At 42.0% G+C, this 72,089-nt stretch overlaps 1 protein-coding gene and 1 pseudogene across 1 annotated transcript; both read right to left on the reverse strand.

The window, feature by feature from the left end:
* Nucleotides 1-30,752: 30,752 nt before the first annotated feature.
* LOC127334631 (GDSL esterase/lipase 7-like) lies at nucleotides 30,753-35,588 on the reverse strand (annotated as a pseudogene).
* Nucleotides 35,589-36,282: 694 nt separating this feature from the next.
* Nucleotides 36,283-40,300, reverse strand: LOC127308648 (probable trehalose-phosphate phosphatase 2). Its single transcript, XM_051339528.2, has 11 exons — nucleotides 40,166-40,300; nucleotides 38,290-38,782; nucleotides 38,064-38,204; nucleotides 37,886-37,957; nucleotides 37,648-37,776; nucleotides 37,506-37,562; nucleotides 37,323-37,424; nucleotides 37,143-37,220; nucleotides 36,915-37,055; nucleotides 36,729-36,821; nucleotides 36,283-36,578 (listed from the first exon to the last, which is right to left on the reverse strand). Exons 2-11 carry the CDS (start codon nucleotides 38,578-38,580, stop codon nucleotides 36,528-36,530), a joined length of 1,155 nt encoding a protein of 384 aa, XP_051195488.1. The 5' UTR covers nucleotides 38,581-38,782; nucleotides 40,166-40,300; the 3' UTR covers nucleotides 36,283-36,527.
* Nucleotides 40,301-72,089: the final 31,789 nt, after the last annotated feature.

The raw sequence follows: 72,089 nt of genomic DNA on the forward strand, positions 1-72,089 counted from the left end.
TGGTATAATTTCCTTCCACAGTTGATCTTCCGAAATATTGCTTTCTGACGGTGCTTTTTCCAGCAGAATCCTGGCTCCGGTGCTTGATCCTCCAATAATGATGAAACATGCAAAATAGATGAAATAACATAAGTATTGTGTCCAAATATGAAATATATCAATGAATAACAGCAAATTATGATACAAAATAGTGATGCAAATTGGACGTATCAACTCCCCCCAAGCTTAGACTTCGCTTGTCCCCAAGCGAAAGCGAACTCGATAAACAGGACCACATGTTTATGGAGTGAAGAGTCGATAAATAAAATACGGACAAGAAGCATCATATTCATTCACACAAGACATTCTAGTAAACAACTTCCTCATATAACTCAACTTGAAACAAGTATAAAGTAATCACAAATAAAGGTGCATAAGAAATCATAGTTGGTGATGGCAAACTTCGTTCTTGGTCAGAGAACAATTAACAGATTATACTTATCTCATTGAGCAGCGCTCTCATGTTAAAGTTTATAAGGCACAACTTGCATACTCAATCATAATGGTCTCCTCATGATCATTGATAACTTGCAAAGCTATATTCATTCAGATAAAACTTGTACTAAACAAGGAAGAATAAAAGACATGATAAAGCAAATCCCAATATAATGGTTTGATCACAACTACTCAAATGCTTGCTTGAGATGGAGGGAAATAGGTTTACTGACTCAACATAAAGTAAAAGACAGGCCCTTCACAGAGGGAAGTAGGGATTAAATCATGTGCTAGAGCTTTTTCAGTTTTGAAATCATATAAAGAGAATAAAAGTAACATTTTGAGAGGTGTTTGTTGTTGTCAACGACTGGTAGCGGGTACTCTAACCCCCTTGCCAGACAACCTTCAAAGAGCGGCTCCCATTTTATTTTTATTTTGTGTGGCACTCCTTCCAACCTTTCTTTCACAAACCACGGCTAACCGAATCCTCGGGTGCCTGCCAACAATCTCATACCATGAAGGAGTGCCTTTTTATTTTAGTTTTATTATGATGACACTCCCCCCAACCTTTGCTTACACAAGCCATGGCTAACCGAATCCTTCGGGTGCCATCCATCAATCACATACCATGGAGGAGTGTCTAATTAGGTTAATTAGTTTGGGACTGGGAATCCCATTGCCAGCTCTTTTTGCAAAATTATTGGATAAGCGGATGAAGCCACTAGTCCATTGGTGAAAGTTGCCCAACAAGATTGAAATATAAAACACCACATACTTCCTCATGAGCTATAAAACATTGACACAAATAAGAGATAGTAAATTTTGAATTTGTTTAAAGGTAGCACATGAAGTATTTACTTGGAATGGCAGAAAATACCATGTAGTAGGTAGGTATGGTGGACACAAATGACATAGGTTTGGGCTAAGGTTTGGACGCACGAGAAGTAATCCCTCTCAATACAAGTCTTTGGCTAGCAAGGCTAATTAGCAAGCATAAGAGTTGAAGGAAACAAACAAATATACATGTGATAGAAACAATCATGCATCTTCCTTGTAAGCACAAACAATTTTAACTTCAGAATAATAAGCTATGAGCTAACAAGAAAGAAAGACAATGAAATAACTACATGTATTTCTCTTTTCTACTTAAACCTCAAAGTGTTGTTGCTATTGACCAATGCTAAGTTTGCCAAAACCAAATAGATTTATTCAATGCTCCCAAAGTGATACCAATACTAACAACAAGGTAAATCATATAATAGAGATTGCAAACTAAAATAAGATGTGCAATATGTAAATGATAAGACTTCTCATTAATATTCCATAACGATAACTCACACCAAGGGATACATAGATAACCAACTAAAGGAGAGATACTTCCAAACTGCAACCCATCTTATATGATAACTTCCCTACTCATGATATGACACTACTTGACAGTAAAAAGTAAAAGGTAGTGATGATGTGATACCGCGGCACTCCCCCAAGCTTGGAACAAACCAAGGGGATGCCAATACCGATGATGAATTACTCCTGCGGCGATGGTGGTGATGAATTCCTGACAAGCTTCTCAATAAGCTCCTGAAGCTCATCAATCTTGTATGTGAGATTGCGAATCATCTCCGAATTTGCTCGACGCGGTTAAGAAGTCTGTCCGACGGCGAGTCCCAACTCTTGGAGTTATTTCCCCACTCTTCACCCTCAGGCTTCCTCCTTCCTGCAGTGTTAGAGCGATCTATATCCCAATTGCTAGGCAATGCTGCCTTGGGAGTCCCTTCAATTTGATTATTGAAAATTAGATTGTGGAAGGGATGGTGAATGCCTGATAAAGATGTTTTCGGAGCTAGGTAATTACGTGGAACCGCTCCTCCAGTGCGAATTCTTGCGCTCTTGTTTGCACTAAAAGGGTTGTCCACCACCTTGATGCTTGCGATGGTAGCACGCGGGTGTGCGCGCGAATCTTCCTCCACCTCTTCTTCATCCTCTTCCTTGACGTCCTTGTCCTCCTCTTTCCACCCAAGATCTCGATTATCTTCATCCGGAAACTCCTTGCCCTTGTTCTTGGAGACCATGGTGCTTCTAAGCGAAAACGGATCACAGCGAAACAGCTCGAAACAAAACACGTCGAGAAAACGATATACGGACCTCCAGGGGGTCCGGGGGATTATATAGCAAAAAATTTCACGACAAAAGGAAAGTACCGGATCGAACAGAGTCGAGAAAGGGGCGACGAGGCAGCCGGACCATAGGGCGGCGCGGGCCCGAGCCGGGCCGCGCCGGCCTATGGTGGCACGCCCTCGTGCGTCTTTTCCACTCCGTTTCGATCTCGTAATTTTTCATATTTCCCAAAAACAGCAAAAATATTGTTCGGAAAGTAAATTGCGAACTTTTCATTACCAAAGATCGTTACCTATTCAAAGTCGAGTTAAGGCGGATTTGTCAATTTGTCCTTTAATGAAAGCCTCCGGTATTTTCACTCGAATAATATCAACATCAACATTATAAGAATCACACGAGATATAATGCTTGAGTCTTTGTCCATTCACCACTTGCGTAGCATTGCCTTGGAGAGAGCTAATTTTAATTGCTCTGAACGATACACCTCCTCAACAACGTATGGTCCTTCCCATTTCGAGAGTAATTTCCTGCAAAGAATGCGAGACGAGACCGATACAATAGGACTTTATCCCCAATATTAAATTCTCTTTTGATAATCCTCCTATCATGCCATTTTTTAACTTTCTCTTTAAAGAGTTTAGCATTTTCATAAGCTTCACTTCTCCATTCATCTAGAGAACTTAATTGCAACAACCTCTTATCACCGGCAAGTTTAGGATCTTTATTTAATTCTCTAAGCGCCCAATAAGCTTTGTGCTCTAGTTCTAAAGGTAAATGACAAGCTTTCCCATAAACCATTTTATAAGGTGACATTCCCATGGGATTTTTATAAGCAGTTCTATAAGCCCATAGTGCATCCTTCAATTTACTAGCCCAATTCTTTCTAGTTTTATTAACAGTCTTTTGCAAAATAGATTTAATCTCTCTATTTGATAATTCTACTTGACCACTAGTTTGAGGATGATAAGCGGAAGCAATTCTATGATTAATACCATACCTAGCAAGAGTTTTTCTAAAACCTCCATGAATAAAATGAGAACCTCCATCAGTCATAATATATCTAGGCACTCCAAATCTAGGAAAAATAATGTCTAAAAGCATTCTTAAAGAGGTCTCACCATCGGCACTTTTTGTAGGTATGGCTTCCACCCATTTAGTAACATAATCAACGACAACAAGTATATGAGTGTTACCTTACGAAGACGGAAAAGATCCCATGAAGTCAAATCCCCAACAATCAAATGGTTCAATAACAAGAGTATAATTCATAGGCATTTCATTACGTCTGGAGATATTACCAACCCTTTGGCATTCATCACAAGATAAAATAAACTTTCTCGCATCCTTGAACATAGTTGGCCAATAAAAACCTGATTGTAGAACCTTTTGCGCGGTTCTTTCTCCGGCGTGATGTCCTCCATAAGCACTACCATGACATTTACTCAATATCTCTTGTTGTTCATATTCGGGAACACACCTTCGCAGAATACCATCCACTCCTTCTTTATATAAGTGTGGGTCATCCCAAATAATGCCTCAAGTCATAAAAGAATTTCCTCCTTTGCTTTGAGCTGAAAAGGTTGGAGGCAAGTACTTGGAAACAATAAAGTTAGCATAATCAAGATACCAAGGACTGTCTCGCGAGCTCACCTTTATCACAGCCAATTGTTCATTTGGAAAACTATCATTAACAGAACAGGATCATAAGCAATATTTTCCAATCTAGACAAATTATCGACAACAGGATTATCAGCACCTTTCCTATCTACAATATGTAAATCAAATTCTTGCAAAAGAAGTACCCATCTAATAAGCCTCGGCTTAGCATCTTTCTTTGTCATAAGGTATCTAATTGCAGCATGATCAGTATGAATCGTAACTTTTGAATCAACAATATAAGATCTAAATTTATCGCAAGCAAAGACTACAGCTAATAATTCTTTTTCAGTTGTAGCATAATTTCTTTGAGCAGCATCAAGAGTTTTACTAGCATAATGAATAACATTCAGTTTTTTATCTACTCGCTGTCCAAGAACAGCGCCTACAAGAAAAATCACTAGCATCACACATAATTTCAAAAGGCAAATTCCAATCGGGAGGTTCAACTACGGGAGAGCAGTTGTTAAGGCTTTCTTTAGAGTTTCAAAAGCTTCCTTACAATCATCATCAAAAACAAAAGGTACGTCTTTTTGAAGAAGATTAGTAAGAGGATTTGAAATCTTGGAGAAATCTTTAATAAATCTCCTATAAAACCCAACATGACCAAGAACACTACGAATACCTTTAACATCCCTCGGATAGGGCATCTTCTCAATTGCTTCAACTTTAGCTCTATCAACTTCAATACCTCTCTCAGAAATTTTATGTCCCAATACAATTCCTTCATTAACCATAAAGTGGCATTTCTCCCAATTAAGAACAAGGTTAGTTTCTTCACATCTCTGCAAAAATTTATCAAGGTTTCGCAAGCAACTATCAAAAGAATTCCCATAGACGGAAAAATCATCCATGAATACTTCCACAATACTCTCACAAAAGCCATGAAAAATAGCAGACATGCATCTTTGAAAAGTAGCTGGAGCATTACATAAACCAAAAGGCATACGCCTATAAGCATAAGTTCCATAGGGACAAGTAAAAGTGGTTTTCTCTTGATCTTTAGTTTTATGACAATTTGTGAAAACCCAGAATAACCATCAAGAAAGCAAAAATGAGTATTTTTAGACAATCTTTCTAGCATTTGATCAATAAATGGTAAAGGGTAATGATCTTTCTTAGTAACTTTATTAACTTTTCGAAAATCAATGCACATTATATACCCTACAACTACTCTTTGAGGGATGAGCTCATCATTATCATTAGGCACAACAGTCATTCCTCCTTTCTTGGGAACGCAATGCACAGGACTAACCCATCTACTATCAGCAATAGGATATATAATACCAGCTTCCAGAAGTTTTAATACCTCATTCCTTACCACCTCCTTCATCTTCGGAATTAGACGACGCTGATGTTCAACAACAGGCTTTGCATCATCTTCCATATTAATAGCATGTTGGCAAATAGAAGGAGAAATCCCCTTCAAATCATCAAGAGTGTAGCCAATAGCTCCTCGGTGTTTCTTCAATATTTCCAATAACCTTTCTTCCTCAATCTCTGAAAGCTTAGAACTAATAATAACAGGATATATTTTCTTATCATCAATATGAGCATATTTAAGATTATCAGGCAAAGGCTTTAATTCAAAAACAGAATCTTCCTTTGGTGGCGGTGTTGTACCCAAATCTTCCACCGGTAAATCATGATTGAGAATAGGTTGGCGAAGAAAAATTTCCTCAAGCTCATCTCTTTCTTTCCTAAAAACTTCACTCTCGCTATTCTCCAAATGTTGCTGCAAAGGATTTTTAGGAACAAGAACAATAGATGCACACTGCTCCATTTTAAAATCATCACTAGGCAAATCAGCTTTATAAGGAGTTTTGGTAAATTTAGAGAAGTTAAACTCATAAGATTCACCAGCAAATTTAGTCAAAATTTTCTCTTTCTTGCAATCTATAATAGCTCCACAAGTATTTAGAAAAGGTCTACCAAAAATGATAGGACAATAATCACTAGCAGCAGAACCAAGTACCAAAAAGTCAGCAGGATATTTAATCTTACCACATAGAACTTCTACATCTCGAACAATACCAATTGGAGAAATAGTTTCTCTATTAGCCAGCTGAATAACCACATCAATATCTTCAAATTCACAAGAATCAATTTCGTGCATAATTTCCGTGTAAAGCTCATAAGGAATAGCACTAACACTTGCACCAATATCACATAAACCATAATAGCAATGATCACCAATTCTAACAGATAGCATAGGAACACTAACTTGTTTGGGTTTATTAGGATGTGAAACAATATTAGAAGCATCTTCACAGAAAATAATATGACCATCCTCCACATTTTCAGTCACAAGATCTTTAACTATTGCAACAAAGAGTTCAACTTTTATTTGTTCTTCAGGTTCTACAGGTTTCTTTTCACTTTTATGAACCGCACTATTTATAACAGAGTACTCCTTCATTTTAGCAGGGAAAGGAGTTTTTTCAATATAAGCTTCAGGAATAACATGATCAACAGTTTCAACTACAACGCATTTATTAATAGATGAATCAATTTTATCTTTATACGGTTCATGATACTTATCAAAATTCTTCTTAGGCAATTCATAATGAGAGGCAAAAGCTTTATAAAGATTTGCAGCAACTTGAGAATCAAGACCATATGTAGCACTCATATTACGAAATTTATCAGTATCCATAAAAGCTTCAATGCATTTATAATCATAAATTATACCGATTCTCTATCCTTGTCGTTCTCCCAACCTTCAGTATTTTCTTGGATCCGATCAAGAAGGTCCCTTTTAAACTCTTCTTTGTTGCGTGTAAATGATCCAGAACAAGAAGTATCCAGCAAGGTCTTGTCTTGAAAAGAAAGTCTTGCATAGAAATTATCAATAATAACATTACCAGGAAGCTCATGAATGGGGCATTTGAGCATTAAAGACTTCAATCTCCCCCAAGCTTGGGCAATACTCTCTCAATCATGAGGCCAAAAATTATATATGCGATTCCGATCCTTGTGAATTTCACTTGGAGGATAGAACTTAGAATAAAACCGGGGCACAATATCATTCCATTCAAGAGAATCCCCATTATCCAGTAATTTATACCAATGCGCCGCCTTACTGCATAGCGATATAGAGAATAGTTTCTTCCTCACTTCATCCATAGCAATACCTGCACACTTGAATAAACCGCATAATTCATGCAAGAACAATAAATGATCTCCAGGGTGGACAGTTCCATCCCCTTCATAGCGGTTATCCATAACACGTTCAATAATTTTCATAGGTATTTTATATGGTATCACTTCCTCACCTGGCGCCTCATCCACTACCGTTGCAGTAGTAGTAGATTTCCCAAATAGAAATTGAAGAGAAGATCTCTCCATAATGACTTATAGCAGCAGGCAGAAATAAAATCAGCACAAACAGTAAAGGTTTTTCTTACCAATTCCACTTACCAATAGCGCTTCACTCCCCGGCAACGGCGCCAGAAAATAGTCTTGATGACCCACAAGTATAGGGGTGTATCGTAGTATTTTCGATAAGTAAGAATGTCGATCCCAACAAGGAGCAGAAGGTGTTGACAAGCAGTTTCGATGAAGGATTCACTGTAAATGCTCACAGACAAGTATTCAGGGGGTTTTGATGTAACAGATGAATAAAGTACGAGTAAGTAAAGTGCGAGAGTAACAATTGCAGCGAGTGGCCCAATCCTTTTTAGCACAAAGGACAAGCCGGTTTGTTTACTTATAATGACCAAACGTTCTCGAGGACACACGGGATTTTAGTCTAGTGCTTTCGCTACATACGGCTAAATAATCTTCATTGTTATGATAAGTGTTGTGTGGGTGAACCTATGCTAATGTACCGCCCTTCCTAGGACTAATACATACTTGTGATTATACCCCTTGCAAGCATCCGCAACTACAAGAAAGTAATTAAGAATAAATCTAACCACAGCCTTAAACTCTGAGATCCTGCTATCCCTCCTGCATCGATATACCAACGGGGGTTTAGGTTTTTGTCACTCTGGTAACCCCGCAATTGGCAAACGAGTACAAGATGCATTCCCCTAGGCCCATAAAGGTGAAGTGTCATGTAGTCGACGTTCACATGACACCACTAGAAGAATAACACCACAACTTAAATATCATAACATTGAATATTACTCAACCATAGTTCACTACTAACATTTAGACTTCACCCATGTCCTCAAGAACTAAACGAACTACTCACGAGACATCATATGGAACATGATCAGAGGTGATATGATGATGAATAACAATCTGAACATAAACTTTGGTTCAATGGTTTCACTCAATAGCATCAACAACAAGTAGAAATCGATACCGGGAGAGTTTCCCCTATCAAACAATCAAGATCAAACCCAAATTGCTACGGCGGTGACGGTGTCCAGCGGTGGAGACGGTGGTGATGATGGTGGAGATGATGATGATGGTGATGGAGATGATGTCCAGCTCGATGACAGTGACGATGGCGTCGATTTCCCCCTCCGGGAGGGAATTTCCCCGGCGGATTCCTGCCCGCCGGAGAGCTCTTTTCTCTCTGGTGTTCTCCGCCCCGCAGAGGCGGCTGTGGCTCTTCGCGACGTACCCTCTGTGGCTTCGGTTTTCGGGACGAAGGGTTTCGCGAAGAAAAGGAGGCGAAAGGGGCTGTGGGGCCCCCACACCACAAGGTGGCGCGTCCAGGCCATGGGCCGCGTCGGCCTGTGGTCTGGCCCCACCTTGGGCCTTCTCAGCTCCTCCTTCTGGCTTCCTTCGTCATCTTGAAAAATAGGATTTTTGGTATAATTTCCTTCCACAGTTGATCTTCCGAAATATTGCTTTCTGACGGTGCTTTTTCCAGCAGAATCCTGGCTCCGGTGCTTGATCCTCCAATAATGATGAAACATGCAAAATAGATGAAATAACATAAGTATTGTGTCCAAATATGAAATATATCAATGAATAACAGCAAATTATGATACAAAATAGTGATGCAAATTGGACGTATCAGCAACAGAGGAAGCTAATGATAATGATCATGAAACTTCGAACGAGGAAACTACTGAACCTCGCAGATCGACAAGGGAACGTGCCACTCCTGATTGGTATGATCCTTGTCTAAATGTCATGATTGTGGACACCAATGATGAGGACCCTGCGACGTATGAAGAAGCGATGATGAGCCCAGATTCCAACAAATGGCAAGAAGCCATGAAATCCGAAATGGGATCCATGTATGATAACAAAGTATGGACTTTGGTAGACTTACCTGATAGCCGCAAGGCTGTCGAGAATAAATGGATCTTCAAGAGAAAAACAGATGCTGATGGTAATATTACTGTCTATAAAGCTCGACTTGTCGCAAAGGGTTTCCGACAAATTCAAGGAGTTGACTACGATGAGACTTTCTCACCTGTAGCGAAGCTAAAATTTGTGAGGATTTTGTTAGCAATAGCTGCATTTTTCGATTATGAGATTTGGCAGATGGATGTCAAAACGGTGTTCCTTAATGGAGACATTGAGGAAGAGTTGTATATGGTACAACCCAAAGGTTTTGTCGATCCTAAAAATGCTGACAAAGTATGCAAACTTCAGTGTTCAATCTATGGACTGAAGCAAGCATCAAGAAGTTGGAACCGACGCTTTGATAAGGTGATCAAAGACTTCGGGTTTATACAGTGTCATGGAGAGGCCTGTATTTACAAGAAAGTGAGTGGGAGCTCTGTAGCATTCCTAATATTATATGTAGATGACATATTATTGATTGGGAATGATATAGAACTATTAAGCAGTGTAAAAGGTTACTTGAATAATAGTTTTTCAATGAAAGACCTTGGTGAAGCATCGTATATATTAGGCATCAAGATTTATAGAGATAGATCAAGACGCCTAATAGGGCTATCACAGAGTACATACCTGGACAAGATTCTAAAGAAGTTTAGAATGGACGAAAGTAAGAAAGGGTTCTTACCTATGTTACCAGGCAAGGTCTTGAGTAAGACTCAAGGACCGGCTACGGCAGAAGAAATAGAAAGGATGAGTAATATCCCCTATGCCTCGGCAGTAGGATCTATCATGTATGCCATGCTATGTACTAGATCGGATATAGCACATGATGTTAGTTTGACTAGCAGATATCAAAGTGATCCAGGAATGGAACACTGGACAGCGGTCAAGAATATCCTAAAGTACTTGAAAAGAACTAAGGATATATTTCTTTGTTATGGAGGTGACCAAGAGCTCGTTGTAAGTGGTTACACCGATGCAAGTTGGAACACTGATCCTGATGACTCTAAGTCACAGTCTAGGTACGTGTTTATATTGAATGGTGCTGCGATGGTGGGCAAGCTCGAAGCAGTGCACGGTGGCGAAGTGTTCAACAGAATCAGAGTACATAGCGGCTTCAGAGGCTTCATCAGAAGCGGTATGGATGAAGAGGTTCATTGTAGAGCTCGGTGTGGTTCCTAGTGCATTGGACCTATTAATCATCTACTGTGATAACATGGGTGCCATCGCCAATGCACAAGAGCCAAGGTCACACAAGAGGCTGAAGCATATCAAGCTGCGTTACCACTCGATTCGCGAGTACATCGAAGATGGAGAAGTAAAGATTTGCAAAGTACACACTGATCTGAATGTAGCAGATCCGTTGACTAAAGCTCTCCCTAGGGCAAAGCATGACCAACACCAGAATGTCATGGGTGTTAGGTATATTACAATGTAATCTAGATTATTGACTCTAGTGCAAGTGGGAGACTGAAGGAGATATGCCCTAGAGGCAATAATAAAGTGGTTATTATATATCTTTATGTTTATGATAAATGTTTATATACCATGCTATAATTGTATTAACCGAAACATTGATACATGTGTGATATGTAAACAACAAAGAGTCCCTAGTATGCCTCTTAACTAGCTTGTTGATTAATGGATGATTAGTTTCATAATCATGAACATTGGATGTTATTAATAACAAGGTTATATCATTGTATGAATGATGTAATGGACACACCCAATTAAACGTAGCATAAGATCACGTCATTAAGTTATTTGCTATAAGCTTTCGATACATAGTTACCTAGTCCTTATGACCATGAGATCATGTAAATCACTTATACCGGAAAGGTACTTTGATTACATCAAACGCCACTGCGTAAATGGGTGGTTATAAAGGTGGGATTAAGTATCCGGAAAGTATGAGTTGAGGCATATGGATCAATGATACGTCCAATTTGCATCACTATTTTATATCATAATTTGCTGTTATTTATTGATATATTTCATATTTGGACATAATACTTATGTTATTTCATCTATTTTGCATGTTTCATGATTATTGGAGGATCGAGCACCGGAGCCAGGATTCTGCTGGAAAAAGCGCCGTCAGAATGCAATATTTCGGAAGATCAACAGTTGATGGAAATTATATCTAAAATCCTATTTTTCCAGATGACGAAGGGAGCCAGAAGAGGGAGCCGAGGGGACCCGAGGTGGGCCCACCCCATAGGCTGGCGCGGCCCAAGGCCTGGCCGCGCCGCCCTGTGAGGAGGGGGCCCACAGGCCCTCTCGCCTCCTTTTCTTCGCGAACGCCTTCGTCCCGAAAACCTAAGCTCCAGAGGGTACCTCGCGAAGAGTTACAGCCGCCTCTGCGGGGCGGAGAACACCAGAGAGAAAAGAGCTCTCCGGCGGGCTGAGATCCGCCGGGGAAATTCCCTCCCGGAGGGGGAAATCGACGCCATCGTCACCGCCATCAAGTTGGACATCATCTCCATCACCATCATCATCATCTTCATCATCATCACCGCCATCTCCACCGCTGCACATCGTCACCGCTGTAGCAATTTGGGTTTGATCTTGATTGTTTGATAGGGGAAACTCTCCCGGTATTGATTTCTACTTGTTATTGATGCTATTGAGTGAAACCGTTGAACCAAGGTTTATGTTCAGATTGTTATTCATCATCATATCACCTCTGATCATGTTCCATATGATGTCTCGTGAGTAGTTCGTTTAGTTCTTGAGGACATGGCTGAAGTCTAAATGTTAGTAGTGAAGTATGGTTGAGTAATATTCAATGTTATGATATTTAAGTTGTGGTGTTATTCTTCTAGTGGTGTCGTGTGAATGTCGACTACACGACACTTCACCTTTATGGGCCTAGGGGAATGCATCTTGTACTCGTTTTCCGATTGCGGGGTTGCCGGAGTGACAGAAACCTAAGCCCCCGTTGGTATATCGATGCAGGAGGGATAGCAGGATCTCAGAGTTTAAGGCTGTGGTTAGATTTATCTTAATTACTTTCTTGTAGTTGCGGATGCTTGCAAGGGGTATAATCACAAGTATGTATTAGTCCTAGGAAGGGCGGTACATTAGCACAGGTTCACCCACACAACACTTATCAAAACAATGAAGATTAATTAGCCGTATGTAGCGAAAGCACTAGACTAAAATCCCGTGTGTCCTCGAGAACGTTTGGTCATTATAAGTAAACAAACCGGCTTGTCCTTTGTGCTAAAAAGGATTGGGCCACTCGCTGCAATTGTTACTCTCGCACTTTACTTACTAGTACTTTATTCATCTGTTACATCAAAACCCTCTGAATACTTGTCTGTGAGCATTTACAGTGAATCTTTCATCGAAACTGCTTGTCAACACCTTCTGCTCCTCGTTGGGATCGACATTCTTACTTATCGAAGATACTACGATACACCCCCTATACTTGTGGGTCATCAAGACTATTTTCTGGCGCCGTTGCCGGGGAGTGAAGCGCTATTGGTAAGTGGAATTGGTAAGGGAAATTTCTCTTGTTTGTGCTGATTTTATTTCTGCTTTGCCATAATTCATTATGGAGAGATCTTCTCTTGAGTTTTTATTTGGAAAATCTGCTACTACTGCAAAGGTAGTGGATGAGGCGCCAGGTGAGGAAGAGATACCATACAAAATACCTATGAAAATTATTGAACGTGTAGTGGATAACCGTTATACAGGAGATGGAACTGTCCACCCTGGAGATCATTTACTGTTCTTACATGAATTATGCGGTCTATTCAAGTGTGCAGGTATTGCTATGGATGAAGTGAGGAAGAAACTATTCTCTATATCGCTGTCTGGTAAAGCGGCGCATTGGTATAAATTACTGGATAATGGGGATTCTCTTGAATGGAATGATATTGTGCCCCGGTTTTATTCTAAGTTCTATCCTCCAAGTGAAATTCACAAGGATCGGAATCGCATATATATTTTTTGGCCTCATGATGGAGAGAGTATTGCCCAAGCGTGGGGGAGATTGAAGTCTTTAATGCTCAAATGCCCCATTCATGAGCTTCCTGGTAATGTTATTATTGATAATTTCTATGCAAGACTTTCTTTTGAAGACAAGACCTTGCTGGATACTTCTTGTTCTGGATCATTCACGCGCAACAAGGAAGAGTTTAAAAGGGACCTTCTTAATCGGATCCAGGAAAATCGAAGGATGGGAGAACGACAAAGATAGAGAATCAGGTATAAATTATGATTATAAATGCATTGAAGCTTTTATGGATACTGATAAATTTCGTAATATGAGTGCTACTTATGGTCTTGATTCTCAAGTTGCTGCAAATCTTTATAAAGCTTTTGCCTCTCATTATGAATTGCCTAAGAAGAATTTTGATAAGTATCATGAACTGTATAAAGATAAAATTGATCCATCTATTAATAAATGTGTTGTAGTTGAAACTGTTGATCATGTTATTCCTGAAGCTTATATTGAAAAAACTCCTTTCCCTGCTAAAATGAAGGAGTACTCTGTTATAAATAGTGCGGTTCATAAAAGTGAAAAGAAACCTATAGAACCTGAAGAACAAATAAAAGTTGAACCTGCTATTGCAATAGTTAAAGATCTTGTGACTGAAAATGTGGAGGATGGTCATATTATTTTCTGTGAAGATGCTTCTAATATTGTTTCACATCCTAATAAGTCCAAGCAAGCTAGTGTTCCTATGCTATCTGTTAGAATTGGTGATCATTGTTATTATGGTTTATGTGATATTGGTGCAAGTATTAGTGCTATTCCTTATGAGCTTTACACGGAGATTATGCACGAAATTGGTTCTTGTGAACTTGAAGATATTGATGTGGTTATTCGGCTGGCTAATAGAGAAACTATTTCTCCAATTGGTATTGTTCGAGATGTGGAAGTTCTATGCGGTAAGATTAAATATCCTGCTGACTTTTTGGTACTTGGTTCTGCTGCTAGTAAATATTGTCCTATCATTTTTGGTAGACCTTTTCTAAATACTTGTGGAGCTATTATAGATTGCAAGAAAGAGAAAATTTTGACTAAATTTGCTGGTGAATCTTATGAGTTTAACTTCTCTAAATTTACCAAAACTCCTTATAAAGCTTATTTGCCTAATAATGATTTTAAAGTTGAATAGTGTGCATCTATTGTTCTTGCTCCTAATAATCCTTTGCAGCAACATTTGGAGAATAGTGAGAGTGAAGTTTTTAGGGAAGAAAGAGATGAGCTTGATGAAATTTTCCTTCGTCAACCTATTCTTAAGCATGATTTATCGGTAGAAGATCTGGGTACAACACCGCCACCAAAGGAAGATCATGTCTTTGATTTAAAACCTTTGCCTGATAATCTTAAATATGCTCATATTGATGATAAGAAAATATATCATGTTATTATTAGTTCTAAGCTTACAGAGTTTGAAGAAGAAAGGTTATTGGGAATATTGAAGAAACACCGAGGAGCTATTGGCTACACTCTTGATGACTTGAAGGGGATTTCTCCCTCTATTTGCCAACACGCCATTAATATGGAAGATGATGCGAAGCCTGTTGTTGAACCTCAGCGTCGTCTAATTCCTAAGATGAAGGATGTGGTAAGAAATGAGGTATTAAGACTTCTTGAAGCTGGTATTATATATCCTATTGCTGATAGTAGATGGGTTAGTCCTGTGCATTGTGTTCCTAAGATAGGAGGAATGACTGTTGTGCCTAATGATAATGATGAGCTCATACCTCAAAGAGTAGTTGTAGGGTATAGAATGTGCATTGATTATCGTAAAGTTAATAAAGTTACTAAGAAAGATCATTACCCTTTGCCTTTTATTGATCAAATGTTAGAAAGGTTATCTAAAAATACTCATTTTTGCTTTCTTGATGGTTATTCTGGGTTTTCACAAATTGCTGTTAAAACTAAGGATCAAGAGAAAACCACTTTCACTTGTCCCTATGGAACTTATGCTTATAGACGTATGCCTTTTGGTTTATGTAATGCTCCTGCTACTTTTCAAAGATGCATGTCTGCTATTTTTCATGGTTTTTGCGAGAGTATTGTAGAGGTATTCATGGATGATTTTTCTACCTATGGGAATTCTTTTGATAATTGCTTGCGGAACCTTGATAAAGTTTTGCAGAGATGTGAAGAAACTAACCTTGTTCTTAATTGGGAGAAATGCCACTTTATGGTTAATGAAGGAATTGTATTGGGACATAAAATTTTCCGAGAGAGGTATTGAAGTTGATAGAGCTAAAGTTGAAGCAATTGAGAAGATGCCCTATCCTAGGGATGTTAAAGGTATTCGTAGTGTTCTTAGTCATGCTGGGTTTTATAGGAGGTTTATTAAAGACTTCTCCAAGATTTCAAAGCCTCTTACTAATCTTCTTCAAAAAGATGTACCTTTTGTTTTTGATGATGATTGTAAGGAAGCTTTTGAAACTCTAAAGAAAGCCTTAACAACTGCTCCTATAGTTGAACCTCCTGATTGGAACTTACCTTTTGAAATTATGTGTGATGCTAGTGATTTTGCTGTAGGCGCTGTTCTTGGACAGCGAGTAGATAAAAAATTGAATGTTATTCATTATGCTAGTAAAACCCTTGATGCTGCTCAAAGAAATTATGCTACTACTGAAAAAGAATTGTTAGCTGTAGTCTTTGCTTGTGATAAGTTTAGATCTTATATTGTTGATTCAAAAGTTACTATTCATACTGATCATCTTTGCAATCGAGATACCTTATGCAAAAGAAAGATGCTAAGCCAAGGCTTATTAGATGGGTACTTCTGTTGCAAGAATTTGATTTACATATTGTAGATAGGAAAGGTGCTGATAATCCTGTTGCTGATAATTTGTCTAGATTGGAAAATATTGCTTATGATCCTGTTCCTGTTAATGATAGTTTTCCAAATGAACAATTAGCTGTAATAAAGGTGAGCTCGCGAGACAGTCCTTGGTATGCTGATTATGCTAACTTTATTATTTCCAAGTACTTGCCTCCAACCTTTTCAGCTCAGCAAAGGAGGAAATTCTTTTATGACTTGAGGCATTATTTCTGGGATGACCCACACTTATATAAAGAAGGAGTGGATGGTATTCTGCGAAGATGTGTTCCCGAATATGAACAGCAAGAGATATTGAGTAAATGTCATGGTAGTGCTTATGGAGGACATCACGCCGGAGATAGAACCGCGCAAAAGGTTCTACAGTCAAGTTTTTATTGGCCAACTCTCTTCAAAGATGCAAGGAAGTTTATTTTATCTTGTGATGAATGTCAAAGGGTTGGTAATATCTCCAGACGCAATGAAATGCCTATGAATTATACTCTTGTTATTGAACCATTTGATTGTTGGGGATTTGACTTCATGGGACCTTTTCCCTCTTCAGAAGGTAACACTCATATACTTGTTGCTATTGATTATGTTACGAAATGGGTGGAAGCCATACCTACAAAAAGTGCTGATGGTGAGACCTCTTTAAGAATGCTTTTAGATATTATTTTTCCTAGATTTGGAGTTCCTAGATATATTATGACTGATGGAGGTTCTCATTTTATTCATGGTGGTTTTAGAAAAACTCTTGCTAAATATGGTATTAATCATAGAATTGCTTCCACTTATCATCCTCAAACTAGTGGGCAAGTAGAACTATCAAATAGAGAGATTAAATCTATCTTGGAAAAGACTGTTAATAAAACTAGAAAGAATTGGGCTAGTAAATTGAAGGATGCACTATGGGCTTATAGAACTGCTTATAAAAATCCCATGGGAATGTCACCTTATAAAATGGTTTATGGAAAAGCTTGTCATTTACCTTTAGAACTAGAGCACAAAGCTTATTGGGCAGTTAGAGAATTAAATAAAGATCCTAAACTTGCCGGTAATAAGAGGTTGTTGCAATTGAGTTCTCTAGATGAATGGAGAAGTGAAGCTTATGAAAATGCTAAACTCTTTAAAGAGAAAGTTAAGAAATGGCATGATAGAAGGATTATCAAAAGAGAATTTAATATTGGGGATAAAGTCCTATTGTATTGGTCTCGTCTCAGATTCTTTGCAGGGAAATTACTTTCGAAATGGGAAGGACCATATGTTGTTGAGGAGGTGTATCGTTCAGGAGCAATTAAAATTATCTCTCTCCAAGGCAATGCCACACAAGTGGTGAATGGACAAAGACTCAAGCATTATATCTCAGGTGATTCTTACAATGTACATGTTGATGTTATTCGAGTGGAAACACCGGAGGCTTTCATCAAAGGACAAATTGACAGTCCGCCAGAACTCGACTTTGAATAGGTAACAGTACTGGTAATGAAAAGTTCGCAATTTACTTTCCGAATAATATTTTTGCTGTTTTTGGAAAATATGAAAAATTACGATATCGAAACGGAGTGGAGGAGCCGCACGAGGGCGTGCCCTCATAGGCCGGCGCGGGCCCCAGTCAGGCCGCGCCGCCCTATGAGTTGGCCGCCTCGTTGCCTCTTTCCGACTCTGGTTCGACCTGGTACTTTCCTTTTGTCGTGAAATTTTTTGCTATATAATCCCCCGGACCCCTGGTGGTTCGTATATCGTTTTCTCGACGTGTTTTGTTTCGAGCTGTTTCTGCCAGGATCTGTTTTCAGTCTAGAAGCACCATGGTCTCCAAGAACAAGGGCAAGGAGCTTTCGGATGAAGATATTCAAGATCCCGAGTGGAAAGAGGTGGACAAGAGCGTCAAGGAAGAGGATGAAGAAGAGGTGGAGGAAGACTCGCGCGCACACCCGCGTGCTACCATCGCAAGCATCGAGGTGGTGGATAACCCTTTTAGTGCAAACAAGAGCGCAAGAATTCGCACCGGAGGAAGGGTTCCACGTCATTACCTAGCTTCGAAGACATCTTCTTCAGGCACTCACCATCCCTTCCGCAATCTAATTTTCAATAGTCAAATTGAAAGGACTCCTAGGGCAGCATTGCCTAGCAATTGGGATATAGATCGTTCTAACACTGCAGGAAGGATGAAGCCTGAGGGTGAAGAGTGGGGAAATAACTCCAAGAGTTGGGACTCGCCGTCGGACATACTTCTTAACCGCGTCGAGCACAATTCGGAGATGATTCGCAACCTCACGTACAAGATTGATGAGCTTCAGGAGCTTGTTGAGAAGCTTGTCAGGAATTCATCACCACCATCGCCAAAGGAGTAATTCATCATCGGTATTGGCATCCCCTTGGTTTGTTCCAAGCTTGGGGGAGTGCCGCGGTATCACATCATCACTACCTTTTTACTTTTTACTGTCAAGTAGTGTCATATCATGAGTAGGGAAGTTAACATATAAGATGGGTTGCATTGTGGAAGTATCTCTCCTTTAGTTAGTTGTCTATGTATCCCTTGGTGTGAGTTATCGCTATGGAATATTAATGAGAATTCTTGATACGCTCCGACGTATCGATAATTTCTTATGTTCCATGCCACATTATTGATGATATCTACATGTTTTATGCACACTTTATGTCATATTCGTGCATTTTCTGGAACTAACCTATTAACAAGATGCCGAAGTGCCGATTCTTGTTTTTGCTGTTTTTGGTTTCAGAAATCCTAGTAACGAAATATTCTCGGAATCGGACGAAATCAACGCCCAGGTTCCTATTTTGCCGGAAGCATCCGGAACACCCGAGAGCCGCCGAGAGGAAACCACAGGGCCCCACACTACACCCTGGCGCGGCCAGAGGGGGGGCCGCGCCGCCCTATGGTGTGGTGGCCCCAGGCCCCCTCCGAGGCTGCCCTTCCGCCTATTTAAAGCCTCCGTCGCGAAAACCCTGATACGTTCGACGAAACCCACAGAAACCTTCCAGAGCCGCTGCCATCGCGAAGCCAAGATCTGGGGGACAGGAGTCTCTGTTCCGGCACGCCGCCGGGACGGGGAAGTGCCCCCGGAAGGCTTCTCCATCGACACCGCTGCCATCTCCACCGCCATCTTCATCACCGCTACTGCTCCCATGAGGAGGGAGTAGTTCTCCATCGAGGCTCGGGGCTGTACCGGTAGCTATGTGGTTAATCTCTCTCCTATGTACTTCAATACAATGATCTCATGAGCTGCTTTACATGATTGAGATTCATATGAGCTTTGTATCGCTACTAGCTGTGTGCTACTCATGTGATGTTATTAAAGTAATCTATTCCTCCTGCATGGTGTAAAGGTGACTAGTGTGTGCACCATGTGGTTCTTGTCGTAGGCTATGATCATGATCTCTTGTAGATTGTGGAGTTAATTATCATTATGATAGTATTGATGTGATCTATTCCTCCTTCATAGTGTAATGTGGGCAGTGTGTGCACTATGTTAGTTCTTGGTTTATTTTGCAATGATCTATTATGCTCTAAGGTTATTTAAATATGAACATTGAATTGTGGAGCTTGTTAACTCCGGCATTGAGGGTTCGTGTAATCCTACGCAATGTGTTCATCATCCAACAAAAGAGTGTATGTAGCACATATGAGAAAGAGTTATTTATTATGCGATCAATGTTGAGAGTGTCCACTAGTGAAAATATGATCCCTAGGCCTTGTTCCTAAATACTGCTATCGCTGCTTGTTTACTGTTTTACTGTGTTACTACTGCTGCAATACTACCACCATCAACTACACGCCAGCAAGCTATTTTCTGGCACCGTTGCTACTGCTCATATATATTCATACCACCTGTATTTCACTATCTCTTCGCCGAACTAGTGCACCTATTAGGTGTGTTGGGGACACAAGAGACTTCTTGCTTTGTGGTTGCAGGGTTGCATGAGAGGGATATCTTTGACCTCTTCCTCCCTGAGTTCGATAAACCTTGGGTGATCCACTTAAGGGAAAACTTGCTGCTGTTCTACAAACCTCTGCTCTTGGAGGCCCAACACTGTCTACAGGAAAAGGAGGGGGGCGTAGACATCAAGCTATTTTCTGGCGCCGTTGCCGGGGAGGAAAGGTAAAAGGTACTCACACTCCGGATCTCGGCTGCTAAGCTATTTTCCGCCGTTGTAAGTACTCGAAGCTATTTCCTTTAGATCCTGCAATTGCAACTTTTTGTTTCTTGTTTACACTAGTTAGGCATAATGGAAAACAACAAAAATATGAGAGATCTTTATGAACTTTATCTTGAATTAGGACATGATGTGTTTGAAGAGAGAATTAAAAAACCCATGGAACTTTATATGCATGCTAATGGGAATGTTATTAATATGAATGCTTTGAACACTATTGTTGCTAATGCTATGGAAAATTCTAAGCTTGGGGAAGCTGGTTTTGATGAGCATGATCTTTTTAGTCCCCCAAGCATTGAGGAGAAAATTTTCTTTGATGATACTTTGCCTCCTATTTATGATGATTATAATGATAGTAGTCTTTTGGTACCACCTGTTATGGAGGATGAATTTGATTATGATTACAATATGCCTCCTATATTTGATGATAGCTACTTTGTTGAATTTGCTCCCACTATTACTAATAAAATTGATTATGCCTATGTGGAGAGTAATAATTTTATGCATGAGACTCATGATAAGAATGCTTTATGTGATAGTTATATTGTTGAGTTTGCTCATGTTGCTACTGAAAGTTATTATGAGAGAGGAAAATATGGTTGTAGAAATTTTCATGTTACTAAAATGCCTCTCTATGTGCTGAAATTTTTGAAGCTACACTTGTTTTATCTTCCTATGCTTGTTACTTTGCTCTTCATGAACTTGTTTATTTACAAGATTCCTTTGCATAGGAAGCATGTTAGACTTAAATGTGTTTTGAATTTGCCTCTTGATGCTCTCTTTTGCTTCAAATACTATTTTTTGCGAGTGCATCATCAAAACTGATGAGCCCATCTTAATGGCTATAAAGAAAAGAACTTCTTGGGAGATAAACCATGTGTTATTTTGCTACCGTACTTTGTTTTATATTTGTGTCTTGGAAGTTGTTTACTACTGTAGCAACCTCTCCTTATCTTAGTTTTGTGTTTTGTTGTGCCAAGTGAAGCCTCTAATCGAAGGTTGATACTAGATTTGGATTTCTGCGCAGAAACAGATTTCTATCTGTCACGAATCTGGGATGTTTTCTCTGTAGAAAAATCATAAAAATATGCCAATTTACGTGCGTGTTCCTCAGATATTTACGCAACTTTCATTAGTTTTGAGTTTTCTGATTTGAGCAACGGAAGTATTTACTAAAAATTCGTCTTTACGGACTGTTCTGTTTTGACAGATTCTGCCTTTTATTTCGCATTGCCTCTTTTGCTATGTGGGATGGATTTCTTTGTTCCATTAAACTCCAGTAGCTTTGGGCAATGTCCAGAAGTGTTAAAAATGATTGTGTCACCTCTGAACATGTGAGTTTTTGATTATGTACTAACCCCTCTAATGAAGTTTATGAGAAGTTTGGTGTGAAGGAAGTTTTCAAGGGTCAAGAGAGGAGGATGATATACTACGATCAAGAAGAGTGAAAAGTCTAAGCTTGGGGATGCCCCGGTGGTTCATCCCTGCATATATCAAGAAGACTCAAGCGTCTAAGCTTGGGGATGCCCAAGGCATCCCCTTCTTCATCGACAAATTATCAGGTTCCTTCTCTTGAAACTATATTTTTATTCGGTCACATCTTATGTGCTTTACTTGGAGCATCTGTATGCTTTTATTTTTGTTTGTGTTTGAATAAAATTGGATTACATCATGCTTGTGTGGGAGAGAGACACGCTCCGCTGTTGCATATGAACACATGTGTTCTCATCTTTTAGTATTCATGGCGAAGTTTCTTCTTCGTTAAATTGTTATATGGTTGGAGTTGGAAAATGATACATGTAGTAATTTGCTAAAATGTCTTGGATAATGTGATACTTGGCAATTGTTGTGCTCTTGTTTAAGCTCTTGCATCATATACCTTGCACCTATTAGTGAAGAAATACATAGAGCTTGCTAAAATTTGGTTTGCATGAGTGGTTTCTCTAGAGTCTAGATATTTTCTAGTGAGGTGTTTGAACAACAAGGAAGACGATGTATAGTCTTATAATGCTTGTAATATGTCTTTTATGTGAGTTTTGCTGTACTAGTTCGTGCTTGTGTTTGCTTCAAACAACCTTGCTAGCCTAAACCTTGTATCGAGAGGGAATACTTCTCATGCATCCAAATCCTTGAGCCAAACAACACTATGCCATTTGTGTCCACCATACCTACCTACTACATGGTATTTTCTGCCATTCCAAAGTAAATTGCTTGAGTGCTACCTTTAAACAATTCAAAATTTATCACCTCTGATTTGTGTCAATGTTTTATAGCTCATGAGGAAGTATGTGGTGTTTATCTTTCAATCTTGTTGGGCAACTTTCACCAATGGACTAGTGACTTCATCCGCTTATCCAATAATTTTGCAAAAAGAGCTAGCAATGGGATTCCCAGTCCCAAATTAATTAACAAAAATAGACACTCCTCCATGGTATGTGATTGTTGGACGGCACCCGAAGGATTCGGTTAGCCATGGCTTGTGTAAGCAAAGGTTGGGAGGAGTGTCATCATAATAAAACTAAAATAAAAAGGCACTCCTTCATGGTATGAGATTGCTGGCAGGCACCCGAGGATTCGGTTAGCCATGGTTTGTGAAAGAAAGGTTGGAAGGAGTGCCACCCAAAAAAATAAAATAAAATGGGAGCCGCTCTTTGAAAGTTTGCCTGGCAAGGGGGTTAGAGTACCCGCTACCATTCGTTGACAACAACATACACCTCTCAAAACTTTATTTTTATGCTCTCTTTATGTTTTCAAAATCAAAGCTCTAGCACAAATACAGCAATCGATGCTTTTCCTCTATGGAGGACCATTCTTTTACTTTCATTGTTGAGTCAGTTCACCTATTTCTCTCCACCTCAAGAAGCAAACACTTGTGTGAACTGTGCATTGATTCCTACATATTTGCATATTGCATTTATTATATTACTCTATGTTGACAATATCCATGAGATAAACATGTTACAAGTTGAAAGCAACCGCTGAAACTTAATCTTCCTTTGTGTTGCTTCAATACCTTTACTTTGAATTATTGCTTTATGAGTTAACTCTTATGCAAGACTTATTGATGCTTGTCTTGAAGTACTATTCATGAAAATCCTTTGCTATATGATTCACTTGTTTACTCATGTCATATACATTGTTTTGATCACTGCATTCACTACATATGCTTTACAAATAGTATGATCAAGGTTATGATGGCATGTCACTCCAGAAATTATCTTTGTTATCGTTTTACCTGCTCGGGACGAGCAGAACTAAGCTTGGGGATGCTGATACGTCTCCGACGTATCGATAATTTCTTATGTTCCATGCCACATTATTGATGATATCTACATGTTTTATGCACACTTTATGTCATATTCGTGCATTTTCTGGAACTAACCTATTAACAAGATGCCGAAGTGCCAGTTGCTGTTTTCTGCTGTTTTTGGTTTCAGAAATCCTAGTAACGAAATATTCTCGGAATCGGACGAAATCAACGCCCAGGTTCCTATTTTGCCCGGAAGCATCCAGAACACCCGAGAGCCACCAGAGGGAAACCCTGGGGGCCCCACACTACACCCTGGCGCGGCCAGAGGGGGGGCCGCGCCGCCCTATGGTGTGGTGGCCCCAGGCCCCCTCCGAGGCCGCCCTTTCGCCTATTTAAAGCCTCCGTCGCGAAAACCCTGATACGTTCGACGAAACCCACAGAAACCTTCCAGAGCCGCCGCCATCGCGAAGCCAAGATCTGGGGGACAGGAGTCTCTGTTCCGGCACGCCGCCGGGACGGGGAAGTGCCCCCGGAAGGCTTCTCCATCGACACCGCTGCCATCTCCACCGCCATCTTCATCACCGCTACTGCTCCCATGAGGAGGGAGTAGTTCTCCATCGAGGCTCGGGGCTGTACCGGTAGCTATGTGGTTAATCTCTCTCCTATGTACTTCAATACAATGATCTCATGAGCTGCTTTACATGATTGAGATTCATATGAGCTTTGTATCGCTACTAGTTGTGTGCTACTCATGTGATGTTATTAAAGTAATCTATTCCTCCTGCATGGTGTAAAGGTGACTAGTGTGTGCACCATGTGGTTCTTGTCGTAGGCTATGATCATGATCTCTTGTAGATTGTGGAGTTAATTATCATTATGATAGTATTGATGTGATCTATTCCTCCTTCATAGTGTAATGTGGGCAGTGTGTGCACTATGTTAGTTCTTGGTTTATTTTGCAATGATCTATTATGCTCTAAGGTTATTTAAATATGAACATTGAATTGTGGAGCTTGTTAACTCCGGCATTGAGGGTTCGTGTAATCCTACGCAATGTGTTCATCATCCAACAAAAGAGTGTATGTAGCACATATGAGAAAGAGTTATTTATTATGCGATCAATGTTGAGAGTGTCCACTAGTGAAAGTATGATCCCTAGGCCTTGTTCCTAAATACTGCTATCGCTGCTTGTTTACTGTTTCTTGTGTTACTACTGCTGCAATACTACCACCATCAACTACACGCCAAAGCTATTTTTACGCACCGTTGCTACTGCTCATATATATTCATACCACCTGTATTTCACTATCTCTTCGCCGAACTAGTGCACCTATTAGGTGTGTTGGGGACACAAGAGACTTCTTGCTTTGTGGTTGCAGGGTTGCATGAGAGGGATATCTTTGACCTCTTCCTCCCTGAGTTCGATAAACCTTGGGTGATCCACTTAAGGGAAAACTTGCTGCTGTTCTATAAACCTCTGCTCTTGGAGGCCCAACACTGTCTACAGGAAAAGGAGGGGGGGCGTAGACATCAAGTCTTATCATTTACATATTGCACATCTTATTTTAGTTTGCAATCTCTACTATATGATTGATCTTGTTATTAGTATTGGTATCACTTTGGGAGCATTGAATAAATCTATTTGGTTTTGGCAAACTTAGCATTGGTCAATAGCAACAACACCTTGAGGTTTAAGTAGAAAAGAGAAATACATATAGTTGTTTCATTGTCTTCCTTTCTTGTTAGCTCATAGCTTATTATTCTGAAGTTAAAATTGTTTGTGATTGCAAGGAAGATGCATGATTGTTTCTATCACATGTATATTTGTTTGTTTCCTTCAACTCTTATGCTTGCTAATTAACCTTGCTAGCCAAAGATCTGTACTGAGAGGGAATACTTCTCGTGCATCCAAACCTTAACCCAAACCTATGCCATTTGTGTCCACCATAACTACCTACTACATGGTATTTCCTGCCATTCCAAGTAAATACCTCGTGTGCTACCTTTAAATAATTCAAAATTTACTATCTCTTATTTGTGTCAATGTTTTATAGCTCATGAGGAAGTATGTGGTGTTTTATCTTTCAATATTGTTGGGCAACTTTCACCAATGGACTAGTGGCTTCATCCGCTTATCCAATAATTTTGCAAAAAGAGCTGGCAATGGGATTCCCAGTCCCAAATTAATTAACCTAAATAGAGACTCCTCCATGGTATGTGATTGATGGACGGCACCCGAAGGATTCGGTTAGCCATGGCTTGTGTAAGCAAAGGTTGGGGGGAGTGTCATCATAATAAAACTAAAATAAAAAGGTACTCCTTCGTGGTATGAGATTGTTGGCAGGCACCCGAGGATTCGGTTAGCCATGGTTTGTGAAAGAAAGGTTGGAAGGAGTGCCACACAAAATAAAAATAAAATGGGAGCCGCTCTTTGAAGGTTTGTCTGGCAAGGGGGTTAGAGTACCCGCTACCAGTCGTTGACAACAACAAACACCTCTCAAAATGTTACTTTTATTCTCTTTATATGATTTCAAAACTGAAAAAGCTCTAGCACATGATTTAATCCCTACTTCCCTCTGCGAAGGGCCTGTCTTTTACTTTATGTTGAGTCAGTAAACCTATTTCCCTCCATCTCAAGCAAGCATTTGAGTAGTTGTGATCAAACCATTATATTGTGATTTGCTTCATCATGTCTTTTACTTTTCCTTGTTTAGTACAAGTTTTATCTAAATGAATATAGCTTTGCAAGTTATCAATGATCATGAGGAGACTATTATGATTGAGTATGCAAGTTGTGCCATATAAACTTTAACATGAGAGCGCTGCTCGATAGATAAGAATAACCTGTTAATTGTTCTCTGACCAAGAACGAAGTTTGCCATCACCAACCATGATTTCTTATGCACCTTTATTTGTGATTACCTTATACTTGTTTCAAGTTGAGTTATATGAGGAAGTTGTTTACTAAAATATCTTGTGTGAATGAATATGATGCTTCTTGTCCGTATTTTATTTATCGACTCTTCACTCCATAAACATGTGGTCCTGTTTACCGAGTTCAGTTTCGCTTGGGGACAAGCGAAGTCTAAGCTTGGGGGGAGTTGATACGTCCAATTTGCATCACTATTTTATATCATAATTTGCTGTTATTCATTGATATATTTCATATTTGGACATAATACTTATGTTATTTCATCTATTTTGCATGTTTCATGATTATTGGAGGATCGAGCACCGGAGCCAGGATTCTGCTGGAAAAAGCGCCGTCAGAATGCAATATTTCGGAAGATCAACAGTTGATGGAAATTATATCAAAAATCCTATTTTTCCAGATGACGAAGGGAGCCAGAAGAGGGAGCCGAGGGGACCCGAGGTGGGCCCACCCCATAGGCTGGCGCGGCCCAAGGCCTGGCCGCGCCGCCCTGTGAGGAGGGGGCCCACAGCCCCCTCTCGCCTCCTTTTCTTCGCGAACGCCTTCGTCCCGAAAACCTAAGCTCCAGAGGGTACCTCGCGAAGAGTTACAGCCGCCTCTGCGGGGCGGAGAACACCAGAGAGAAAAGAGCTCTCCGGCGGGCTGAGATCCGCCGGGGAAATTCCCTCCCGGAGGGGGAAATCGATGCCATCGTCACCGCCATGAAGTTGGACATCATCTCCATCACCATCATCATCATCTTCATCATCATCACCGCCGTCTCCACCGCTGCACATCGTCACCATTGTAGCAATTTGGGTTTGATCTTGATTGTTTGATAGGGGAAACTCTCCCGGTATTGATTTCTACTTGTTATTGATGCTATTGAGTGAAACCGTTGAACCAAGGTTTATGTTCAGATTGTTATTCATCATCATATCACCTCTGATCATGGTCCATATGATGTCTCGTGAGTAGTTCGTTTAGTTCTTGAGGACATGGGTGAAGTCTAAATGTTAGTAGTGAAGTATGGTTGAGTAATATTCAATGTTATGATATTTAAGTTGTGGTGTTATTCTTCTAGTGGTGTCGTGTGAACGTCGACTACACGACACTTCACCTTTATGGGCCTAGGGGAATGCATCTTGTACTCGTTTGCCGATTGCGGGGTTGCCGGAGTGACAGAAACCTAAGCCCCCGTTGGTATATCGATGCAGGAGGGATAGCAGGATCTCAGAGTTTAAGGCTGTGGTTAGATTTATCTTAATTACTTTCTTGTAGTTACGGATGCTTGCAAGGGGTATAATCACAAGTATGTATTAGTCCTAGGAAGGGCGGTACATTAGCACAGGTTCACCCACACAACACTTATCAAAACAATGAAGATTAATTAGCCGTATGTAGCGAAAGCACTAGACTAAAATCCCGTGTGTCCTCGAGAACGTTTGGTCATTATAAGTAAACAAACCGGCTTGTCCTTTGTGCTAAAAAGGATTGGGCCACTCGCTGCAATTATTACTCTCGCACTTTACTTACTAGTACTTTATTCATCTGTTACATCAAAACCCTCTGAATACTTGTCTGTGAGCATTTACAGTGAATCCTTCATCGAAACTGCTTGTCAACACCTTCTGCTCCTCATTGGGATCGACATTCTTACTTATCGAAGATACTACGATACACCCCCTATACTTGTGGGTCATCAATCAACAGTGGGATTTGTCCATCCCGATGACGGATAGATATACTCTGGGCCCTCTCGGTGGAATGTCGTCTAATGTCTTGCAAGCATATGAATAAGTTCATAAGAGACCACATACCACGGTACGAGTAAAGAGTACTTGTCAGGAGACGAGGTTGAACAAGGTATAGAGTGATACCGATGATCAAACCTCGGACAAGTAAAATATCGCGTGACAAAGGGAATTGATATCGTATGTGAATGGTTCATTCGATCACTAAAGTCATCGTTGAATATGTGGGAGCCATTATGGATCTCCAGATCCCGCTATTGGTTATTGGTCGGAGAGAGTACTCAACCATGTCCGCATAGTTCACGAACCGTAGGGTGACACACTTAAGGTTTGATGTTGAAATGGTAGAACTTGAATATGGAATGGAGTTCGAAGATTTGTTCGAAGTCCCGGATGAGATCCCGGACATCACGAGGAGTTCCGGAATGGTCCGGAGAATAAGATTCATATATAGGAAGTCATTTTATAAGATTTAAAATGATCCGGAAGGTTCTACGGAAGGTTCTAGAAGGTTCTAGAAAAGTCCGGAAGAAATCACTAAGGAAGGCGGAGTCCCGGAGGGACTCCACCTCCCATGGCCGGCCAACCCTAGGAGGGGGGAGTCCACCTTGGGCTCCACCAAGGTGGCCGGCCACCCCCTCCCAAGGGAAGGTGGGAATCCCACCTCTAGTGGGAGCCCTAGCTTGGGTAGGTTTCATGTGATATGGAAGGTTTTGGTTTGGGGTCTTATTCGAAGACTTGTAGACCAACTCTTGGGTGTTCCACCTATATAATGAGCGCCAAGGGGAGGGGGCCGGCCACCCCAACACCACAAGGTGGCCGCACCCCTCAAGTGGCCGGCGCCCCCTCTCCCCAAACCCTAGCCGCCCCACTCCTCCTTCTCTCCCGCACGCTTAGCGAAGCTCCGCCGGAGAATTCCACCACCACCGCCACCACGCCGTCGTGCTGCCGGATTCAAGAGGGGCTACTACTTCCGCTGCCCGCTGGAACGGGGAGGTGGACGTCGACTTCATCAACACCGAACGTGTGACCGAGTACGGAGGTGCTGCCCGTTCGTGGCACCGTGATCAAGATCTTCTACGCGCTTTTGCAAGCGGCAAGTGAACGTCTACCGCAGCAACAAGAGCCTCATCTTGTAGGCTTTGGAAATCTTCAAGGGTGAGTCTCGATCATCCCCTCGTTGCTACCGTCTTCTAGATTGCATCTTGGCTTGGATTGCGTGTTCGCGGTAGGAAATTTTTTGTTTTCTATGCAACGAATCCCTACACTATATACATATAATATAATTAAGATTGTGTTGCTCAATTTTTATGGTCACTAGTACAAATGCCCGTGCTTTGCCACGGGATTCAAATTTTATTTCTTAGTGCACATTTATAATTCACAACTCACTATAAAATTTAAAATAAATCAGGGATATCATAATATACAACATCATGATAATACTGAAAGCAATAATGCATTTACGTGGTACCAAGTTCTATGTCTTCTTGTTATTTTCTTTTTCCGCGGTAACTCCCACACCTATGTTCTAGGCCGTCACAACTGTCAATTCAACAACCTCTTGTTTTAGATGTATTATTATCTCACAAAACGTGAATCCTGCAAATACATAATACTTCTTTTCTAATTAGTCCAAACAACACTTTGATATTCATAAATATCCGGATTTTACACATAACACAAAAATGTAAGATTTTCATAAAACTTGACTTGCATAGGTTTAATATCGAGATGTACGTGCTGAAGTTTTTGTTCATAACTTTTTCAACATTTAAAATGTATTTTTGGGTGACATGTACATATGCATGATCAAAAGTGAATCTCCAGTGTTATATAGTCTAGATTCTAGAAGTCAATTTATAAGGTACGCCATGGAATTTTTTTACAATTTGACTATGGTTCTCGATGCTATATCTCCTTGCATAAAAAAGTTACCTAAAGAAACGGATATTCCCTTCTTCCTCACTCGTTCCCCTCACTCCCATCGCTCCCGTCCAGGGATTTACTTCCGTCTTGTTCATCTCCATATTGTTCCCCTCGTTACGCCCCCTTCAACGCGTTCAACTCTCTTGGTCTCCCCTCCCCGTCTTGTCCTCTCCCCACCCCCATTCGCTCCCCCTGCCTCCACCAGCCAACTCTAATCATCAGCGTCGACTCGACTTCGCCGTCGAGACACAGTCTACCGGAGGCACCGAAGCCCAAGCGCGCGCAGCCTCGCTAAATCCCCTATCTCTCGCGACTTCCTCCTCTGCTGACCAACCACCACCCTCCTCAAAGGATCACGGCGAGGATACCAATGTCACCGTTGAAGCAGCCAAGCTCCGCGACTCCGCCCACGGTGACCAGCATCGCTAGTTTACCTGGTTGCATCCGACAACATACTGCAGGCAACGACCACCTCCAGCTAGAACCCTCGCTCCAGGCCTCATGTCCAGATCGGCATCATCTACAGAGAAGGTCTGTAAAAGGATAACACATTACATGGTCTGACAAAATAGATATCTTGAAGCAAATTAAGTGCTTCATCAGTTCTTCTCTCTTTCACGTGAGCTGACACGTTGCTTGAGGTGAGATTTTCGTGCCTACTGGAAGGAGCAAATCTCAGAATTGACATCCTGTGTTGTGCTGAAACTCTTTATTTACCTAAAGCTTTCTTTAAAATTTGAACTAACAATGAACTACAGTGTCGTGGTATAGAAGCGGCATACAAAATAATTAATCATCACCTGATACATAGTGTGGTTCACTGAAAATGTGCAAACACAGATTTAAATTTCATCCTAACTTGTGAAAAAATAGGATGTTGTCACTTAGATCGATATAATAGTTAATTCTGAAACAAAAGAAATAGAAATAGTTTAGTTACATGTTCAACTTTAGCAATTTAACATACCCACGTAAAAAAAGCATTTACCAACTTCATTCAGAAAGTCATAGGTCTTAAACCATGAAAATTTCTAAAAACAAATCTGAAACTTAGATCTGTTCATTTGCATCAAAGTTAACAGACTCAATTAAGGCAAATATCTTATCCACGTGAATGAAGGAATAGCACGCTCGCATTTTAGTTGTATATGCCCTTTTCCCATGTAACTAAGGGGCATGAAAATGAATACGAAGCAAAATTCTAGGACCTCATTACACAATACATTTGAACTTAAACACACATTAATTGAAGCTCATTACTCCAAAAGCATAGACACTTTAGTAAGTTGAACAGTTACCAAATAGGCAAATACTACCTTCACGGATTAGCATGAAGTGACCGATCCACTATCAGAATGAAGCAAAATCTACTTCTAGATTTATATGACATCCACTTGTGCATCCCTAGCAGGAAGATCGCTAAGAATTTCAAGAACTCATCTTCTATCTCTAAATAGGAGACTCCTACTACCTGATTTTTAAGCCATATCATGCCTCCACGTCACCTTCTAATCCTTAGCACTGTCTACCGTCGCTGGTTGTTCTCTTCCGCTAGCACGCTTCCTCCATACGGGTTGATCGTCGCTTCTTGGTACGTGGCTTGGGCATACTTAGTTGGTCTGTACAAGAGGTTCCGACCTTGCCTAGTCAAGGAGGCATTGTCATGTCCCCTTTAGTGGCTCGCTCTTATCTCCTGTAAAAAAATAGCATCAGACCATCGACGACAACCGCTTCCTGTTCGCTATTGATTTCGCGACGACGCACCCTCTTCCGCTCCTCATGGCCACCGCCACAAGCAGCTACTGAGCTACAGAGGAACTGTAGAAAAGCTTTATTGAGGGACAGGAATACGAGCAGATTCATCCAAAAAGTGTATTTGGCACATGAGCACCAGTGCTCCTGATTTTTAAAAATCATATTTTTTGGAATTCAAAAAATATGAAATTAAATACCCACATACATATAAACATTCTGAAGGTACGGTAGAAATTTTGGAGAAAAATATGTTATATTTTAAGCTATACAAAAAAGACAAATTTCTGACAAATATATACCTCTATACACGTAGCCACAAATTTGTTTTTTTCCTGTAGCTCAAAATACAATGCAATTTCTACCGAAACTTTGCATGAATATTCAGAATATGTGTATGTATTCCTAGAATAATTGTGATGATTTTTTGAAATGCAAAAATACAGTTTTTAAATATTTTAAAAACTAAGAGCACTGGTGCTCATGTGCACCAAATTTGCTTTGCAGATTCATCCTCTTTATATTTCGAGGCTCTGATTTTGAATGCTGCAAGTTGCTTACCACTGCCAGGCCGTTTATATTTGTGTTGCAGCTGGTGTCTCACTGCCACACGGTTGATATTGGCGCCGTTGCTGGTGAATGGTGAGCTAATCCTTCACGTCTTCTCGACAATCCCTACTATTTATCCTCCGTTACTAACTCTGCTATATTCCAGTGTAATCTTTCCCCTTACACCACCAGATGCAACAATTCATTCTTCTGTGCACCGAGATGAACACCGCAAAGGGTAGCAGCCAAGACGACAAGAGGAGGAACACATGGAAAAATGAATCTGGACCATGGTTCGTGATTGCCGATCTGTAATGGACGATGCAGGTCGTCCCTCATCCGCGTGCATCTGGTCCTAATAAGTACAGGTTTACTACCATCCTGTTCCTAGTAAATTGACATCGAGTGGTTAGAATATACTAATCTGATAGTGTATCCCAGATCACAGGCTGGGGTCTACCATGGACGCAAGGTAATGGCTATATTTTTCACTAATTAATTTGCCTTTTGCCCTGCTTGCCTGTTCAAGGCTAAAGATATTTAATCATATTTTACCAAGGTAGATGAATAATTTAGTTAAAATTTTACCATCAATTTCTATCGTCCTTTTGATCCACCAGGTTTTATCCTACAAGCAGCGGATAACTGCTGACTGCATTTCTCCCACCATTTGCAAATCATGTTTATTTGCTTGCATTTCTCCCTCCAATATGCACTTATGCTTCAACCAAGGTTTTCTGTCTACTTCACATTTATGATTAATCATGCTCAGATCTCCTTATCCTTAAGTTGCATACCGGTACTGTTATTGACCAACCACATTCTCACTTGGGCAGTACATTCTAGGACCATCACGTTTCTAAACATGCTCCATAATTAGAAGTTTATATATTAAATTTATATCCATTGTAACTATTAGTTGATGGATCTTCACTCTATCCCCTATTATTCACTATTACACTTAAGGTGCTCCACAAACCTATACATTATGCAGACTTATTATTTGTGTACACTTGATGTGTCTAAATCATTTGTGTTTCACGCAGTTATGACATCGCGATTCACCCTTGAAAGAGGTGGCAACCATGGCTCTATTCATTCTATTGTCGTAATATCCAGTTCATTTCTGAATTCATTGGTTGCTACTATTCCGCCGCAATGCGTGGGGTTTTATCTAGTTATAAGAAAACAAAGGATCCCTACATAGTTACATGCTACTACAACTCGTTGGAGATAACACACATAAATGTATTATGCTGCCATAGAGATTAGGTTGTTGAGAAGTAAAAGTTCCAGAAAAAGAATAGTCTTGAGTGAAGTACAGAAAAATGAATTACCTTCTTGAGTTTGATTTTGTACAAAATATTTATCCTCGCATTTAACCTGAAATAAGTAAGAAAAATAGCTTTGGTAGAATATTAGATCGTCACTGCAAAACTTGCGTATGCAGTATCTAACAATTTCTTCCCAGTGAATTTAAAGGCGAACATACTTGCATTTAACCTGAGCTACTGAACTTCGTGACTTTCAAGATATACATTCCACTGTTCTGCCTCGCAAAATTTGTTTGTCAATGCGAAAACACAGAAGTTGAGCAAGTATCTGCAAATAAGATTCAGGACGGTTCCACTTCTTCAGTTTCACCATCTCCTGCAAGTCCACTGGATATCACATCTTGGTGTGCTCACCAGACCACACATTTTCTACCAGGCAGTTCACAGTCTCCGTCGGGTGGAATTCATCCCACCACACATGGCTTGACGCATCGCTACACGTCATCTGTGGAAGAACACATATGAATAGGCCGCCATACTTGCCCAGCCCACGGCAAGCATCAGTGGTGGTCAGAGCGTCTGCATGTTGCAATTTCATCAAAACTGAAGCCTTTTGCAAGGATAGCACACAATTTAAATACAGAACTAATGATGCATTTGCTCACCATAGCGGCCACGGTTCTCTAGAATATCCACTAACCCCTCGAATGTACCACAGCAACTGATCATGGAATCTGGGTACTGGCGAATGAACTCACTGGACATGTATCTCAGGCCATAGTTGAACTACAACGTTGTTGATGTAGTCGATGCATTCCCCATTTTGGCTGCCGTAATCCGAAAGGAAGTGAGGTGCACATCCAACAGGAGGAAGGCCCATCAGCACGATCTTGCGAACATTGATATTGTACAGGTTCTGTATAAACAATAATCATGAGAACCGGGAGGAGATCACAAGTAAACAGCTACTTTACATAAGCATATGCAAGACATTATGTAATGCGATCAATGAATTTTTTTGCATTTGAGTGGAAGCATACAACAAACTACATGTATCACATGCTCTTCTTAAGGCAAGTGACCACGAACATTATAGTAAGATTGATATTGGGAGAGGTGAGATGAGAACAGGAACCACTGTTGGAGAGAATACCGGCTGCCGCAGAAGCGTAGTTGACGCCTTGGATCATTCCATCAATGTTGCTTAGGCCAACGCCGCAGACGCCCATTCGCATGCTCTGCTCGAGGTACGGAGACACGAAGGGAAGCCCCAGCTTCTCCGCTGTAGTAAATCCTAGCTCCGCATGTTCCAACCCTGTCCATGGCAAGCACAACACAGCCACTGCCAGCAACCAAACCTACATGTATTCAGAACCGACAATATGAGTGCCAGTTTTAATCTAGTCCTTTGTTATCGAATTGCCTAGAACGCAGTACCTAGAGTACTAATTTCTGAAAGAAATCCATCCATCTACCATCTATCGAATTGCCCAGAACGCAGCAGTACCTAGAGTACTAATTGCCCAGAACGCAGCAGTTACCTTGAAGTGTAGCTCATCAAATTTTGGAGATCTCCGTCAAGATCCGCAAGCCACTTTTCTTGGTAGATTCTCGGTAGATTGGGGAGCAGTTGTCCAGCAGCGCCGCCATTACTACCATGAGGCTGCACCCAGCGCGTAGCTCCATGGTGCCCCCTCCAAGGACCACGACACTGTCCTAGACCGCGGCGCCAGTCACCCCAGACCCCGCCATGAAGGAGCATGGGGATGCGGCAGACACATGTGTCAATGGACATGATTTTCGTGAGGCGGTGAGGGGGCGGTTGATTCGTGGAGTTCCGGGACTGTATCCCCGCCGCCGCCCCCCATGCCTGCTGAGGGCGTTGGTAGCGGGGGCCTGGTGGCGCAAAGCAGTTGTGTGCTCGGGGGCATGGCGGCTAGGGTTGGACGGGAGAGAAGAGACAGGGCTGGGACGCGAGCAAGACTGTGTGTCGCGATGGGCCTGGCCCAGTTTGGCGCGTGCGCGGAACTATCCACGTAGGGACGACGAAAGATTTAGCGATCGATCGACGTAGGTAGGTGGGACGACGTAACGTATTGTAGATGGCAGAATAAGGAACCACTTTAGTCTTTTTAAGTAGTAGAGAAAGTTCGTCTTGGAATACGGAACCACTTTAGTCTTTTTAAGTAGTAGAGAAAGTTCGTCTTGGAATACGTGTGCGCCTTATTCCTTGAAACGGAGGTAGTAATATTTTAACATGTTGTAACAGACAAACTTCCCAAGTCAGCAGCATACATGATACATCCTTCCAAATGCAATAAACTCAAAACTAAATAAACGTACAACACAGTTTCATAAACTGTTGAAACATACACCAGCAGGACAAATTGCAGCTTATATTGATATATATGTACTAAAGGAACTAAAACAATAAAAGAATAAAATGGATCGGGGATCCCATTAACAAAATACAAAAGTGGAGCCAAAAATTGTGGCAACCTCTTTCACAAAATGCCAAATCAAAAAAGCTTTGGCCTAACTCCTTATCAGCCAACGTATGGGTTAACTTGTATTTATAGTTGGGTACTTCTCCAGGTCAGCAAAACCGGTGTTTTTCCCTTCTGCTCAGCTTGATTCCTCCTTCCATGCTGCCAATGTCCTCAGAAATTCCATTACCTATATAGAAAAGCATTTTATTCTAAGGTTATGATGACACTTGACCACATAATTTCCATATCATGGATGCATGGTAAAAAAAAAAAACTGTAGAATCTAGAGCAGTGGCATTATTTCTTCTTTATTCTGATGATACAGAAATATATGTACCTCGGCTGGATCTCTCAGGGAGTAGAATGCATCACTCTCCTTGGGCATAGATGACACTAGAATTCCAAAGCCACGGTTGTTTGCCTTCAAAACCTAATTGCAGCAAGAGGAACCTTAATACACAACGACATTGAAATAACTTGTCTTAAGGGTTTTTGCATGTTAAGGAAGCAGACATGGACTAACCTTGAATGCATCTTCATCCGTCTTGTCATCTCCAACATAGATAGGAAGAACATCTTCACTCTCGCTTAGTCCAAGCGATTCAAGCAAAAATTCTACAGCTTTCCCCTTGTTCCAGTCAATCACAGGGCGGACTTCAAGAACCTGGAATCAACAGCGGAATAAGATAAAACAATATTGTAGTTAACAGATAGTTTGACATAGAGCCTGGTAGCTGTAGAAAGTCTTCACCTTCCTCCCATGGGTAAGCCTAAGAAAAGGGTAATCCTTCAGAACGGCAGTTACACGTTGATGAACTTTTTCGTAGTCCTAAGAAATGGCAAACAACGAGAAAATAAGTGTTGAGCAAATATTCTATTCGACAAAATATTCATAATTAAAAATGAAGGGATCTCTTAGATGTATAATTACATGTGGTGCAACATTTCGGTAATGCACAGACACACAAAACTTGTTATCTTCCATCCTTGCACCGTCGATGTCCTTGATGCTCTCACTGAGATTTTCAAACACCTAGGAAGACATCAAGGTGAGCAAGCTGAACTATATTGCATAACATTGTACCCTAACCTTTAGACTTTGATACATACATACCTCAGCTATCATAGGTAAAAACTCACTTGCGGGTTGGAAGAGATTGACCTCTTTACCCTGGTTGAAAAACAAGTGAAAAGTTAAAAAATTATGAAACAGGGGAACAAATTGTGCTGTAACAAAATCAATGAAGCTGCTTCACCTCTGAATCAGTGGATGTAACACATTCGACATGGTGACCACTGGACTCAGACATCCTAACAGGCCCCATGATGTCCATTCCATGACTTCCAGCGTAGTACAGCTCGGTTAGTTTCACAAAGTCAAAGACCTACAGGCAGAGAAACACATCAGCAGGAGAAAAAAAAGATTCAACAAATGAGGCGAAATGCAGAAACTGGTATGAAGAGTAGCTTCAAGGATGAGCATGAACATCCTACCTTGTCACGAGATCTTCCGCTAATGATAGCAGTGGGAAAAAGTGATGCCACATGCCTCACAGCATCACGCATCTGTGGAAAAAAAATCTTTAGAAAGCAGCATGGAAAAAAACAGTAATACAGTAGTACATATGCATGGCAGTTTAAATTGTACATGGAGCAAGGATTTGAAACAAACCTCATCAGACATTACTGCATTTGCAGGATTGTCCACAATAGGCGAAAGAGTTCCATCATAGTCAAGAAACAATGCCACTCTTTTGCCACTGGCGAGCTCAGTGATTCCCTCAAATGAAGTTAGAGCAGAAGGATACTTCACCTACAAAACGAAGCAATGCAAACCATTTATGGGTTTTGCTGTTTCCTTTTAACTCTTACCAAATGCTATAGATTCAAATACATACCATCCAGTTACGATATCGCAGATCAAGATCGTCAGCTTGAACATCAGTGGGGAAGAGGTCCTTGCTCTGCCTCTTGCGAGGAGGCGATGAGGCCATCATGAGATCGAGCCATCCAGCAGCACGAACTTCTTCGAGTTGTTTGGGCAGAGCATTCTTCTTTGGGGTGTTCAGGTACAGCCCCGAAGAGGGGAAGCTAGCTGGTGTTGTGTAGGACATCACGGCAGATGGCAAGGCTAATGAAGAGAGAGGATCAACGAAAAGAGGAGACTTGTGGCTTGTCTTCAGATCCATCAACAGAACAAGACTTCTTCTCAGTGTTGTGGTTGAACTACGAACAGCACAAGGAGAGTATTGCTGGGATTGAAGAATGAAACAGAGAGACGCTTTGAACAACCCTCTTGTCAAATGAAAAGCCAAGGTTTCAATGTATTCTTTTTTCACTGCAGATGTGCTTGAGTGGCATAAACCTGATCACGCGAGAAGCCCCTGCACTCTATGTCAACAAACAAACAAATTTAGCTTGCGAAAACAGGAGATGTCTGAAAAAACGTAAGAGAATGGCCGTACGCATAGTGGTTCATCCCTAAACCACTCCAAGAGCAAAAAATTGATTACAGTAACCAACCAACACTGCACTAAGAAGGAAGACGATCACCTTTGTTATTTAATGGAACACCAAACCCAAAGCAAGAACAGCTGACAAAACTGGCCTGGTTGCTTTACAGAAGCATAGCTACTATTTCTGTCTTGCGAGTTAAACTAGGAAATAGGGTCGTACAGCTTTCAGTCTAAGACTCCTGGGCGGGCGACAAGGGTAAACGATAAGTGATTCCTTTTATGTACCACCACCACCAGCACCAAAAATTAGTTGGAGAATGACATATCATCCATCCATCCATGATTGTTTACCCCCCAACATCCATGTAGCAACTGAAAATGAAACTCGAAAGAAATGATTCGGTAGGACCGCATAACCCAAGTTTGGCACACAATCCTAACAGAAGGAAGACAGATGCAAAGGGGAACAAATAAGAAAAGTTAGCAGAGACTTAAATCGAGAACGCAGATGGGAAAAGTCGATGACATATTCGCTAATGGCAGCAACGAAAACGTTCTACAGCAAGTCACAACAAGCAACAATGAATTAGCTTAGCTTGCCCCTATGTACAGTTGCATGACCTCCGATGCCTGCTAATCTGAACCAACTTCGCAATCGGGTAGCACAGTGCAGCAATCAACCAAATAATAATCGATGTGCCCTCACATCGTGATAATGGAGCCCGGCGACGCAACATGCCCCCATCAACCCCAACCGCAACCGCAACCAAACCCCAAACAGGACAAGAGCTGCACTCGACGACAAGCCTACTGCGGCAATCATCGAACAAGACGCGCCGATATATTTTTGTAAATTTAATTTAATTTAATTTCCCCCTCTCTGCTGCTAATGCATCCAAAAAGTACCGGGGACGAAAGCGAAAGAGAGAAAAAGGGTACGGCCGTGGGGATGGGACCCGTCTGGAGGAAGAATCCCACACCGCCAGGATCCACGGCCACGCCGCTGATTGCCCTCCCGCCGATTAATGGCCAAAAAGTCGAATCTTCCTTCCGGGGACTCCCCTCCGATAACAGGTTGCTGAGTTCCACGGATGGAACAGGACGGGGACGGGCTTTATTGCTGGCTGGCTGGCTGGCTGGCTCCCCGTCGGGCGGCCGGGGCCGACGGCCGGCCGCCGCGCGGAGGGACGGTGACCGAGTACGCGACAGTACAGCGAGGAGCACGGTGAGATCTACTAGAAGCAACGAGGTCGCAAGCAAAGAAATAGTAGTAAATAAATCGCGCGAAACCATATCGCGGGAGGAGGAGGATGCTTACCGGAGGGAGCGAGGAAGCTGGTCGGGGACTATCCCAATGCCGGAGCAGGGGCGAGCAGCCAACTGCGAGGGGGGGTTGGAGGCGACGGCGGGGGGCAAGGGGGGAATTGGTTCCGGAGGCGGAAAAGAGAGGACGGAAGACGGCGTATTAATAGGCGGCGACTCTCCTCTCCCGATGGGCTGTTGTTGAGACTTGAGGGTAGATAGAGTATTGTCTCTCTCTGGGATCCCGGAAAAAGTACTAGTTACCCACCCACCGTTCCCGTCGAGGCCGTTACGGCTCGCTTTCGCCGTCACGGGGCTGCCAACCGCAACCGGGTCCAGCGTGCGCGGCTCTTTTTGCTGATGTGTCATCTTCCTGGTTTGCCACGTCGGACGATGCAAGGCGTGGAGAAGGGGTTGGCCGGACGGGTTTAATTAAAGGGAAGGAGGTGGGTGGGAACGGGATCTGCTCTGCGTGGATTGGCCCACGGAATCCGGGGCACCGACGCGTGGTGCTGCGCTACGTGGGAGCCTGCCTGCTCTACACGTGGGCGGCCGTAGACCGCAGCTGGCGCCACGTGAGACTGCCAGTACTTTGCGGTTGGTTTCTTTTCGCTGGAAGCAAATGTGCATCCGTAGCTCTTTCGGGCGGGCCGGACCGAACCGGAGCTGGCGACGACGTGGAAGGTCAGAGAACGGGGAGGCATGCTACGGTTCGGCCGGAAAGGTGGCAGCTGGCTGGCAGGATGGTTGGTACAGCCCACGCAAGCATGCCGTGGCAATAGGCTGGCTGGCACCGCCCGGGTTCAACTGCACTGTGTTGCTCTCGTTTCCCTCTAGCTCGAGGAACCAAAATGCAGCCGGGTACACTGTTGCACTCCATTGCGATCGCAGCGCAGCGTCCGGGTCTCGTCTGCGGCACCACCAGCCGGGTACACTGTTGCACTCCATACGTTATATTCTAGGCTATATAAAAATAACAAAACTGAAAATATGAAATACCTGAAAGGTGCAAATTTTGAAGCCTCAAGAATTTGTCCTATCTTGTTATTTTTATGTGGCTCAAAATACAAAGTGTTTTGAATTGAGATTTGGTACCTCTATCGAATACATCCTTATAAACAAACAAAAAGAAAATAAGATTTTTTTTAAAAAAAATGTAATGTTCATTATTTTAAAAAAATACGTAAAGCATATACAGCCAAGCTACATTTGAAGTTCCCGAGCAATACTACTCCTACGGGTACCAAGATCCCGATGGTAGGCTATTGTTTTGGTCTTGGCCTTTTGGTCAAGACTTGACTTGTAAAATTTCGACTAAAAATCTCCTTAATCAAATCAATGAAAAGGGCTAGCGAGCGTGTCGTAGCTGGACCTGAATTAGTCTGCAGCATGACGACTCGCAGGGAGTATGTATGCATGACTGTGTGAACAGAGAGGAGAGTCACAGTATCGACGTGATACCAACAGCTAGGAGACAGAGGGATATATAATCGCAAGTTTTCGCAGAAGTTTCCGCCGTGTTCGGTTTGAACATACTGTATATCAACCGCCACCTACTGGAAAGATCATAAGCGCGTCATCCATACTTATATGCAAAACGGCAACGCCAATTTTCAGAACATGGGAATCGGTAGGTCTCAGGCGACTAAGATCTACCCGGTTCTTTTTATGAATAGAGGTAGTACGTAATTGATAGGTACATACATATGTGTTTTCTAAATGCAAAAAAAAAAAAATCCCAATCTTCTGACATGGGTTCAGCAGTACCGGCCCCCAACGTCAACGTGTATTTTCGTGCAAAACGGCCGGTGATATGCCACGAAATGCTACTCCCTCTATCTCTAAATATTTATAGAAAATGCTTTGGATCCGTCAGAGGCTGCTCGCTCCGCAACCTCTAGGTCCTGGAACGTCCGATTGATCATCAGGAGACGGCGGTGGGAGGGCCCACCACCGCATGACCTTATCCTTTCGCCGCCCTCCTCCTCCACTCATTCTTCCCCATCTTTTTATCTTCCATCTCCCAACACCACCATGCCGCCTAGCCGGCATGCACTCCCTCCACCGCAGCGAGGCGCGCCGTCACTGCCAGGCGCCACCGTGATGCGAGGCGGTGGAGCTCTGATGAGTAGGGCTGCAGAGCTCACAACTATGGAGCGGCGGATATCCGAGTAGCAGGTCGGCGGAGCCTGAGCAGTGAGGCAGGTGGTCAGACCTGTAAGCCGCAGCTGCCGTGCAGCACCTTGCTGGAGCTGAAACGGGCGGAAGTTCGAGCTGCAATGGTTCACCGCTGTAGCTACAAAGCTGTACTGGTGGTGCTGCAAGCGGCGCCGAGAAGCTGCAAGCGATTTCGGCGGTGTTGCAACTGGCCGCCGCCCGAGCTGCAAATGGACGCCGCGAGAGCTGCAAGCGATTCCGACGGTGCTGCAAAGGTACGCCACCCGGGTTGCAATCGGCATCGCTGGGAGCTGCAAACGGCCTCTCCCGGAGCTACAACGGCATCTTGTCCGGCGACGATGGAGGCTCGCGAAGGTCTGTCGATGACGTGCACAAGCTATGAAGCTAGGAGCAAGCGGTGCTGCCTGCCGACGGCGGTGGTACTGGGAGCAAGCGGTGCTGCCCGCCGGCGGCGGTGGTGCTGCGAGCTGGGCGGCCAAGGTTCCGCCGGCGGTGGGGGTGCGGCGAAGTCGATGTGTGCCGGTTCTCCTCTGGAATGATGAGGGGAAAATGAAGACAGAAAGGGAGACACGACGAACAGGGTGAGACCCGCGTGCATGTGGTATTTCTTTGACTAAAGTAAAGGACATGTGTCAAGCTCTCCGTCCGGAGGCTCGGAGGCTCCGATCCTCCGAAGGATTATCAGGGCTTTATATATTTATAGCCGGTTTAGAAAAAATATAGGTTAAATGTATCTAAATTTATTGAATCTGCAACAAGATTTTTAGGACCTGAAGGAGTATAAAATTCGCATGATACTGCAAGTCTACATCAAATGCAGGGGTGCCCTCTCCGAATAATTTATTCATGCGTGCAAGTCAAACGCTCGGGCATGAACGAAATTGCACGAACGTAGTTCCAAACCTAATTTCTTTACTGTCAAGACAAAGTCATATCGCGGAACAACGGCCGAATTGCGTAGAAGGAAACATGCGCCGGCGCACGCGTCGTAAAACCAAACAGGTTATTTTCTTACACGCGAGCCGACCATCGCTGCCTTCGTCGCTGGCAACGTGCGAACGCGGCGATGAGGGCGACGTGCTGTCCGTCGGTGCAATTTACGGCGAAACTGCGGAATGTACGTACGTGGCGGTGACGGTGCATGCATGGGACACGGCCGGGCGGAAGGATCTGAGAGGAACAAGAACGGAAAAGGTCGGTGCCTACGCGCGTCCCAGTCATCTGTCCATCGTTCGTGCGTACGCGGAACGTAAGGCGGTGGCTCCCACGTCCATTTACATAGACAGCAACTTGGCACGACGATGTACAGCTGCATCAACTCGTTGACCGGTAGCTATCTGCCTGTCATGAATATACTCACTCTTCGCAAACAAGTGGTGTATATTAATTCAGATCACAGACGAATTTCATGAAGTTTAATCTAGTAGGATATAGTATCGAACAAATATTGACATCTACAACATAGTACATCTTTGTTTTCTAGTTCAACATTAACCGGTAATTAAGTTAATTCTAGCTCCGCTCCAAAACAATTAGATTTGCTTTGAGGGAGCTGGAGGGATTGACGGATACTAACGAGCTCGAGAAATGCCTATTTTCAGGGTCCTTTTCCAGAACTGTCTTTCCCGCCTAGTGGGCGAAGCACACAATTTATTTATTGTTATATTTATTGTTCAGGTTTCAGCATCTCGTGGCTTTTCGTGAGACTTCCTCTTTTATTGCTGGAATCCCAGTCCCCGTTACTCTCTTTTACAATTGCGTATAAGGAAAGAGAGATTCGCGCACATTAGAATTACGCATGGGTGTGCATGTACACGTAGGTACATAATTGCACATCTTTTTTCAGTATGTATGCATTGTACATGAAATTGGGTGATCGAGAATTGAGTTAGTTATAGGTCCACCAAGAACTACCAGCGGCTATATAATATCTCGTTTACAATTGCGTATAAGGAAAGATAGATTCACGCACATTAGAATTACGCATGGGTGTGCAGTTACACGTAGGTACATAATTGCACATCTTTTTTCAGTACGTATGCATTGTTCATGAAATTGGGTAATCGAGAATTGAGTTAGTTATAGGACCACCAAGAACTACCAGCGGCTATATAATATATATTCAGTATATGCAAGTATATTCTATAATGATTCTAATTGATTTTCTTTTTGCAAGGAGAAATCGACCTTTTGTTGTATATGTTGATGATTTCGGTCAACTTTATAAAATTGGACCTCGAGAAAAACTAACACGCACTACGTCTTAGCATAGCTCGTATTTTCCAATCTTGACCACCCATGGTTTATGAAGAAACAAGTGTGAGACAAGGAGTAGAGACAATTTCTAATAATGATGTAAAAGGGTTTATATACAATCTCAAGGATGCCTCGTAGACACGCGAGGAGCGAGCGGCGTCAGCACAAATCAATATTATTATTACTTCTTTTGTTCGTAAAATATGTTTAAATTTTTATCTAAATTTAGATATATCTATATATACATGAAAAAGTGTATGAAAGCGTCTAAATTTAAATAAACCTGCATCATCCTTTTATAAGGGTAATACTATTCTTCAAATTCTAGTCATTTGACAGATCCCGTGCAGCTAGCTAGCTAGTATACGCATGCATAGATGCATGTCTCGATCTCTCAAAGAAGATTGTGGACCAGATCAAGGCCTAGAACAGCCTGGAAATTCCGTACATAGATACTGAGACCGACCAGCATGACTCACTGACACATCGATAGCGATGAACGGACTGCAAGTCTGCAAGTCTTTGCTGCATATGCATGAGTCGTGTCGATCAGCTACTGCAACTAACAACCGTTGCTTAATTCAAGAGCTGACCATGAGCAGTACTAGCTACCCACGTAGGAGTGCTACGTATAGTCGTCCCGTGCCCACAGTTTTGGACTTGATCACAGAATAAACTACTCCTTCCAGCCCGAAATACCTGTCCAGACTTGATCACAGAATAAACTGGTCCTTCCAGCCCGAAATACCTGTCGCCGGTAGAGGCGCAAAGTTCATTTTGCAAACAAAAATAAAAAATATGTTCAAACTTTTTAAAATTTAGTCTTTAAATTTAAAATTCACACGCAAATCTGCTCCGGTTTCTATCTCCGTCTTGCACCCACCTGACCCCTGCTCGTTGTCGTAGGCCTTCGAGGGTGGGTGGCCCTGTTTCACGCGTAGGGAGCACCCTCCTGCAGCCGCGTTGTCGCTCTGCTGACTGACTAGAGGTTCGAGCAATACTACGTTGACGGAGGGCTAAGAACTGCATGGAGAAGCAAGGTTGTGTCGCTCCCATTCCCGCACCGGCATCCTCGTCACATTCCCATCCCTGGCGAGAGCTCACCCTTTGTCGCCTCTTCATGGTCGACCACGCAGTCGGAGCACCGAAGCTCCTCAGCCGAGCCTAGCGCCACCCCCTCTCCCAAACATCCTCGTTGACGTCGCCTCGCGGCCATCGCTCTCACTCCGCGGGAGGGGAGGGGAGGTGGGCGTGGAGAGACGACAAAGAGCGCGAGGATAAGACTACAAAGTTCATGCTATGTCCCAAGTTTTAAATAACTTGTTTTTGGCAAAATAAAACCCGCAATAGCTATTTCAGACCGGAGGAAGTAGGTGAATTAAGAGAACCAACTTGTGGTTGGGTGGTTAGGAGGGCAGTGGCACCCCAAGCTCACCAGATTCAAACCCTAGGTTTGACACTTTGATGTCTCATTAAAGGCGGAATATTCTTCAGTGGGAGGTGACGTTCCCGTCGACAACGAGGCGTCTATGGTGACTTCGCCAATCTCAAGACCCGTCGGATAAAGATTCTTAGACGCAGTCTCTCGAAGGTGCTCATAGGGATAGGATGTGCGTGCGTGCATTCATAGGGGTGCGTGTATGTGCGTACATTTGAGCGTCTACGTCTGTACCGTGGTTCGCCAAAAAGAAAAATAGGTGAATTAAGTAGACAGAAAACACACGCGTGTTAACCCGGTCGCCAGTTATTACTTGCGACGCAATACTCCGGAGTTGCTGCCAACAACTCTCTATGGAATCACGGCCGCGCGCGCCGATCGGATGGCGACGTTTTCTGTCGGCGGAAGCGACTAGCTAGCTGGTGGCCGGCATGGAAGGCCGTCGTGCATACGTGACTACGTGGTGCTGACTGTGAATTAGGCGGATCCTAGAATCTTCCTGCGAACAAGAAGGAATCCTAGTTCAGGAAAAAGAAAATTGGAACAAGAAGGAAAGGTCGGTGCGTATGTGTACATCCCATGTCCTCGCCTGGCGATCTCGACGTGGCCGCCCACCTATGCCGCCGTTTTAACTGGTCAAGCACAAGCTAGCAGAGGAAATTAAACTTGATCTTCTCTAATTTGGGCCACTATAGTGCTACTCAACATGGGGTTTATTCCGTATGAAAAATCTCGAGTCTAGAAGCTGGCATGCTTTGACTGAGAAGTAAATATACCGTACGTCTACTTATTCAAAGTTCAGGAAGTTCGTCGATCGCATGGCGTCATGACTAAGACTATGATAGGTTTAGACTAGTCACAATAGGGAGTATCATATAGTAGCATCATGCATATGATACTAGTGTACGATATAATCTTCACAATGCATAGCATCATGTAGTAGTATCATATGTTACACGTATTTAATGATTTATAGAATCTCAATGCAAAAGTGTGTACAAGATTTATTTGGCATTAATTTTTCTAGTTTTATATGTAGTATGATACGGTATCTACCCATGATACTACCACTATCATCTCTTTCATCATTAATTGATGTGACATATCAACTTTTTTCCATGCATGTAGTGCATGATACATTTCGAAAAAAAAAATGTAGCTATGATACTCTCATTGTGAGTAGTCTTAAAAGATTTCCATGGAAAGTATAGATACCCTAGACCCTAGTAGTACCCTCTGATCATGTTTAATTGACGCGGAGTATAACGATCGAAGGGAGTAGCTAGGAAGTTGCATGAGCAAGCCTTGGTAGACAAATGTCAAACCTTGTTTTTTATCTCTTAATTTAAAGAGTGAGCTCCTCTATTAATCTAACAGATGAAAGGGGTGCTGCTTGCATGTCTTCTCCTCCAAGAAAGACAACATCATATTAAATTAATTGCTCGAGTTGATTATTCGCTAGCTGGTACTCCCTCAGTCTCACAAATAATGTCTCAAATTTTTCCGATTTATTTAGAATCTGAGACATTTTTTGTGGGACGGAGAAACATATTGAGCTTCGGTAGGTTATTTCGAAACCTATTGGCATGACTCAATTACACATCTGTGGACATGGAAGAGTGGACTGCAAGGCTGTCTGCACATATATGTACTCCTAAATACACCGACCTGATTGAACAAATTAAGCTTGTTTGATTGTTTCCTTAATCTTCCTTCGTTGGTCTGTATCTTGACAAACAATAATGCTAGAGCTACATAGAATTTTACGAGATAAACTTACAGACTAACTTGGGTGGATTTGGTTGGTTCAGATCTAGTTGCCTCCCGTGATTCCAGGAACATATTCTTCTCTAAACACCACATAATTTCTAGTTGCCTTCCATGATTTCAGGAACATAATTTCTTCTCTAAACACCAGCCCAGACTAAAGGTTGCCCACACGTCCTTCTCACATGACAAAGGAAGGTTGGAATGGAGTAGTATTAATTGGGATTCCTTAATTCCACCAGCCCACGCTTAGCACGAGCATTGATTGCTTAAACATGCTGCGTGGTTTTCCCAAACATGTGAAGGAAGACAGCTGCTTAGACTAGTCACAATGGGAAGTATCATAGACTAGTATCATGCATATGATACTAGTTGATGATACAACACCTACAATGCATAGTATCATGAATTAGTATCATAGTTGCATCATATTTAATGTTTTGTAGAATCTCAATGCAAATATGTGTACATGATGTGTTTGCTACTAAAATTTCTAGTTTTACGTGCTATGATACCGTATCTACCTATGATACTACTCTCACCTCTCTCCTCATTAATTGATGTGCCACATCAGATTTTTGCCTACATGGCATGCATGATACTACCTATGATACTCCCATTGTGGCTAGTCTTACCACCCTCTTTGGCATATGCGAAATCATGGTAGGAACATTGCACCTGGACGAGGTTTTTCATGCAGAGGCACAACGAGTAAACGAAACAATCTCGCATTAGACTGCTTATAGTGGGAGTAACATAGCTAGTAACATCACACATCTCAAGGTATTTTGGTGACATGTCATGCTAATAAATGAAGAAAGAGAGTGAGGTGGTAACTAGCTATGTTACCATAACATCACACACTCCAAGGCAAAATGAGTCTACAACATAATAAATGACACAATACATGACACCATATATAAGTTACTACCCACTATGAAGGTAGTAACCTAGACTAGTAACATGGCATATGTTACTAGTCTAAGTTACTCCCCACTATAACCAGCCTTAGCACTAGGATCACAGTCACCGATGCACGAACTGCAATAGTATAGCATAGCAGCAAATGGGGCGATAGTACAATACTCTTAGACTGCTCATGGTGGGAGTAACTTAGGTAGTAACATCACATATTTCAAAGTATTTTGGTGACATGGCATAGCAATAAATGAAGAAAGAGAGTGAGGTGGTAACTAGCTATGTTACCATAACATCACACACCCCAAGATAAAATGAGTCTACAAACTAATAAATGAGACTTTGCATGATACCTTTTTAAGTTACTTTCCACTATGAAGGTAGTAACATGGACTAGTAACATATGAATGACACTACCTTATGTTACTCCCCACTATGAGCAGCCTTATACGTACGGTACCCGCTGCCGCTGGCTGGCTTGCTTGCTCTGACCGACTCATCGTCAAGATCCAAGAGTCGCGGAAAGGCGTATCTTGGCCGCGGGTCCGGGGTTGCAACTTGTTGTTGACCTAATCACGAATCTCTAAACAGTTAGATACCGTGTTAATAAGTAACCGGCAGACCAATTAGGCAACCGCCGCGCCCACCACGAGGCATGCACAAGGGGTGCATGCTCGCTTTTATACTACGTACTCCGTATTAGCTTGCCCCGAGCCAATCAGGACTGGACGGGCAAGAACCTATGTGTGTGTTTGGTAGTCTGCATTCTCTTTTTTCATGAGTGAAGAAGAAAATTGGTACGTTTAGTTGCCTGATCTGTCCGCGTTCTTGCATGGCACGGGTTTTAAAGCATCCGGTCCTGAAGAAACCCTCGGTTTGACAGTTTCTCCAGGACCAAGCCCTGACGAGAAGAATCCTTGTCTCCACTGATGCAAACTTTGCCCCGCGATGCAAAAGGTGAGAACGTGCACAAAAGTGTGTTTCCAGGAGCTTCTTTAATCTCTCTCCTTAATCCATTCCATGGCTATGCAGAAGAGCTTCTCGACGGCGACCACACCACGGAAGAGCTCCGCCACGGCCACGGACTCCGCGACGGCCATGCCACGGCCACAACGAGGAGCTCCGCCATGGGTGTGGATTCGGCCACGAAGTAGCTCTGCCATGGCCACGGAGAAGCTCCGCCATGGACATGGTGTCGGCCACGGAGGAGCTCTGCCACAGCCACGGCCTACTCGTCGGCACTCGCTCACCATACGCCTTGCCGGCATGCGCGTGCATCGACGAGAACTCGCAGCAGGCGCCCAAGCACCTCGCCCCGCGCCTCGCCATGGCAAGCACGGCCGCTCCCGCGCCCACCCTGCCCAGCGCCGCCTCTCCTCGCTGGTCGCCCCTCTCGCCGGCCTGGCCTGACCGTGCTTGCCATGGCCGCGCCTGGCCCGACCCCGGCAGAGCGCCCCGCGCCGGCCTACCCCGCGCTCTGCCCCGCGCGCCACGCCGGCCTCGCCTAGCCTGGCCCGACCCCGGCAGCGCGCCCCGCGCCGGCCGCCTCCTGCGCCGGCCTGGCCTGGCCCGCCCCCGGTCGCGCGCCCCGCCCTGCGCAGCCTCGCACAGCCCGCTTCGCTTCGGCCGCGCCGCCCCCGCCTCGCGCCGGCCGCGCCGCGCCTCGTCGTGCCGTCACTAGCCCCGCGCTCGGCCTCGCCGTGCCGGCCTCGTTGTGTCGTCACTAGCCCGCGCTCGGCTGGCCCGTGGCGGCCGCGCTCGGCTGGCCCGTGGCGGCCGCGCTCGGACTCGACCTTGCCGGCCTCGTCCCATGCTGGCCTCATCCTTGTGGGGCTGTGGAGTTGAGTTGATGATGAGTTTGTCTAATTTCAACTTTATTAGTTGATAAGTAGACGGTTAGCAGATATTAGACAATACTACGTACATTAATACAGAGCAACCAAACATCAGTAAGTTGTATCTGCTGAGGTCTGCAGGCTAATACAGAGCAACCAAACGAAATGGCATTTAAGTGTCTAACGATGCAATGCAAGCTAACAAACGAATCTCATATTTTACACCGGAGCTCGTTCGGACGAGATGGGGATTTCTTCCCACTGACGCAGTGGTGCAGGAATTTAATGCAGCCTACCAAACACGTCCTATGACTTCGGGTGAATACAAGCGAGTGAACACAAGCCAAAAAAAGAAAAATAAGCTAATAATAGACCGGGTACAAGAAACTTATTCAACAGGTGTTAAAATTAACGAAGTTACCAGAAACATCTCGTTATTGACAAATACGTTGACTCCCACTAAATAAATAATGTTTCGCTTTTACAAGAGACTAAAGTGTTAAATCTGATGTTTAAACTTTTGTCGGCTGAATTTTTTAAGACCTAAAAATAGTACTACAATCATCGGGGCATGGGTGCAACAATAACCCTACTAAATGTGTATTTTCGTGCAAAAAGGGGGTTACACCACGAAATGCAACTCGGGCCCATACAAATCATGACCGGATGGGCTGGAACGTCGGACTTCGGTTGGACACGTGTCAGTGAACACCAGCCGAAAAGAAAAAAGCCTAGTAGACCAATTACATGAAACCGGATTTTGAGATTTACAAAGTCACCATAAATGCCTCGCTATCGACATGAATGTTGCCTCCTACAAAAAAATATTCTACTTTTATAAGACGTCAAAGTGTTAAATCTGAGGTTTATATTTTAGTGGGCTGAAATTTTTAAGACTTATAAATACGATTATCGGGCTTCCACGGAAGATGCACTAGCGGAAAACAGGGAATTAGTCCCGGTCCATATGGGCCTTTAGTCCCGGTTGTGCAACCGGGACTGCACAATCGGAACTAAAGGCCTCCACCTTTAGTCCCGATTGAAATATAAACCGGGACTTAAGGGTCCTCCACGTGGTGCGGTCAGGGGCTCGTGCTGGTGGACCTTTAGTCCCGGTTCGTATGACGAACCGGGATTAAAGAGTCTCTTCCGTGGCAGAAAAAATGGCCGTTTCTCTGCCGCGGCAGAGGTTTAGGGTGGAGCAACGTTTCTCTGTCGCGGCAGAGAAAATGGCCGTTTCTATGTCGCCGCAGAGTTTCAGGATTTTATGTTATTCATTCAAATCTGCAATGCATACATCATTCAAGAAACCACAAACATTGTCATGAATATATAGACATCATCATAAAATATAGTACACGCAATGCATGTTTACAGTATAAAGTCGATCATCTTTACCATATCTATTTCACATCCGTAGTGTCATATATGAACTCTCGATGGTATGCTCCAGTTGGAGCTATGACCTCCCTAACTAAGAATCCGGAAAATTTCTCTTGAATGTGATCCACCGTTAGGAGAGAGTCCCGCACGCTTTCCATCTAATTTTATAAAAGGAGATCAATATATATGAATGGAACTTAATACAATTGATTATAATAAAAAATTGTGAAATATTGTTCACGTACATGAAGGGCATGTATAGCCATCTCCGGGTCGCGGTGACAGGCCATCTCGTAGTATCCACATAAGTTATCCTCGAGTTCCTGCTTCAAACACTTTACGAAAAAATAGTTCGATCAGACTAATAATCAAGCATGATAATGCATGGTACTGAAACAAAAGATCAAAGAGATTCATGGACATATCTATAGTACTACTGACAGGGCAATCTTGAAATATAAGCTCCGGTTTCCATTCACCCGGAGCAGTCTTGATGAACCGTCTCCAAGCCCTGCCCAAGAAAGAAAAAATGAGTAAATGAGTTATTAATTACTTGATATCAGGAAATGAGAATAGAAGAGGTCCATACAGGACGATATTGATTGAAATTACCTCTGGAGCAGGGCATCAGGTTCCCCATTCCCGATGCTCTTTACGTTTGATAACCCACAAGTATAGGGGATCGCAACAGTCTTCGAGAGAAGTAAAACCCAATTTATTGATTCGACACAAGGGGAGGTAAAGAATACTTATAAGCCTTAACTACTGAGTTGTCAATTCAGCTGCACCTGGAAAAGCACTAGTAACAGGGGTGATGTGAAAGCAGCAGTAATATGAGAGCAGTAATGTAAGAATATGACAGACGAGTAGTAATATGAGAGCAATGACACCAGAAAATAGTTGATACTACTTCCAATGACATATAGGACCGAGTATATGATGATGAGAGATGGACCGGGGTTCCCAGCTATCTACACTAGTGGTAACTCTCCAATAACAAGTGTTGGGTGAACAAATTACAGTTGGGCAATTGATAGGATTGAAATAGCATTAAGACAGAACATCAAGATTATTAATCATGTAGGCATGTTTTCCATATATAGTCATACGTGCTCGCAATGAGAAACTTGCATAACATCTTTTGTCCTACCAGCTGGTGGCAGCCGGGCCTCTAGGGAATCTACTGGAAATTAAGGTACTCCTTTTAATAGAGCACCGGAGCAAAGCATTAACACTCTGTGAAAACATGTGATCCTCATACCTAAGCCTTCCCCTCCAGTTATCCCAGTTGTTGTCACTCTGGGGCCTCGGGTTCCGGACATAGACACGTGCAAACAACTTGTACATACAATCTAAGCAATAAGTATAGAGCTTAAATCTAAGATCATGCCACTCGGGCCCTAGTGACAAGCATTAAACACAACAAGATTGCAGCAACAATAACTTCACAAACTTTATAGATAGACTAATCATAATGTAACAATCCATCGGATCCCAACAAACACAACACCGATTACATCAGATGAATCTCAATCATGTAAGGCAGCTCATGAGATCATTGTATTGAAGTACATGGGGGAGAGAGTACCAACTAGCTACAGCTAGAACCCGTAGTCCATGGGGGAACTACTCACGGAGCATGATGGAGGCGGTGGCGTCGATGGAGATGGCTTCCGGGGGCACTTCCCCGTCCCGGCGGCGTGCCGGAACAGAGATTCTGTCCCCCGAATTGGAGTTTCGCGATGGCGGCGGCGCCCCTGGAGTCTTTCTGGTGTTTCGTCAATTGGTATCGCGTTTTTAGGTCGAAAGGGGTCTTATAGGCGAAGAGGCAGCGCAGGAGGGCGCCTGGGGGCACCTCACAATAGGCTGGCGCGGCCAGGCCTGGGGCCGCGCTGCCTTATTGTGTGGTGGCCCTCTGGCCCGCCTTCGACTCTCCTTCGGTGTTCTGGGGTCTTCCGGGAAAAATAAGATGTTGGGTCTTCGTTTCGTCGAATTCCGAGAATATTGCCCGAACAGCCTTTCTGGAACGAAAAACAACAGAAAACAGGAACTGGCACTTCGGCATCTTGTTAATAGGTTAGTTCCGGAAAACACATAAAAACATTATAAAGTGTGAGCAAAACATGTAGGTATTGTCATAAAACAAGCATGGAACATCAGAAATTATAGATACGTTGGAGATGTATCAGCATCCCCAAGCTTAGTTCCTACTCGCCCTCGAGTAGGTAAATGATAAAAAGAATAATTTCTGTAGTGACATGCTACTTACATAACCTTGATCATACTATTGTAAAGCATATGAGATGAATGAAGTGACTCAAGGCAATGATCTATAGTTGCTAACAAATAGATAACATATAGCAAAACTTTTCATGAATAGTACTTTCAAGACAAGCATCAAAAGTCTTGCATAAGAGTTAACTCATAAAGCAATAAATTCAAAGTAAAGGCATCGAAGCAACACAAAGGAAGATATAAGTTTCAGCAGTTGCTTTCAACTTTCAACATGCATATCTCATGGATAATTGTCAACACAAAGTAATATGATGAATGCAAATAAGCAAGTATGTAAGAATCAATGCACAGTTGACACAAGTGTTTGCTTCTAAGATGGAAGGAAGTAGGTAAACTGACTCAACATAAAGTAAAAGAAAGGCCCTTCGCAGAGGGAAGCAGGGATTAAATCATGTGCTAGAGCTTTTTAAGTTTTGAAATCATATAGAGAGCATACAAATAAAGTTTTGAGAGGTGTTTGTTGTTGTCAACGAATGGTAATGGGTACTCTAACTACCTTATCAACCAGACATTCAAGAGCGACTCCCATGAAGGACATTATCTCTACCAGCAAGGTAGATTGATACGTCCCCGACGTATCCATAATTTCTGTCGTTCCATGCTTGTTTTATGACAATACTTACATGTTTTGCCTGCACTTTATGATGATTTCATGCATTTTCCGGAACTAACCTATTAACAAGATGCCACAGTGCCAGTTCCTGTTTTCTGCTGTTTTTGGTTCCAGAAAGGCTGTTCGGGCAATATTCTCGTAATTGGACGAAATCAACGCCAAACCTCCTATTTTTCCCGGAAGGCTCCAGAACACCGAAGAAGAGTCGGAGAGGGGCCAGGGGGCCACCACACCACATGGCGGCGCGGGCCAGACCCTGGCCGCGCCGGCCTAGGGTGTGGCGCCCCAGTGCCCCCTGCCGCCTCTTCGCCTATAAAATCCCTTTCGACCTAAAAACACCGTACCAATTGACGAAACTCCAGAAAGACTCCAGGGGCGCCGCCACCGTCGCGAAACTCCAATTCGGGGGACAGAACTCTCTGTCCCGGCACCCTGCCGGGACGGGGAAGTGCCCCCGGAAGCCATCTCCATCAACGCCATCGCCTCCATCATGCTCCGTGAGTAGTTCCCCCATGGACTACGGGTTCTAGCAGTAGCTATGTCGGTATACTCTCCTCCATGTACTTCAATACAATGATCTCATGAGCTGCCTTACATGATTGAGATTCATCTGATGTAATCGGTGTTGTGTTTGTTGGGATCCGATGGATGATACATTATGATTAGTCTATCTATAAAGTTTGTGAAGTTATTGTTCTTTGCAATCTTGTTATGCTTAATGCTTGTCACTAGGGCCCGAGTGGCATGATCTTAGATTTGAGCTCTATATTGTTGCTTAGATTGTATCTACAAGTTGTATGCACATGTCACTGTCCGGAACCAAAGGCCCCGAAGTGACAGAAATCGGGTCAACCGGAGGGAATGGTAGTGATGTGAGGATCACATGTTTTCACGGAGTGTTAATGCTTTGCTCCGGTACTCTATTAAAAGGAGTACCTTAATATCCAGTAGTTTCCCTTGAGGCCCGGCTGCCACCGGCTGGTAGGACAAAAGATGTTGTACAAGTTTCTCATTGCGAGCACGTATGACTATATATGGAAAACATGCCTACATGATTAATGAATTGATGTTCTTTCTTAATGCTTTATCAATCCTATCAATTGCCCAACTGTAATTTGTTCACCCAACACTTGTCACTTATTGGAGAGTTACCACTAGTGTAGATCGCTGGGAACCCCGGTCCATCTCTCATCATCATATACTCGTTCTACATGTCATTGGAAGTAGTATCAACTATTTTCCGGTGCCATTGCTCTCATATTGCTATTACTGCTGCTGTGTATTCTGTTACTACTGCTCTCATATTATCTTGCTACTTTCACATCACCCACTGTTACTAGTGCTTTTCAGTGCAGCTGAATTGACAACTCAGTTGTTAAGGCTTATAAGTATTCTTTACCTCCCCTTGTGTCGAATCAATAAATTTGGGTTTTACTTCCCTCGAAGACTGCCGCGATCCCCTATACTTGTGGGTCATCAAGACTGTTTTCTGGCGCCGTTGCCGGGGAGGCATAGCTCTACTCATAAGTTCACCTGGGGAGTACACTCTACCTCTCTCTCTGTTTTATTTTATTTTGTTTTGCTTAGTTTACTTTTTCCTAGTTTACTTGTGCTTAGTTTATTTCTGTCTAGTATTATTTTGCGTAGTTTACTTTTGCTTAGTTTATTTTTGTCTTGTTTTATTTGTCTCATATACCCAAAAATCCATAAAAATTTGAAAAACCAAAAAATTAAAAACTGCTGTTATGGGAGAACCAACAACCTACTTGGAGCTTATGGAATGTTATAATTGTTATAGAGAATCAAGAACTGGTAAAATAATGAGTGCTATGATAGAAAAATTAAATACAATTGCTAGAATCTTGCTTAGACGCCATGATATAAACTGCTGCTCTCAACAGGATACTAAACATCTTAAATTTCAATGTGGCTTTAGTGAGGAATATTTTATTAAGAGCTATAGTCGGAATTGCTATATTCATTATGGGTTCGAGGAGGTAGAACAATTTGTCTTATTTATGGGAGCCTCCGAGATAGAATCCTTCATGGTTGAGAATTATGAAACTTGTGCTATTTGTAAGGACCTTAAAGATTATGTCTCTACTATCCTTAATTCTTGCATAGAATGCTACAGTAGGAATCCTTATATCCTTGATTATAAAGAGAGACACATTAATGCACAAGAATGCACTCACAATTTGCAGGAACCGGTGGAAGAAGAAATTGATGAACCTGAAAGCTCATTGGATGAAAAAGAGGAGGAAATTGATGAACCTGAAAGCTCATTGGATGAAAAAGAAGAGGAGAGTGACGAACAAAAGGAGGAAGAATGGATTAGCTACCCATGCCAACCTTCTAATGAGAGTAACTCTTCATCTCTTACACTATTTGATTGTCCTCCATGCTTACCGAAAGAGGTTGAATGTTATGTTCCTGTGGATTCTCTTGAAATAGTACCTATGAGTAATACTTGTGAGAATAATTATGCTACTGTTATATATGATAATCCATGCTACTTTGATAAATCTTATGATAATGCTTTGTTTGTGCCTGATGTCGAAATGCATGGTACTAAAGAATTTTGCTTGGCAAATGTTTATGATAAAGCTTTAGATGATGGTCCTATGTTACTTGATACTATTAATTGTACTACTAATGAAAATGGGATTGGAGAAGATTTAACTTATTCTATGAGTCCCATATCTCTTGAGATTGATCAACTACCTTGTTATATTATTAATAAAAGTAAGTTTGAAAGTTTTTATTCCATTATTCTTGAACTTGATAAAAATTATGTGTTTGGAAATCATGAGAAGTATGCTGCATGTGATAGTTATATTGTTGAGTTTGTTCATGAAGCTACTGAAAATTATTATGAGAGAGGAAAATATGGTTGTAGAAATTTTCATGGTACTAATACACCTCTCTATATGCTTAAAATTTTGAAGCTACTCTTGTTTTATCTTCTTATGCTTGTCACTTTGTTCTTCATGAATTTATTTGTGTACAAGATTCCTTTGCATAGGAAGCATGTTAGACTTAAATGTGTTTTGGATTTGCCTCTTGATGCTCTCTTTTGCTTCAAATACTATTTCTCGCGAGTGCATCATTAAAACTGCTGAGCCCATCTTAATGGCTATAAAGAAAGCAACTTCTTGGGAGATAACCCATGTGTTATTTTGCTACAGTACTTTGTTTTATATTTGTGTCTTGGAAGTTGTTTACTACTGTAGCAACCTCTCCTTATCTTAGTTTTGTGTTTTGTTGTGCCAAGTGAAGCCTCTAATCGAAGGTTGATACTAGATTTGGATTTCTGCGCAGAAACAGATTCCTATCTGTCACGAATCTGGGCTGTTTTCTCTGTAGAAAAATCAGAAAAATATGCCAATTTACGTGCGTGTTCCTCAGATATGTACGCAACTTTCATTAGTTTTGAGTTTTCTGATTTGAGCAACGGAAGTATTTATTAAAAATTTGTCTTTACTGGCTGTTCTGTGTTGGCAGATTCTGTCTCTGTTTTTTTTTGCATTGTCTCTTGTGGACTTTAAGCGAGCTTTTCTAGACATAGAGAGCTGTAGCTAATGTTTTATTGAGTTCTTGCAATATGCCACTATAGGACCAAGGTGGATTCAAATTTTTTGAGTACTAACCCCTCTAATGAAGTTTATGAGAAGTTTGTTGTGAAGGAAGTTTTCAAGGGTCAAGAGAGGAGGATGATATATGATCAGGAAGAGTGAAAAATTTTAAGCTTGGGGATGCCCCCGTGGTTCATCCCTGCATATTTCAAAAAGACTCAAGCATCTAAGCTTGGGGATGCCCAAGGCATCCCCTTCTTCATCAACTTATCAGGTTCCTCCCCTGAAACTATATTTTTATTCGGTCACATCATATGTGCTTTACTTGGAGCGTCTGTGTGCTTTTATTTTTGTTTGTGTTTGAATAAATTTGGATCCTAGCAATCCTTGTGTGGGAGAGAGACACGCTCCGCTTTTTCATATGAACACATGTGTTCTTCGTTTTACTTTTAATGTTCACTGGTAAAAGTTGGAAGCTACAATACTTATGGTTATTTGGTCGGGAAAAGAAAATGCCTCATATGTTGTGGATAATTTGGCACTTGGCAATTGTTTTGAGCTCTCAAGTAGATCATTTAAGTTTTTTTTTCATGTAGTTTAAACCTATTAGTGGAGAACTACCGTAAAGCTTGTTGAAATTGGTTTGCATAATTGATCTCTCTTAAGGTCTAGATATTTTCTGGTAAAGTGTTTGAGCAACAAGGAAGACAGTGTAGAGTATTATAATGCTTGCGATATGTTCTTATGTAAGTTTTGCTGTACCGGTTCATACTTGTGTTTGCTTCAAACAACCTTGCTAGCCTAAGCCTTGTATCGAGAGGGAATACTTCTCATGCATCCAAAATCCTTGAGCCAACCACTATGCCAATTGTGTCCACCATACCTACCTACTATGTGGTATTTCCTGCCATTCCAAAGTAAATTGCTTGAGTGCTACCTTTAAACAATTCAAAATGCTTCTCAATTTGTGTTAATGTTTTATAGCTCATGAGGAAGTATGTGGTGTTTAGCTTTCAACCTTGTCATTTACTTTTGACGGACTCTCATATGGACTAGTGGCACATCCGCTTATCCAATAATTTTGAAAAAAGAGCTGGCAACGGGATTCCCAGTCCCAAATTAATTAACCTAAATAGACACTCCTCCATGGTTTGTGATTGTTGGACGGCACCCGAAGGATTCGGTTAGCCATGGCTTGTGTAAGCAAAGGTTGGGGGGAGTGTCATCATCATAATAAAACTAAAATAAAAAGGCACTCCTTCATGGTATGAGATTGTTGGCAGGCACCCGAGGATTCGGTTAGCCATGGTTTGTGTAAGAAAGGTTGGAAGGAGTGCCACATAAATAAGCAAATAATTCATGGGAGCCGCTCTTGAAAGTCCGGTTGGCAAGGTAGTTGGTGTACCCACTACCATTCGTTGACAACAACAAACACCTCTCAAAACTTTACTTTCAAAACCAAAGCTCTAGCACAAATATAGCAATCGATGCTTCCCTCTGCGAAGGGCCATTCTTTTACTTTATGTTGAGTCAGTTTACCTACTTCCTTCCACCTTAGAAGCAAACACTTGTGTTAACTGTGCATTGATTCTTACATACTTGCTTATTTGCATTCATCATATTACTTTATGTTGACAATTATCCATGAGATATGCATGTTGAAAGTTGAAAGCAACCGCTGAAACTTATATCCTCCTTTGTGTTGCTTCGATGCTTTTACTTTGAATCTATTGCTTTATGAGTTAACTCTTGTGCAATCTTTTGATGCTTTCTTGAAAGTACTATTCATGAAAAGTTTTGCTATATGTTATCTATTTGTTAGCGACTATAGATCATTGCCTTGAGTCACTTCATTCATTTCATATGCTTTGTAATAGTATGATCAAGGTTATGTAAGTAGCATGTCACTACAGAAATTATTCTTTTTATCGTTTACCTGCTCGGGACGAGCAGGAACTAAGCTTGGGGATGCTGATACGTCCCCGACGTATCCATAATTTCTGTCGTTCCATGCTTGTTTTATGACAATACTTACATGTTTTGCCTGCACTTTATGATGATTTCATGCATTTTCTGGAACTAACCTATTAACAAGATGCCACAGTGCCAGTTCTGTTTCTGCTGTTTTGGTTCCGAGAAAGGCTGTTCGGGCAATATTCTCGGAATTGGACGAAATCAACGCCAAACCTCCTATTTTTCCCGGAAGGCTCAGAACACGAAGAAGAGTCGGAGAGGGGCCAGGGGGCCACCACACCACATGGCGGCGCGGGCCGGACCCTGGCCGCACCGGCCTAGGGTGTGGCGCCCCAGTGCCCCCTGCGCCGCCTCTTCGCCTATAAAATCCTTTCGACCTAAAAACACCGTACCAATTGACGAAACTCCAGAAAGACTCCGGGCGCCGCCACCGTCGCGAAACTCAATTCGGGGACGAACTCTCTGTCCCGGCACCTGCCGGGACGGGGAAGTGCCCCGGAAGCCATCTCCATCAACGCCATCGCCTCCATCATGCTCCGTGAGAAGTTCCCCCATGGTCTCCGGGTACTAGCAGTAGCTATGTCGGTATACTCTCCTCCATGTACTTCAATACAATGATCTCATGAGCTGCCTTACATGATTGAGATTCATCTGATGTAATCGGTGTTGTGTTTGTTGGGATCCGATGGATGATACATTATGATTAGTCTATCTATAAAGTTTGTGAAGTTATTGTTGCTGCAATCTTGTTATGCTTAATGCTTGTCACTAGGGCCCGAGTGGCATGATCTTAGATTTGAGCTCTATATTGTTGCTTAGATTGTATCTACAAGTTGTATGCACATGTCAACATCCGGAACCAAAGGCCCCGAAGTGGCAATCGGGACAACCGGAGGGAATGGTAGTGATGTGAGGATCACATGTTTTCACGGAGTGTTAATGCTTTGCTCGGTACTCTATTAAAAGGAGTACCTTAATATCGATAGTTTCCCTTGAGGCAGGCTGCCACCATTTGGTAGGACAAAAGATGTTGTACAAGTTTCTCATTGCGAGCACGTATGACTATATATGGAAAACATGCCTACATGATTAATGAATTGATGTTCTTTCTTAATGCTTTATCAATCCTATCAATTGCCCAACTGTAATTTGTTCACCCAACACTTGTCACTTATTGGAGAGTTACCACTAGTGTAGATCGCTGGGAACCCCGGTCCATCTCTCATCATCATATACTCGTTCTACATGTCATTGGAAGTAGTATCAACTATTTTCCGGTGCCATTGCTCTCATATTGCTATTCTGCTTTCTTTGTATTCTTGTTACTACTGCTCTCATATTACTGCTACTTTCACATCACTCCTGTTACTAGTGCTTTTCCAGGTGCAGCTGAATTGACAACTCAGTTGTTAAGGCTTATAAGTATTCTTTACCTCCCCTTGTGTCGAATCAATAAATTTGGGTTTTACTTCCCTCGAAGACTGCCGCGATCCCCTATACTTGTGGGTCATCATAGATCATCCCTCTTCTCTTTTGTTTACACATGTACTTTAGTTTCATTATTTATGGATGACACTCCTCCCAACCTTTTGCTTACACAAGCCATGGCTAACCGAATCCTCGGGTGCCTTCCAACATTCACATACCATGGAGGAGTGTCTATTTGCAAAATTAAGTTGCTTACTGATAGATCAGGGCAAAACACGTGAAGAGAATTATTAATGAAAGTTAATTAATTTGGGGCTGGGAACCCCATTGCCAGCTGATGACCCACAAGTATAGGGGATCGCGATAGTCTTCGAGGGTAGTATAACCCAAATTTATTGATTCGACACAAGGGGAGGTAAAGAATACTTATAAGCCTTAACAACTGAGTTGTCAATTCTCGCACCTGAAAAGCACTAGCAACAGGGTGATGTGAAAGTAGCAAGAATATGAGAGCAAAAGAGTAACAAGAATACAAAGAGCAGTAATAGCAATATGAGAGCAATGGCACCGGAAAATAGTTGATACTACTTCCAATGACATGTAGAACGAGTATATGATGGTAAGAGATGGACCGGGGTTCCCAGCGATCTACACTAGTGGTAACTCTCCAATAAGTGACAAGTGTTGGGTGAACAAATTACAGTTGGGCAATTGATAGGAATCAAAGCATTAAGATAGAACATCAAGATTATTAATTATGTAGGCATGTTTTCCAATTATAGTCGTACGTGCTCGCAATGAGAAACTTGCACAACATCTTTTGTCCTACCAGCCGGTGGCAGCCGGGCCTCAAGGGAAACTACTGGATATTAAGGTACTCCTTTTAATAGAGTACCGGAGCAAAGCATTAACACTCCGTGAAAACATGTGATCCTCACATCACTACCATCCCCTCCGGTTGTCCCGATTTCTATCACTTCGGGGCCATTGGTTCCGGACAGTGACATGTGCATACAACTTGTAGATACAATCTAAGCAATAAGAATAGAGCTCAAATCTAAGATCATGCCACTCGGGCCCTAGTGACAAGCATTAAGCATAACAAGATTGCAGCAACAATAACTTCACAAACTTTATAGATAGACTAATCATAATGTATCATCCATCGGATCCCAACAAACACAACACCGATTACATCAGATGAATCTCAATCATGTAAGGCAGCTCATGAGACCATTGTATTGAAGTACATGGGGGAGAGTATACCGACATAGCTACTGCTAGAACCCGTAGTCCATGGGGGAACTACTCACGGAGCATGATGGAGGCGATGGCGTTGATGGAGATGGCTTCCGGGGGCACTTCCCCGTTCCGGCAGGTGCCGAAACGAGAGTTCGTCCCCCGAATTGAGTTTCGCGACGGTGGCGGCGCCCGGAGTCTTTCTCGGAGTTTCGTCAATTGGTACGGTGTTTTAGGTCGAAAGGATTTTATAGGCGAAGAGGCGGCGCAGTGGGGCACTGGGGGCGCCTCACCCTAGGCCGGCGCGGCCAGGGTCTGGCCCGCGCCGCCTTATGGTGTGGTGGCCCCCTGGCCCCTCTCCGACTCTTCTTCGGTGTTCTGGAGCCTTCCGGGAAAAATAGGAGGTTTGGCGTTGATTTCGTCCAATTCCGAGAATATTGCCCGAACAGCCTTTCTGGAACCAAAAACAGCAGAAAACAGGAACTGGCACTGTGGCATCTTGTTAATAGGTTAGTTCCGGAAAATGCATAAAATCATCATAAAGTGCAAGCAAAACATGTAAGTATTGTCATAAAACAAGCATGGAACATCAGAAATTATGGATACGTCGGAGACGTATCACCAGCTCTTTTTGCAAAATTATTGGATAAGCGGATGAAGCCACTAGTCCATTGTGAAAGTCTGTCAAAAGTAAATGACAAGATCGAAAGATAAAACACCACATACTTCCTCATGAGCTATAAAACATTGACACAAATAAGAGATAATAGCTTTTGAATTGTTTAAAGGTAGCACATGAAGTATTTGCTTGGAATGGCAGGAAATACCACATAGTAGGTAGTTATAGTGGACACAAATGGCATAGGTTTTGGCTCAAGGTTTTGGATGCACGAGAAGCAATTTCCTCTCAGTACAAGGGTTTGGATATCAAGGTTGTTTGAAGCAAACACAAGTATGAACCGGTACAGCAAAACTTACATAAGAACATATTGCAAGCATTATAAGACTCTACATTGTCTTCCTTGTTGCTCAAACACTTTTACCAGAAAATATCTAGACCTTAGAGAGACCAATCATGCAAACCAATTTCAACAAGATCTACGGTAGTTCTCCACTAATAGGTTTAAACTACATGATGCAAGAGCTTAATCATGACCTACTTGAGAGCTCAAAACAATTGCCAGTTATCAAATTATTCAAGACAATATGAAGCATTTTCTGTTTCCAACCAAATACCAATAAGTGCAGCGGTTTTCAACTCCGCCATGAACATTAAAATAAAGCTAGGAACACCAGTGTTCATATGGAAAAAAAAGCGGAGCGTGTCTCTCTCCCATACAAGGATTGCTAGGATCCGAATTTATTCAAACATAAACAAAAATAAAAACACACAGATGCTCCAAGTAAAGCACATAAGATGTGACCGAATAAAAATATAGTTTCAATAGAAGAAACCTGATAAGTTGATGAAGAAGGGGATGCCTTGGGCATCCCCAAGCTTAGACGCTTGAGTGTTCTTGAAATATGCAGGGATGAACCACGGGGGCATCCCCAAGCTTAGACTTTTCACTCTTCTTGATCATATATCATCCTCCTCTCTTGACCCTTGAAAACTTCCTTCACACCAAACTTCTCATAAACTTCATTAGAAGGGTTAGTAATCAAAAAACTTTAATCCACTTTAGTCCTGTAGTGACACATTGAAAGAACTCAATAAAACATTAGCTACAGCTCTCCATGTCTAGAAAGCCTCACTTAAAGTCCACAAAAGACAATGCAAAAAACAGAGACAGAATCTGTCAAAACAGAACAGCCAGTAAACACGAATTTTTAAGAGGTACTTACGTTGCGTACATATCTGAGGAACACGCACGTAAATTGGCAGATTTTTCTGAGTTACCTACAGAGAGCACTGCCCAAATTCGTGACAGATAGAAATCTGTTTCTGCGCAGAAATCCAAATCTAGTATCAACCTTCTATTAGAGACTTTACTTGGCACAACAATGCAATAAAATAAAGATAAGGAGAGGTTTCTACAGTAGTAATAACTTCCAAGACACAACAAAATAGTAGCAAAACAAAGACGTGGGTTATCTCCCGAGAAGTGCTTTCTTTATAGCCATTAAGATGGGCTCAGCAATTTTAATGATGCACTCGCAAGAAATAAGAGTTGAAGCAAAAGAGAGCATCAAAAAGCAAATTCAAAACACATTTAAGTCTAACCCACTTCCTATGCATAGGAATCTTGTACACAAATAAATTCATGAAGAACAAAGTGACAAGCATAGCAAGATAAAACAAGAGCAACTTCAAAATTTTCAGCATATAGAGAGGTGTTTTAGTACCATGCAAATTTCTACAACCATATTTTCCTCTCTCATAATAATTTTCAGTAGCTTCATGGATAAACTCAACAATATAACTATCACATAAAGCATGCTTTTCATGATCCACAAACACATAATTTTTATCAAGTTCAAAAATAATATGATCAAAACTTTCTAAACCACTTTTATCAATAATATAACAAGATGATTGATCAATCTCAAAAGATATGGGACTCCTAGATAAAGTCAAGAACTCTTGATGACCCACAAGTATAGGGGGTGTATCGTAGTACTTTCGATAAATAAGAGTGTCGAACCCAACGAGGAGTAGAAGGTGTTGACAAGCAGTTTCGATGAAGGATTCACTGTAAATGCTCACAGACAAGTATTCAGGGGATTTTGATATAGCAGATGAATAAAGTACGAGTAAGTAAAATGCGAGAGAAATAATTGCAGCGAGTGGCCCAATCCTTTTTAGCACAAAGGACAAGCCGGTTTGTTTACTTATAATGACCAAACATTTTTGAGGACACACGGGATTTTAGTCTAGTGCTTTCGCTTCATACAGCTCATTAATCTTCATTGTTTTGATAAGTGTTGTGTGGGTGAACCTATGCTAATGCACCGCCCTTCCTAGGACTAATACATACTTGTGATTATACCCCTTGCAAGCATCTGCAAATATAAGAAAGTAATTAAGATAAATCTAACCACAGCCTTAAACTCTGAGATCCTGCTATCCCTCCTGCATCGATATACCAACGGGGGTTTAGGTTTCTGTCACTCCGGCAACCCCGCAATTGGCAAACGAGTACATGATGTATTCCCCTAGGCCCTTAAAGGTGAAGTATCATGTAGTCGACGTTCACATGACACCACTAGAAGAATAACACCACAACTTAAATATCATAACATTGAATACTACTCAACCATAATTCACTACTAACATTTAGACTTCACCCATGTCCTCAAGAACTGAACGAACTACTCACAAGACATCATATGGAACATGATCAGAGGTGATATGATGATGAATAACAATCTGAACATAAACCTTGGTTCAATGGTTTCACTCAATAGCATCAATAACAAGTAGAAATCAACACCGGGAGAGTTTCCCCTATCAAACAATCAAGATCCAACCCAAATTGTTACAGCGGTGACGAGGTGCAGCGGTGGAGATGGCGGTGATGATGATGGAGATGATGACGATGGTGATGGAGATGATGTCCTGCTCGATGACGGTGACGATGGCGTCGATTTCCCCCTCCGGGAGGGAATTTCCCCGGCGGATTCCTGCCCGCCGGAGAGCTCTTTTCTCTCTGGTGTTTTCCGCCCCGCAGAGGCGGCTGTGACTCTTCGCGACTATCCCCCGGAGCTTAGGTTTTCGGGGCGAAGAAGTACGCGAAGGAGAGGAGGCCAGAGGGGGTCGTGGGCCTCCTCCTCACAAGGCGGCGCGGCCAGGGCAGGGCCCGCGCCGGCCTATGAGGTGGGCCCATGGCGGCCCTCCTCGGCTCCCCTTTCTGGCTCCCTTCGTCTTCTGGAAAAATAGGATTTTTCGTATAATTTCCGTCAATTGCTGATCTTCCAAAATATTGCATTCTGACGGTGCTTTTTCCAGCAGAATTCTGACTCCGGTGCGCGAATCTCCAATAATCATGAAACATGCAAAATAGATGAAATAACATAAGTATCATCTCTAAATATGAAATATATCAATGAATAACAGTAAATTATGATATAAAATAGTGATGCAAAATGGACGTATCAACTCCCCCCAAGCTTAGACTTCGCTTGTCCCCAAGCGAAACTGAACTCAGTAAACAAGACCACATGTTTATGTAGTGAAGAGTCGATAAATAAAATACGGACAAGAAGCATCATATTAATTCACACAAGACATTCCAGTGAACAACTTCCTCATATAACTCAACTTGAAGCAAGTAAAAGGAAATCACAAGTAAAGGTGCATAGGAAATCATAATTGGTGATGGCAAACTTCGTTCTTGGTCAAAGAACAGTTAACAGATTATACTTATCTATCGAGCGGAGCTCTTATATTAAAGCTTATATAGCACAACTTGCATACTCAATCATAATAATCTCCTCATAATCATTAATAATCTTCAAAGCTATATTCATCAGATAAAACTTGTACTAAACAAGGAAGAATAAAAGGCATGACTAAATAAATCACAATATAGATGGTCGGATCACAACAACTCAAATGCTTGCTTGAGATGGAGGGAAATAGGTTTACTGACTCAACATAAAGTAAAAGATAGGCCCTTCGCAGAGGGAAGCAGGGATTAAATCATGTGCTAGAGCTTTTCAAGTTTTGAAATCATATAGAGAGCATAAAAGTAAAGTTTTGAGAGGTGTTTGTTGTTGTCAACGACTGGTAGCGGGTACTCTAACCCCCTTGCCAGACAAACTCTCAAAGAGCGGCTCCCATAAAGTTTTATTTTTGGTTGACACTCCTTCCAACCTTTGCTTTCACAAACCATGGCTAACTGAATCCTCGGGTGCCTGCCATCAATCTCATACCATGAAGGAGTGTCTTTTTATTTTAGTTTTATTTAGATGACACTCCTCCCCACCTTTGCTTTCTGAAGCCATGGCTAACCGAATCCTCGGGTGTCGTCCAACAATCACATACCTTGGAGGAGTGTCTATTTGTAAAATTACAAAAGTTAATTAACTTGGGACTGGGAACCCCATTGCCAGCTCTTTTTGCAAAGTTATTGGATAAGTGGATGAAGCCACTAGTCCATTGGTGAAAGTTGCCCAACAAGATTGAAAGATAAGACACCACATACTTCCTCATGAGCTATAAAACATTGACACAAATAAGGAGTAATAAAGTTTTGAATTGTTTAAAGGTAGCACATGAAGTATTTACTTGGAGTGGTAGGAAATACCACATAATAGGTAGTTATAGTGGACACACATGGCATGGATTTTGGTTTAAAGGTTTGGATGCACGAGAAGCATTCCCTCTCTGTACAGGTCTTTGGCTAGCAAGGTTGATTAGCAAGCATAAGAGTTGAGGTAAACAACAAATATACATGTGATAGAAACAATCATGCATCTTACTTGTAAGCACAAACAATTTTAACTTCAGAATACCAAGCTCATAGTTAATCAAGAAAGTAGTATAATGAACTAACATATCTACATGTATTTCCTCTATTCTTCTTAAACTCAAAGTGTTGTTGCTATTGACCAATGCTAAGTTTGCCAAAACCAAATAGATTTACTTGATGCTCCCAAAGTGATAGCAATACTAACAACAAGATCAATCACATAATAGAGATTGCAAACTAAAATAAGATGTGCAATATGTAAATGAAAAAACTTCTCATTAATATTCCATAACGATAACTCACACCAAGGGATACATAGATAACCAACTAAAGAGAGATACTTCCATACCGCAACACATCTTATATGATAACTTCCCTACTCATGATATGACACTACTTGATAATAAAAAGGTAAAAGATAGTGATGATGTGATACCGCGGCACTCCCCCAAGCTTGGAACAAACCAAGGGGATGCCAATACCGATGATGAATTACTCCTTCGGTGATGATGGTGAATCCTTGCCATCATCAGACTTCCAAGGAAGAGGTTCTCCATCAACAAAAGACATCTTGGTCTCCGGAATCCTGAAACTAGCAGCATAACTTATGTGTTTAAACCTGTTTTCATACTCACAGTTTTGATTCTGAACATCATAGAGTTGAGCTTGGAGTTTGTTGGTGGTGTCGTGAAGCGAGAAGATATCGTCCCACAACTTTGCAGTCTCCTTCTTGTGTCCATCAATAAGTTCAGACACAATCTTGTGGAAGATGTCCACTTCACGCTCAGCCATCTTCTTGTAGTTGAAGACCTCCTGTTCTAGTTTCTCCACCCTGTCTTCCAAGTTTCCTTATCCTTTAGGGCCCTGGACATCTTTGATCTGCAACTCTCCATCTACGAGCAGCAATTCCTTGGGGTGCATCTTCAGCTCGTTCATGTACGGGTTAACGACGTCCTCAAAGAAGTTGTCCTTCGGAGTTCCCGACGAAGACATGGCGGCTCTAGATCCGAAGCAGATCCTGGCAGAAAACAGCTCGAAACAAAACGCGACGAGAAAACGATATACGGACCTCCAGGGGTCCGGGGGATTATATAGCAGTAATTTTTACGACAGAAGGAAAGTACCAGGTCGAACAAGAGTCGGAGAGGGACAACGAGGCGGTGTCCTCATAGGGCGGCGCGGCCAGGCTGGGGCCCGCGCCGGCCTATGGGGCTGCGCCTCGTGCGTCTCCTCCACTCCGTTTCGATCTCGTAATTTTTCATATTTTCCAAAAACAGCAAAAACATTGTTCGGAAAGTAAAACGCGGACTTTTTATTAGCAGTACTGTTACCTATTCAAAGTCGAACTCTGCAGAACTGTCAGTTTGACCTTTGATGAAAGCTTCCGGAGTTACCACTTGAATAACATCAACATCTTCATTATAAGGATCTCCAGAGATATAATGCTTGAGTCTTTGTCCATTCACTACTTGTGTGGCATCACCTTGCAGAGAGCTAATTTTAATTGCCCCTGAACGATACACCTCCACAATGACATATGGTCCTTCCCATTTTGAGAGCAATTTCCCTGCAAAGAATCTGAGACGAGACCGATACAATAGGACTTTATCTCCAACATTAAATTCTCTTTTGATAATTCTTCTATCATGCCATTTCTTAACTTTCTCTTTAAAGAGTTTAGCATTTTCATAAGCTTCACTTCTCCATTCATCTAGAGAACTCAATTGTAGCAATCTCTTCTTACCAGCAAGTTTGAAATCTTTATTTAGTTCTCTTACAGCCCAATAAGCTTTGTGCTCTAGTTCTAAAGGTAAATGACAAGCTTTTCCATAAACCATTTTATAAGGCGACATACCCATAGGATTTTTATAAGCAGTTCTATAAGCCCATAATGCGTCCTTCAATTTAATAGCCCAGTTCTTTCTAGATTTATTAACATTCTTTCCCAAAATAGATTTAATCTCTCTATTTGATAATTCTACTTGCCCGCTAGTTTGAGGATGATAAGCGGAAGCAATTCTATGATTAATACCATACTTAGCAAGAGTTTTTCTAAAACCTCCATGAATAAAATGAGAACCTCCATCAGTCATAATATATCTAGCTACTCCAAATCTAGGAAAAATAATATCTAAAAGCATTTTTAAAGAAGTCTCACCATCAGCACTTTTTGTGGGTATAGCTTCTACCCATTTGGTAACATAATCAACAGCGATAAGTATATGAGTGTTACCTTCTAAAGAAGGGAAAGGACCCATGAAGTCAAATCCCCAACAATCGAATGGTTCAATAACAAGAGTATAATTCATAGGCATTTCATTGCGTCTGGAGATATTACCAACCCTTTGACATTCATCACAAGATAAAATAAACTTCCTTGCATCTTTGAAGAGAGTTGGCCAATAAAAACCTGATTGTAGAACCTTTTGCGCAGTTCTATCTCCGGCGTGATGTCCTCTATAAGCACTACCATGACACTTACTCAATATCTCTTGTTGTTCATATTCGGGAACACATCTTCGCATAATACCATCCACTCCTTCTTTATATAAGTGTGGGTCATCCCAAAAATAATGCCTCAAGTCATAAAAGAATTTCCTCCTTTGCTGAGCTGAAAAGGTTGGAGGCAAGTACTTGGAAACAATAAAGTTAGCATAATCAGCGTACCAAGGACTATCTCGCGAGCTCACCTTTATTACAGCCAATTGTTCATTTGGAAAACTATCATTAATAGGAACAGGATCATAAGTAATATTTTCCAATCTAGATAAATTATCAGCAACAGGATTATCAGCACCTTTCCTATCTATAATATGTAAATCAAATTCTTGCAAAAGAAGTACCCATCTAATAAGCCTTGGCTTAGCATCTTTCTTTGTCATAAGGTATCTAATTGCAGCATGATCAGTATGAATCGTGACTTTCGAATCAACAATATAGGATCTAAACTTGTCACAAGCAAAGACTACAGCTAACAATTCTTTTTCAGTTGTAGCATAATTTCTTTGAGCAGCATCAAGAGTTTTGCTAGCATAATGAATAACATTTAATTTTTTATCTACTCGCTGTCCAAGAGCAGCGCCTATAGCAAAATCACTAGCATCACACATAATTTCAAAAGGTAAGTTCCAATCAGGAGGTTCAACTACAGGAGCAGTTGTTAAGGCTTTCTTTAGAGTTTCAAAAGCTTCCTTACAATCATCATCAAAAACAAAAGGGACATATTTTTGAAGAAGATTAGTAAGAGGCTTTGAAATCTTAGAAAAGTCTTTAATAAATCAACTATAAAACCTAGCTTGACCAAGAACACTACGAATACCTTTAACATCCCTCGGATAGGGCATCTTCTCAATTGCTTCAACTTTAGCTCTATCAACTTCAATACCTCTCTCAGAAATTTTATGTCCCAATACAATTCCTTCATTAACCATAAAGTGGCATTTCTCCCAATTAAAAACAAGGTTAGTTTCTTCACATCTCTGCAAAACTTTATCGAGGTTTCGCAAGCAATTATCAAAAGAATTCCCATAGACATAAAAATCATCCATGAATACCTCTACAATACTCTCACAAAAGCCATGAAAAATAGCAGACATGCATCTTTGAAAAGTAGCAGGAGCATTACAT

Source organism: Lolium perenne, chromosome 1 (assembly GCF_019359855.2).
Source record: "Lolium perenne isolate Kyuss_39 chromosome 1, Kyuss_2.0, whole genome shotgun sequence".
NCBI lineage: Eukaryota > Viridiplantae > Streptophyta > Magnoliopsida > Poales > Poaceae > Lolium > Lolium perenne.

What these genes read in the sequence shown, in the direction of transcription:
- LOC127308648 (XM_051339528.2), bottom strand. Translation starts at nt 38,580, where the DNA reads ATGGATCTGAAGACAAGCCACAAGTCTCCTCTTTTCGTTGATCCTCTC. An exon ending in ATGCAGTAATGTCTGATGAG is followed by an intron (nt 37,958 to 38,063) that starts GTTTGTTTCAAA and finishes TTTTTTCCACAG; the next exon opens with ATGCGTGATGCTGTGAGGCA. An exon ending in GCGGAAGATCTCGTGACAAG is followed by an intron (nt 37,777 to 37,885) that starts GTAGGATGTTCA and finishes CTCTGCCTGTAG; the next exon opens with GTCTTTGACTTTGTGAAACT.